Here is a 72,089-nt window from a genome sequence, read left to right as displayed (position 1 = left end):
CAGAGAATGGAATTCGTAGAGAGAAGACAGTTCCAGGAACACCACAAGAAAATGGTGTGTCAGAAAGGATGAACAGGACAATCATGGAGCGTGCAAGGTGCATGAGATTGCATGTAGGATTACCTTTACAATTTTTGGTAGATGCTGTAGATACTACTATTTATCTAATAAACAGAGGGCCTTCAAGTTCCTTGGATTGTGGTATTCCAAAGGAGGCATGGACAGGTAAAAAGGTAAACTACTCATTTTTAAAGACTTTTGGTTGTGAATCCTTTGTCCACATTAACAAAGAATATGGAACAAAGCTTGAGGCAAAATCAAAGAAATGTACCTTTATTGGATATGGTGTTAATGATTTTGGTTATCGCTTATATTATTATGAAAATCATAAAATCATTATGAGCATAGATGTAATATTCAGTGAAAAGGTCTTGTATAAGAATCAGTTGTAGGAAAAGAAACAGGAAAAAGAAAACAGAGAATACATAGTGCTTGACAATATCACAGGAAAAGTGATGGTGCCTGAAAATCATAATGATCAACAGCCAGAACAACAACCACAACAACAACAAGCACTTCAAACACCTGAAAGTGGTGTTAGAATATCTACCAGGATAAGTAGACCCCCTGAACGATACTCTCCTTCATTATATTATGTATTGTTGACTGATTCTGGTGAACCAAAATGTTATGAAGAAGAAGTGTAGGCAGAAACTAGGAAGAAGTGGGAGCAAGCTATGAAAGAAGAGATGGACTCCTTAGCACATAACCAGACTTGGGACTTAGTCAGTTTTCCTACAGGTAAAACAACATTACAGAATAAATGGGTTTACAGACTCAAGGAAGAATATGGAGGAAAACAGAGGTATAAAGCTATACTTGTGGTGAAGGGGTTTGCATAGAAGAGAAATATTGATTTTGATGAGATATTTTCTCCTGTTGTGAAAATGACATCAATCAGAACTATTCTAAGTCTAGTAGCTGTTGAAGATTTACATCTTGAGCAGTTAGATGTAAAGACAACCTTTCTCCATGGTGATTTGTAGGAAGAGATATATATGTTGTAGTCACAAGGATATGAGGTAAAAGGGAAGGAGAAACTAGTGTGCAAGTTGAAGAAGAGCTTGTATGGCTTAAAACAGGCTCCAAGGCAATGGTATCTGAAATTTGACAGGTTTATGTATGAACAAGGTTATACTAGATGTCACTCTGATCATTGTGTTTATCTGAAAAAGAAAAATGATGGAAGCTATATTATATTGTTATTATATGTAGATGACATGCTTGTTGCAGGGTCTAACATGCAGGAAATAAATGTGCTCAAAAGGAAATTGGAAAACTCATTTGCAATGAAAGATTTGAGTGCTGCAAAACAAATCCTTGGTATGAGAATAACTAGAGACAAGAAGAATCGAAAATTAGCATTGCCTCAAAGTGAGTACATAGAAAAGGTGTTGAAAAGGTTTAATATGCAGAATGCAAAACTAGTTAGTATACCCTTGGCTGGCCATTTCAAATTAAGTAAGGAGGCGTGTCCCAAGACTCAGGAAGAAATGGCTCATATGTCTAAAGTTCCATATGCATCAGCAGTTGGAAGCTTAATGTATGCAATGGTCTGCACAAGGCTTGATATTGCACATGCAACGGGAGTTGTAAGTAGGTACATGAACAATCCAGGAAAAGAACATTGGATGGTAGTGTAGTGGACTCTCAGGTATTTGAGAGGTACCACAAATCAAGCATTATGTTTTGGTGGTTAAAACATTGCTCTACAAGGATATGTTGATGCAGATATGGAAGGTGATAGAGATAACAAGAGGAGCACAACAAGGTATGTGTTTACTATAGGTGGAACAGTTGTTAGTTGGGTTTCAAACATCCAAAGTGTTGTTTCACTTTCAAAAACAGAATCAGAGTATGTTGTTGCTACAGAGGCTAGTAAATAATGATTGGTTACAAAGGTTTCTGGATGAATTGGGTAAGAAGCAGGAGTTGGGCAAGTTATACAGTGACAACTAGAGTGCCATACATCTTACAAATAACTCTGCATTTCATTTCAAGACTAAACATATATAGCTCAAGTACCATTTCATACGGTCAACATTGGAAGATGGATAGTTGAAGATGGAAAAAATACACACTAGCTAGAATCTTGAAGATATGTTAACAAAAGTTGTAACCAGGGAGAAACTGAGAATCTGCTCAGCTTCAATTTATCTCCAAGCATGATGAAGAAGATCAGAAACAGCCAGGTTCAAAGTGGAGTCATTGTCTAGCAAATGAAGCAGTGGTGGAGTTGCTATAATCAGTCTCCAAGTGGGAGATTGTTGGGTGTGGAGCCTTATTATCTTCTGCATTCAAAGGTTTTAGTCTGATGTATACCCCAGGAAGACTGTAGACCCCTCCGTGTGGGGGACTTGCCCCCCCTGATTGGGGGGTCCGAGGGCCAGTAGTCCCCAGGCAGGGGTTTGGGGGCAGTGCCCCTGAAGCTAAAAATAGATGTAAAATTGCCTTGTAAAAGTCTAGTAATTTCTAGTCAATCTAGCCCGTTCATTAGGTGGATGATCTAACGGTAGAAGTTATGTTTAATTTAGGGTTTTTTGTCCTAGAAGGCAACCCCTCACTATATATGAAGGAATTGTATTGCGTCTACGTAGATCTATATTCTTAGCGAGGAAGAGAGAGGAGATCGAGAGTGAAGAGGGTGTTACAGCGGATCTATTATAGGTTGTATCTCTTCAGTTTGCTAGATAATATAATAAAAGAAGGACTAGTTGTTTCTCCATGGATGTAGCCCAAACTGGGTGAACCACATATATTTGTGTCTCTCTTTTTTTATGCGTTTTTCTATGCTTATATTTCTGCAATATTTTATGTGCTCCATTGCTCTGTAATATATAATTTTCTAACATTTTCATCAGAGGAAATAGAAGAAGATGAGATAGTCGAATTTCACGGTATGTGGGACTTCATTTTGCCTAATTCTGATACTGAAAGTGAACAGGAAGCTCTCCCAGTAAAAACAAGAAGTAAAATTTCTACAGAGCCTATTCAAACAACTCAAAAGAAGGAAAATGCAAGCCCTACTTGCAAAGATAAGGCTCCCATGAAGGAAACTCTAGTTTTCCCTACCCAAAATCAGCCATCGTCTTCCAATCCACCCTCATCATCTAAAGCATTGGTACTCTCTGACTCTATGGATTACAACATTATTGAAGACATGAAGAAGACTAGAGCGAATATTTCTTTATTTAAGCTTAGCAAGCTCAAAGATCAATAGAAATTGTTGCTCAAAGAGTTCAACATAGTACCTTCTTCTCCTCTTCCAAATGCTATATTATCCAAGGTAGCTAAAGGAACAGGTAAGCCACCATTGGATAAAGTAAATGATACTGATGCTGTTTTGATTGGAGATGGATCTAATTCTCATACTCCTACTTTTCTCTTGACCTATGAGATCTACAATAGAGATCTGCACAACTGCTTAATAGATTCAGGGGCTTCATCAAACATAATTCTAGCCTCGGTTTGCTCAAAATTAAACATTGAGCCCCAAAACTCTATAGTACATATTGTTTAGTTAGATCGAACTAAGGTTCAAGTCTTAGGAGAGATTAATTCAGTCACCATTAGGTTATTAGTTGATCCTAGAGTAGTCTAGAGAATCGATATATTGATTGCTGACATCCCTGAGTTTTATGGTTTAATTTTAAGCAGGGATTGGTCTGAGAAACTCCATGGTTACATTTCTACTGATTGGTCTCACATGTGGCTTCCCTATAAAGGGAAACCAAATCAAATCAAAATCGATCGGGAGAAGCACATGACCCATACTATAATGGAGTTTGAGTAGGAAAATCAACCTATAGCTTTCAATAACAACATTCTCGGAAATTACTCAGCCGAATCATTTTTTGGTAATTTTAATGCTCAATCATCACCTTTTTCTGTTAATAATTTCACATCACAGATAGAAAATCTCTCTCGTACAGATACCTCAAGGTGTGCTACTTGTTATAGACAATTTTGTGCCTTGCAGCATCAGGCATGAATTGTCAATAATCCAAGGGATCCAAATTCCCTAAACATGATGTTCCTACCCCTAGAGGAACAAGGTCAGCAAACCAACAGCTCTCAGATCAGTTCTCCACCTGAAAACACTAAAAAACAAGCAATCTTGAAATCAAAGCAGGTGCTCCACTAGGCTTCTGCGCTGAAACTCAACTCCTCCATGGTGTACCTGCGTTGCAAAGCAGGTAGAACAAAGGCCACCTGTGCTGAGCGAGATGGGACAAGTGGCACACTGAGCCATTGCTCTGGAATCTTCCAAAAATGACACTTGGATCAGGGATTTCGCCTTGTGATGAGTCAGAGGCTCTGTTTCTCCAAGTGGAAGCAAAGTTCTCCAAGTGGACTCAAGAACTGAAGATCAACTGAAGAGAGAGAGGACACAAGGCAGCTACACATCAGTTGCAAGCTGACTCACCCTTTCTCAATTCATCTATATATTGAGCTCTCTCCTATGAGCTCAGGAGGCTGGAATTTTGTGCAAAGTAATGATATGCTGTTGGTTTCACTATAGAACTATTGGGTGATTGCTTGAAGGAGGTGAAGAGGAGAAATTATTTCTGCTGGGAGGTGTTGCTGGATTGGGGCCTTCAATGGTTGTAACCTTCTCATAACTTTACTTCTTCCATTAATAAAAGCTATTGAGGTTCTTCTATATGCATTTGTTTCAATGATGTATTGTGATGATTGTATATTTGATTTATGCTAATCCTTGAATCAATTATGAATGCATGCTTCTTGTAGTTTCCTTCTTTGTTATTTTGCAGGATCTCATTGTAGCTGGGCCAGCAAAAGAGCAAAGAGCTAGGAGCAAGCAGCAAAGAGAAGAGATTGGAGCAAATATTAAGCGCAAGGCAACGGTTAGTGCATTTCTTCATTCTCTCTTGCTTTCATAAAGAAGTAAACCTTAAGTAGTTTTATTTACAGTTGTTGCTGAGGTACTATCACCCTTAGAGTGGGATAGGGTCATCCGAATCGGATACTTTTCCCTACAACAAACTGGCGACTCCACTGGGGATCGTATCTGTTTGATTGTTTGTATTATTTTGCTATTCATTTCCTGAACAAAAGAGTACCAAATCGAAAAGCTTTTGACTATATCAAAAGCGAAGTAGAGGGCAACTACTCTAGTTCATTTCTGAGCATGTTCATGATTTGAAGAGCTGATCTACAAGGATCCTTGTAAGCTCTTAGTGATAGCTTTTCATCTTCCTTGTCATCCCTTAGTGTGTGCTTGACTGATAGCTTCTGATTTGAGCAAAAACTGTGAATTTTTGAGAAAATTGTGACCCGGAAACTGTGAAAACGCAACTTTCGTTTTCCAAAGCAGGTAGTACACAGGCTACCTGCTTTGCAACGCAGGTCCCGAAGGGGCTACCTGCGCTGAGAGCCAGACTGGCTGTGCAGCACCTGCGTTGGCCCAATTTTGCCTTGTGCATTTGGGGTTTCCTCCCTTTTTCTTGCCTGTTTTCACTATAGATTTTGCAGCCAGTTACCAGTCTTGTACCTATTCTGAAACCAACCTTACTTGCCATCATTCCGCCTCTGTTATATAATGAAATTGTACTTGTTCTTTTGTATTTCTTACATCATTTACAATTTCCCATAACGAAAGTGAACTAGTCTTGCTTTGGCCTCTTAGATCTGAACCTGTGTTAGGCATTTTGCTGGTCTAAAGAGTTAGCTTGTTTGCTGTCCATAGCTGATTAGTCTTTCTACTTTCGTCATTATGGTTTGATTTCATGCATTTCCAGTGTTTAAACAAGTAAATCTTAAGGTGTCTTTTGATTTTGGACTAGCTTGTTTACTTTCGCTTGAAATCGAAATCAAAGTTATATAACAACTTTCTTTTTGTAATACATCAACATTAAGAAAGAGAAAAGAAAATACATGCATTGTGCATTTTTCATTTGACTGTTTGCATGCTGATTTAGGAAATTTTGCATTAGTGTGTGCTCTATGATCTGTGTGAAAAGATTTGCCTTTCTTCTCCTCAATAGTTAAGATTTTCAAAGTTGAAAGATTGAAAAGTTTGCTTCTCATCTTAGACTGCATTCAGGAATTTGTTACATACATCTCGTGGTGATCCTTAAAGGCAAACTGCTAAACAAGATCAACATTAAAATAAATTCAATTTACATAACAACGCTTTGTAACATAACGCAAACACATAGAGGTATAGGTAGAGACGTGTTCCGGCGTCGTTAAACGTAGTGACTGTCGATCTCTACGAAGGTGGGTGATTCCTCCTGAGAGTCGGTGGCACTAATACGGACTTGTGCTCCCACGTACCGTCGCGTATATATTGGGAGACCCCTATAGGAACAAAGCCTTTATCCATAGGAAGCCGTGTCGGCCGCCCTACTGATCGCGATGCAGTGAACACAGCATTCACGAAGATCGACCACCCGTACCGTAAAACATATTCTGTGGTTTCGCGAAAAGTTTGGCACACCCTCTGCCTAGAACTCCAAAGCAGTTTCTTTTGGCCTTTTTCAAACTCTATAACTGAAAAAGTCCAACCAAGCATTTGTCACTTCGGGCTCATTAAAACATCGAAGGAGACTAGAGTCATCTTTAGCTTTTTCTCGACTCTTAAAACATGAAAAAGCAAAGTTGTGTCTAAAGCGTCATTAATAAAATTTATTTTAAACGGAACATAATCACCTGTTATTCCCGCGTTGATCTTCCAGTTGAAAAGTATGGAGCCCACCAACCAAGGAAGTCACCTTGGTGGAAGTCCCAGTCCCTTCTCCTCTTGGGGAGATGTTGGTGCGCCCCATATGGCCACATTGTCACTTCCAGGATTGACAATTGGCCTACCTGTATGGCTCTTTTCAACTAATGTAGTTCAGACCACCACAAATCCTGAGCAGTCGAATCAACAGTCAGATCAGTCTAGAGCTGCCCACCAGCCCTCCACTTCTTACAATTCTTCCTCTGATCCTTCATCTTCACAAGGTAGAGCCGGCAGAAGTCAGCCTCCCATGGAGAAGAAGGAGAAGAAGAAGAAAGAAAAGAAGCAGAAGGAGCCTAAGGCGAAGGCGACTGGGGGCAAGCAAAAGACATTTGACAAAAATCCACACACTGCACCGACCGGGCCTAAATCGCCATGTGTCATTTGCAAAGGGACCCACTTCCACCGTGATTGTCCTTGTATTCCCCGGATACTAAGGGACTGGTCCCCCAGGTTGCACAATCCGGTAGCATCAACCTCTGGTAGTCATGTTGATTGCAGTCTGTCAACTAGCGAGAGTGAAGGACGAAAAGGGAGACCAAGATCACCCTGCATGCTGTGTGAAGGCGATCACGCCATCCACCGTTGTCCATTCTTAGATGAGGCAAAGAGAGTTTTGGAAGATCGTCCGGTTTCACCGTTACGACTTCCTCCTGGATACCAAAAACTCGCGCCAAGTCCCTCGATAGTTGAAAATCCAGCTGGCCCGCTCAAGTGGTCAGCTGAAGTGTCGGTCATTGAGAATGAACCTGCTGAATCCAGACCAGACGAAAGTCTAAAGGTCGAAACGGCAGTTGACCCAGTTCTTCCTTCATAGGTTTCATCCTCAAATGACTCCGTCATTGAAGATTCACCTTCAAATGACACCCTCACTGAAGAGAATAAGGATGACACCATCCATATTCTTTTCATCAACACAGACTCTGATGAGTATCAGGGCAATGCGCCTATTCCTTTATCGCAGGAAGGAACATCGTCAGGATCGTATCCGGCCGTGTATTCGGTCCCACCACCAAGCAACCTGGTTGTGTCCTTTGATTGGAATCAACTAGGCAGACCCCGGTTACCAGCCAGTATCCCATTCAGAATCATCGTCCAAATCTACAGAATGGTGATGGCTAGAACTATCATTGATGAAGGGGCATCTGTGAGTATCCTTTCCTCTATTTCTTTGAAAGCGCTGGGTTCCCCAGCACTCTTACCTGAGATGAGAAATCTATCAGGTTTTGATAAAGGAACCAGTCGCCCATTAGGGATTCTCCCCAATGTTCCCATTACATTGAAGGGGAAGACAGTTCATATGAATGTCATGGTCGTCCAGGGACCCTTGGTGTATAACTTACTCCTTGGACGAGACTATATATATTGCATGGAGGCGATAGTGTCCTCACTCTTTAGAGTTATGTGTTTTCCGCACGAAGGAAGAATGGTCAAGCTCGTAGACCAACTTTCATTTCCAGGATCACGCATCGCAAATAGTCAAATACCATCCCTTAACGGTTTATTCACTCAAGGAATGCCTCCACCCCCGGTTCTACTTCCCGATGAATGCGAGTGATTCGGAAGAAAGAACTGGGACCCAGGGGGCATGCACCCTGGCCTGCCTTGGGCAGAGAAAACCTTGGGTATAAAGTTAATTTCCGCAAAAGAATATGACTAGTCTGTACCCCGTCCGGCATGGAAGAGAGGGTTGTTCTAGGATAAAGTTCTTTTGTCAAAGTTATGTGAGTGAGATAATCAGCTTCTCGCTCCCCTTGTCTAGGTAAGTAGGATGCCGAGGGAGGAGATCCATTTGTGGCGGCAAGTAGCCACCATCTTTGAAGGCAAGCCTCACCCATTAAAACGTATGTTTTAAAGGATAAGTAGGGGCAGCCTCCAAAGAAAGAGATGAAATTGCTGCAACAAGTGATCACCACCTTTAGTAACCTAGGAATAGACATCGCCGGAAAAAAAAGAGTTTAGTTTGCGGCAGCGAACAAAACCATTTTTCAGATAATAAGTAAGAGGCAAACCTCCCTCCGTAACGCCAATGTTTTATCTGTTGCGATCTTGCAAAAATCAAAAAGTGAACTGATGGGAAGACAAGTACCGTCGACACCGAAAAATAACGAGAAGACAAGTATCGTTAAAAATATAGCAAGACGACAAGTAGAAAAACAGAGGTGGGACAGAGGTGGGGTAGCCTTGAAATTATACTTTATACCTGGGGGCATGCGAACCTTTTGGAGTGCAAGCACGGGACGACTATTTATTTTTTAAATTTTTAGGTCCTCCCTTTAAACCTGTAGGTCTAACCCATTAAACTCGTAGGATTAGCCGTTTCCAGCTTGCATAAAGAAAGGATGTGGGGCAAAAGTTAAAACTTGCCAAATTGGAGTAACTAGTGAGGTATAGCTCCTTAAATATGACTACCTCACCTGAGGCGTTCCTTGTATTAAGACTGGTATAACCGAGCAGTTTTAGCACACAGTTCATGCTCGTTAAAAAATAAACGCAAGATCCGAGCAATTTTAGCACATAGTTCATGCTCGTTAAAAAATAAACATAAGTTGTGAGCAATCTTCCCCTAGAGTTCAAGCTCACCCAGAAAAAATGAACCGGTAAATAACCTTGGTAAATGTAACCTTTGACAGCCATATTAAAGCCCTTGGTCGTGTTCTTGCAGTCTCACCTCCATCCGTTCATTTGGCCAATCGTTCATCTCCATATGTTTGTTTACCCATTTTGAGGAACAGCTACGAAGAGTGATTTCACTTGGCCATCCTTGTGACACTGCCGTGATTGGAAAATTCCAACCTGTACCTGGAATCTGCTGCTATCCCTGTTTATCACTCGTTCCTCAAAAGACGAGTCTTCTTTGAGCTTTTTTCTCCTGACTCGTAAAATATGAAAAGTTTGCCGAGTTTTGGCCTTCCAGCTCGTTAAACGACCGGAAGAGCTATCCCTCCTCTAGATTTTAATCTTTTTGGACCTGAGGGATTATTGCACAAAAAGATCGAGCGCTTGTTTTGTTCGGCTCGTTAAAGCAATCGAAAATTCATCCCTTCTGTATTGTTTTATACTTTTTCGGACTTAAGGGATTAGATGACGAAAAAGGAATTCTGGAGTTGACTTTATGTACCTTTTCAGACTCTCTAAAAATGAAAAGGACCGAGTTATCCTTGTCGTTAGACTCGTTAAATTCATTAAAATAGCGACAAACTTGTCTTTAGACGAGAACGAGTTTCCCTATCGCTAGGCTCGTTAAAACATAGCGATGGGCTTGCCCGAAGGGCAGGTTATAGAACAAGCATATGTTATCGTCCTCAAGCTTGACAAAAATAAAGAGGTACTGGTCAGCAATGACTGGGGAAAAATTGGGAGAACCTCACAGCTTTAATGGTAGCAAGTCGCTCTTGAACATGACACTTTGTCCTCTGTATCACATCGGGTTGGGTTGTTTCATTCACCGGTCTCATCACCATGGTCCTCACCACACCATCCACATTTGGGGTAATGCTACCGATCCATCACATCAGTGTCGTTATATGTTCAAGAGATGTTGTTCTGCAAAGAGTCAACCGTGTCCCATCCACTGCCATACATTGTCCTTCATCCATTTCATGACTGCCACCCTGAATCATACATCACAGTTTGTTTTCACCTCATCACAATCACTAGCTCCGTTCCGTGTCACTGATGTGGGATTCATTAAGGCCCTCCTTTGACGGATCGCTCCTTGTCGACATCAGCTCATTATCCAAGGAGTCGATCTAGGAACAACCCCTTCAGTACTTTGAAGCTTGCATGCCTCAATGGCAAGTTTCTCACTTCCGGCGACAGGTATACATCAATGACCTTCGACCAGAAGATTTTGCATGGTGGTCGACGCCAAGTCCCTTATTCCCACCATGTGAATTGTATTGCCGTACCTTGAGGGTCATCATCCTTATCGGTGATTCCTCTCGCGCTTGTTAACGGTTTACATCATTGACCAGTAATCAAGCGATGTCTTTCCATGTTCGACTTCAAGAAATTCTCACATGGATCGACTTGTACATCGAGTGAAGATCGGAAGAGATTGAAGACCCCAGATCTAGTTTCATCCATCCGGGCTGCGATATATATTCAGGATATAAAGACATTTGATATGTACATCATTGCAGCAGATGATCATCCTTCTCAAAGGATGATAATTTCAGCAGAGAATTATCAGTCTATCATCAGACGATCGTCTGTGCTATGTACCAAAATGAATTTATAAAGCTGAGCATGGGAATGCCCGCCTCAGCTAGATCATGAAAAAGAATGAAAAATAATGTATTGTATTGTATCTTATTACAGGACACTTCTCAGCAGATTGAATGAACTTCGGATCCTCCTAATAAAGCATTTCACCCGATAAACGACCTCATACTTTAGGGGGCATCTGTTATAGACAATTTTGTGCCTTGCAGCATCAGGCATGAATTGTCAATAATCCAAGGGATCCAAAGTCCCTAAACATGATGTTCCTACCCCTAGAGGAACAAGGTCAGCAAACCAACAGCTCTCAGATCAGTTCTCCACCTGAAAACACTCAAAAACAAGCAATCCTGAAATCAAAGCAGGTGCTCCACTAGGCTTCTGCGCTGAAACTCAACTCCTCCATGGTGTACCTGCGTTGCAAAGCAGGTAGAACAAAGGCCACCTGCGCTGAGCGAGATGGGACAAGTGGCACACTGAGTCATTGCTCTGGAATCTTCCAAAAATGACACTTGGATCAGGGATTTCGCCTTGTGATGAGTCAGAGGCTCTGTTTCTCCAAGTGGAAGCAAAGTTCTCCAAGTGGACTCAAGAACTGAAGATCAACTAAAGAGAGAGAGGACACAAGGCAGCTACACATCAATTGCAAGCTGACTCACCCTTTCTCAATTCATCTATATATTGAGCTCTCTCCTATGAGCTCAGGAGGCTGGAATTTTGTGCAAAGTAATGATATGCTGTTGGTTTCACTATAGAACTATTGGGTGATTGCTTGAAGGAGGTGAAGAGGAGAAATTCTTTCTGCTAGGAGGTGTTGCTGGATTGGGGCCTTCAATGGTTGTAACCTTCTCAGAACTTTACTTCTTCCATTAATAAAAGCTATTGAGGTTCTTCTATATGCATTTGTTTCAATGATGTATTGTGATGATTGTATATTTGATTTATGCTAATCCTTGAATCAGTTATGAATGCATGCTTCTTGTAGTTTCCTTCTTTGTTATTTTGCAGGATCTCATTGTAGCTGGGCCAGCAAAAGAGCAAAGAGCTAGGAGCAAGCAGCAAAGAGAAGAGATTGGAGCAAATATTAAGCGCAAGGCAACGGTTAGTGCATTTCTTCATTCTCTCTTGCTTTCATAAAGAAGTAAACCTTAAGTAGTTTTATTTACAGTTGTTGCTGAGGTACTATCACCCTTAGAGTGGGATAGGGTCATCCGAATCGGATACTTTTCCCTACAACACTACTATTGCTGAAGAAATTGTAAATAAACCTGTAGATAAGCCTGTATTTTGGTCTTTATATTTTGATGGATCAAAATCCAATGACGGTGCAGGAGAAGGATGTATTTTAGTTAGTCCTGAAGGGGAAAAAACTATGCTGTCATGCAGACTAGGATTTGAGTGTACAAATAATACTACTGACTATGAGGCATTGATTCAAGGGCTCTATAAAGCAATAGGCTTGAAGATTCAATATCTAAAAATATTTGGTGATTCTAAGATTCTCATCAAACAGGTAAGGAATACTATCCATTGCCTTTCAGAACATCTCAAGCATTATCAATCCTTGGTTCAAGACCTCATATCTCATTTTCTAGCATTTAATATTTCTCCTATCCCTAAATCTGAGAATGCAACAACTGATTTATTAGCTAATGTTGCTTCTAAGCTCCTTCCATCTGAGGATTACAGTCCTGATAGGTTTTCAGTTGAATTAATTTTTAGACCATCTGTTCTAGACAATGTCACCAATTGGCGGGTATTTAATCGTGACAAAGAAATTTTAAATTTCTTAACTTCTAAAAAATCTTATGATGACCATATTATTGATGAAAATGATCATGATTTTCAAATAAAACAAAGGCCGAATGAGAATTCTATACCTAAATATGTAGTCAAGCTTGAAGATCTCTATGATATCAAGGATAGGTTCAAAAAAGTCACTAATTCAAAACTTCAAAGTTCTACTTTAAGTTTTGAATTGGTAAATTTTGGCACTGAGGCCAAACCATAAAATGTTAATCTAGGACTAGGGATCACTTCAGAAGAAAGATTTGCTTTTATCAGATTGTTAAACAAATATAAAAATGTTTTTTCTTGGAATTATGAAAATCTGAGAACGTATGATACTTCTATCATACAACACACAATTCCAATGATTTTTGAGGAGAAACCTGTACAACAAAAATTGAGGAAAATTCACTCGAATCTAGAGAGTCAGATCAAAGTAGAGTTGAATAAACTCTTGAAAACGAAGATAATTTTCCTAGTCAGACATTCTAAATGGGTTTCCAACTTGGTACCTGTTAGGAAGAATAATGGTGATATTAGGATTTGCATTGATTTTAGAAATCTCAATAAGGCATGCCAAAAAGATAATTTCTTATTACCAATAATGGAGCAGACACTTCATTTAGTAGCTAGTTTAGAGTCAATGTCTTTTCCGGATGGTTTTTCTAGATGTAACCAAATACTGGTGCATCTAGATGACAAACAAAAAACTACATTCAGAACCAAATGGGGAACATATGCCTATCAAAAAATGCCTTTTGGTTTGATTAATGCTGGAGCTACTTTCCAAAGAGCAATGGATATATCATTGAAGGGTTTGATTAACATGTCAGTTGTTGTCTACCTAAATGACATAACTGTCTTTTCCAACAAAAGAGAAAATCATCTACATGATTTGAGATAAATCTTTGAACGATGTAAAAGGTATAGGATTTCATTAAATCCCAAGAAATCATTCTTCCTCTTGATGAAGGTAAAATATTAGGATTTATCGTATCTAAAGATGGCATTTACATTGATTCGGACAGAATCAAAGAGATTTATGATATTCCTCTGCCACACAATAAAAAATCAATGCGATCATTTTTAGGACAGATAAATTTTGTAAAAGGATTCGTTCCTAATTTTGCTCAGATTGTTTTACCTTTATAGACCATGATTAAGAAAAAATCAGTTTTCAAATGGGGACATAACGAAAAAGAAGCCTTTGATTCAATCAAACAGAAAATCATTAATGCTCCTGCATCGAATACTCCAAATTTTTCTAATCATTTTATTTTGTATACTTTAGCATCTGAAACATCTTATGTAGCTGTGTTAACGCAAATCAATGATCAGCAAGTTGAAGCACCCTTATCCTTCTTCAATTCTAATTTACAAGGTGTTGAACTTAACTATTCCAAAGTAGTAAAACAAGCTTTCGTTGTGTTTAAATATATTAAACACTTTAGGCCATTCCTCCTAAAAACACATACAAAAGTAATAGTCCCATTCTCTGTAGTGAGACAATTGTTAGTCCAAAGGAAAGTAGGAGAGAAGAGAGCCAACTGGGTTACAGCATTACAAAAGTATGATTTAGATATTAAACCAGCGAAAATTGTAAGAGGACAAGGTTTTTGCAAGTTATTAGCAGGAGCATCTAATATTCCAGAACATGAAGATTTCGATAATGCTTTTCAAGTAAATGAGATAAGTATCATGAATTTTCAATCTCAGTATGCAGATCTAGTCTTTTATTTGAAAAATGGATATGCTTCTCCTAGTTTCAGTTAAAAAAATAAACGTGCCTTAAAATTAAAAGCAAAACACTTCGAAATCATTGATGATGTGTTATTTAGAAGGAATTATGATTTGATTTTGTTAAGATGCCTTGAAAAAACTGAAGCACAGAAGGTTTTGCAGGAATTACATGATGGTCCAGTAGGTGGACATTTTGGAGGTGACACAACAGCTCACAATATAATACATGCTGAATATTATTGGCCCACTTTATTTAAAGACGCCCATGACTATGTAAGGAAATGCAAAATATGCCAAACTACTAGTGGGAGACAAAGGAAACCAGCCTTTCCTTTACAACCAGTGAAAATTGAACAACCATTTGAACAATGGGGGTTAGATATCATAGGAGAGATTGTTCCAAATTCTTCCAAGCAGCACAGATACATCCTTACAGCCACGAATTACTTCACAAAGTGAGTAGAAGCAATTCCTTTGAAGGTAGCCAGTTCTGATGCAATCATTGAGTTCATTGATCAATTCACCATTACCAGGTTTGGTGTACCTAATACCCTCATTTTTTATAATGCATCTTATTTTTCTGGAAATACCATACTTGAATTTGTTCTTAAGAGAGGATTTAAATTCAAGTATTCTACAAACTACTACCCTCAAGTTAATGGTTTGGCAGAATCAACTAATAAGAATCTCATTAAGATTATTAAAAGAACTGTTGATCAAAATCAAAAGAATTGGCACAAGTATTTGATATTTGCATTAGGGGCAGATCGCATAACTCAGAAGGCCTCAATAGGTACTTCTCCATTCAACTTAGTATATGGGAAAGAAGTTGTAATACCAACAAACTTAGCACTCCCATCTATGGCCCTAGTACAATTTATTGAAGAAAATCCTTCGTCCACTATTCAATTAAGATATGATCAAATCCTTAAATTAGAGGAGGAAAGGGAAAAAGCCAAAATTATACATGCAAAACATTGACAGGTCATTAAATCTTCTTTTGATGCAAATTCTACTGGCCCAAAATTTTTACAAACCAGTTATCTTGTTTTGAAATGGGACAAAGCACATGAAGACAAAGGCAAACATACCAAATTTCAAAAGATGTGGCTTGGATCGTTTCAAATCATTGAGAAAATAGGCTCATCAACGTTCATACTGCAAGATCTATCAAGAAAGAGATATTCTCTTCCTGTCAATGGGCTTATCTTGAAGAAATTCCTTAAGGAGGTAAACCCTTCTTACCTGTAAATACACATTATGCAAGTTTGTTTATTTTAAATTTTTATTTGTAAATAATAATGTCGTAAATAGTCTTCCATTGACCTTTTACTATTGGAAAGTTCTTTAAGAAAATATTGTAAATACTTACTTTCAATAGATGGAAACCTTTAAAGAAAAGATTATAGTCTTAGAAAGATAGATAACATATAAAACTCCGAGAACCTCTTTTAGATTTGTAAAATCTTCACAAGCCTTGAAAATACTGTAAATCATTCCAAGTTTTAAAGAGCCGAGAGAGGTTATTTGTAAGAAGTAAAGACTTTTCCAAACTTAGTATCAAAAACTCTAAAATTGTCATCCATAAACTCTTAAGGAGAAAAGTCATTCACCCCATCCACTAAGTTTATGATTTTTCAGAGTGTGATTCTAAAATATGTCTGATATAAAAGATAAGGGGTCTCATCATGAGCCTGCTTACCATGATAATAAGGAACTAATTAAACTGACATTACCAATACTGCATATCAAAACAAGGTAATGGCTTATAATCATAAGACAAGGGGTCTCATCACGAGCCAGCTTGTTCAGTTCAATTACAACCAGTGAATGGCATTTTCAACAGCTGGCCACCAAACCAAGACAATGGTTTTTTATCTTTTAAAAAATAAATTGAAAGAATAAAAATCAAAAAAGAAAAAAAAAGTGTAAACATATCTTTTTGAATTTATCTTTCAAAAGTTAGACTCTTACATGGATGGGACAATGAATGATTAAGTGGTTAAAAGGTAACCCTGTTGACACTATGAATGTCTGCTGGTAACAGAGGTACTACCTATAACAACCGAGCAAACATAAAAGCTAAGTTGGAGAAGCCCCCTGCTTTATCTATATCAACCAATCAAAGCTTGAAGAAGCAAAGAATGTTTTTATTTTTAAGATTGGAAAAGAAATTACAAAAAAATGTTATTATATTCAGAGCTAATTTTTATTTAACTATCTTAGATGGTTTTCTTTATACTCAATGGTTTCCAAATTAAGAAAGTTATAGATATTGCATTGTTTTCTTAGAGATAACTGTTTCTCCCAGTGAATCGCCAATTGTTGTGCTATACAAAAACCCTCCCCATTTCAAATTTTTTATCTGAAAACTTTAACAAGAAATGGGTCCCCTTTTTAGAACTTAAAAAAAAAATCAATAGTTGTGATAAATCTTTTGCTTTTAGGTTAAGTTCAATAAAAATCGCAACTTTGCAAAATCCATACAACACATGAAAATCCTTATGAAAAGGTCCGATCCGATTTAATATTAAACAAAACCTTGTCATAAAACAAATATAAATGAATGTGTCACATCCTTTGTTTAAAAGATAGACTTAAGGTTCCCATTGGCAATCGCCAATGCGATAATGCTATCGTTAAGCGCAGATCGCAACTTATCAAGGAATCATTCCAAGGGGCCATATAAATCTCTGATATGATAAGCCGATTGCAATCGACCATCGCTGAAAGCACGAAACACATAACAAATGCCCATTTGGAATCCGCCGATGCAATTTTATTATTGGAAAGCGCACTTTTTAATAAAGGTGAAATATAATCGTTAAGCGAATGTTTGCGGGTCTAAATTATAAGTCAATTATAAATAAAAAGCAAAGTGTTTATTCAATTGATCCCACTTACCATCTATCACAATTGGAACTTTACAAAGGAAACAATTAAGCATAATGGTTATACCTCCTGATCTACGATATGCAATTAATCGCTTATCGCTGACCAGGAAGTTACAATATTTATTTTTAAAGAACCCTTATTAAAATTTGCGATGCGACATATCTTTATGGCATTTAAGTGTCACGTTGGCAGTTACGGAAAACATTAATAGAGCAGTTATGGTTGAGTCCTTCAAGGATTTCATCTGTAGTAGCGTAATATATCAAAATCTGTATCACCCATTGCGCTTAATTACTGTTATTATTGTATACTGTGTATTAGCTTTGAACAAATTTATCCTCTATTACGTTCTTCTATTTTGTTATGCAGAGCAAGTCTGAATTTATGAATCTAGCGAAAATGACGAAGAAATCAAAGAAACCAAAGGCTCCCGTCATAACCAAAGAGGAACCAGTGAAAAATGTCTTGATAGCCGATACTATCTGCATCAGTCTGGGCTAGGCGTCATGGGAAAGCATACACAATTTAATAGAAGCCGAGGATCCAGAAGAGATTGAAGAAGAAAAGGGAACAACAGATTCCACTGACAAGTCAGAGAGTACTCTTAAGGATTTGGCTAGCTCTTATCTTCACAGAATAGCAGCCCGCACTAAAATATTACCCTACAATGACTTGGTCAGATGGGTAATTGAAAGTATCATCATAACAGACAGAGCATTCTTTACGACTAATGGAAGGATGTTTGGGTCATTCAGGGCGGAAGATATCAAAAAGATGTACCATTTTCCTGAACCACAGAAGCAGTACAACAAGGCATTTTTGGAATCCTTCACCAAGGAAAATGTCATGGAGTTGAACCCTATCAGGCAGTGGTGGCATTACCCAAACAAACACAAGTATGAATCATCGAGTATGTACTTCGTAGACTCCTTAGCATCTCATTACTACTATGCTGGTGCTATGATATGCAGACTCTTTAGAATCCATGATTCAGCTAGGTTTTCTATAGAGATGGTACCTTTAATGGAAGCAGCAGTTAAATCTTATATCATGGATTGGGTGAACATTTTGTCTGATAAAATGGCCAACCAAATCCTTGATTATAGAAAAAACAGGTTTATGACTACACGGGTAATAGCCCCATTTTATATGAGTGCCTACATTTTGGACACCATCTGTTTCAACTCTGATTACCCCATTTCAGATTGGAAATGGACTCCACAAGACCTGATCCCCATTCATATATATCATAAGGAATTGTGGAAAGCCCATTATAAAAATCATCTTTATAGAATCTGTCATGGTTTCGTCTTGCCTATTCATCAACAAACCCGCTCCTCGGCTGTCCAATGAAACCAGTGTTGACCTAACATCAATTGGTAGTTGGTTTGGTGAAGAGAAGTTCACCTACATCATACTTTTTGGCAGCACTACTGATCCACATGTCCTTCCCTTATACGTTCCTGATAAACTATTTGCCAGAGAAATAGCTTATCAGATAATAGAAATAGGGATGTCAAGGAACCTAAAGGAGTCCAAAAAACAAATGTGGCGTTCATTGCCCCTCCGATGTGGTACTTTTACACTGCATGACTTCAAACATGCTGAGAAAATTAAAATGTTAAAGTTAGCAGTCATCCCAAAGAGGCAGTGTGATCCAAAAGCAATTGCCTACAATTTCACCTCCCATGTCAAAATTGCCAAGTTTGAACATGAGAAGGATGATTGTGATGATTTGTTCACTTCAACTGAGTTATTTTCTTAAGTGAAACAACTAGCTAAAATCAAATTGGGAGTAGAGGGATTAGATGAATTTTTGAAGTTCAAAACACAGAGGTTGCAAACTCTACCTCTCGACTTGTTAAATACTACCTCTATGGTGCAATTAGAAGGCCAATGTGAAGAAAAAACTATAGAAAAGACTCCTGAAAATGAAAAGAGCCTTGAAAGGGAGCAGACAAATGAAGGAACTAGTGAGATCCTTGATACTGATATAAATATTGATCCTGCTTTAATCAAAGAATGGGAGTAGTTCGACCTAATCATCAAAAACCTGAATAAATCCCAAAATCTCACTACACCAAAATGATCCACAACACAAAAGCCTAAGGTTATTAGCATTCTAATTGAAGGGACAAGCGACCTACCCAAGATTCAATAGGATATAGAAATCATTCCCAAAAATCCTATAGAGGATATTGTACTAAAAATAGAAGAAATACCACCCATAGATGTATTCTATAGTCCGAAGCACAGGGCTGTGGTTAAAAGACAGAGGAAAAAGAGAAAAATTGATCAAGGACGTCTTCTAACTCCTCAAGACGAAATGATGAATGTGGTATGGAAGGCAAGGGTAAATCCTTCTGAGGATTTAACTAAATTATCTCAGTATGCATGGGCTTATACAGCAGCAACAATGGACAAAGCCTTAGAGGTCAGCCAACTAATCAGGGAAAAGGATTAGAGGATCACTCAACTTGAAGTGTAATCAGCAAAAGGATAGCAAAGGATTAGTCAGCTTGAACAATAGCTAGCAGAGTAGAGACAGAAAAATGAGCGACTAAGAGAGAAGTTGAAACTGGAGAAACAAAAGATTGATGAGTAGACTCTCCAGAAACAACAAGAGTTATCTCAAGAACTAAGTAGGCTTTAGATGACAATTGAGCAAGAAAAGAAGGCCAAGGAAGATCAAATTGCACAAATGCAAGTACAAATAGAAAAGTACAGGGGTTATCCACAGGTTAGTGAATTCAAAAAAGAAGCGTTGGGGATAACCAAAGCCTTATCCTGACAATTGAAAATCCTTTGCCATAACATATCATTGGCCAACCCATTATGCAATATCTCTGCATTACTTATTAAGAAGACAGTGGACGCTAGACTAGAATTTGAAAAAGCAGATGAAAGGATAACAAATTTTCTTTCTTGGCAAGATTTCATAGAAGGAATGGCTACCAATCTTCCAAAAGTACAAGAATCACACAAGGAAATCCTGTTTTTGGAATGGGAGTCCCAGCTAATGAAAGCCGAAAGAGCAACTTCTAGATCTAGAGCTGCAATGAACGGTTTGATCGAATTAGTAAATAACAGTTTACATATGTCTAATTTGATCTCTGATTTCTCTCCAGGTAAACTCCCGAAAGCAAAGGCACTGGAACATCATTGGAGACAGGAACTAGCAAGTAGAGAAAAACAGATCGGAGAACTCCAAAACTTGACATGGGAAACATTCTGGTTTTTTCTAGTCAAGCCACATAGTCAGCCGATGACCATGAAATTCCTTTCCGATGCAGTCAACTGCATGATTCCTGAACTCTCTGATGCCACCTAGATGGCCCAGCTACACTCCAGAATGAGTCAACCTCCAGAAATCTAGCCAATGCTCACAATCTATCAGCTACAAGCACAAGAAAATAGACTGATTCAATGAATTAGTTCAATCACTATTGCACTATTATTTTTATAGCAAATCCCATATTTTCATGTCTACAGTTAGAACAGCTCATAGTGATTTTTGTTGATAGTTAGTTTTTATTTTTATTATTTAAGACCCTTTCATGTATTTAGAAAGGGTACTCAAATTTGTAAAAAACGTGACTTGGGAGTTGCATTTCTGTAATTATAAATATTTTTTTAATCAAAAGTGGATCAAGATTCTACATTTTTGTGAAAGAAACTTTTTCAAGACTTTCACTTTTGCATCTTCTGGAGGTTTTCTCAAATAGGAAAGTGGAATCAGAGTGTTGTTTACATCAGAAGAATTCAAATGCATACGGTACTATTATCACTATTTTTGTCTTACTTCTCTATGTGAATGAACATTTCTTAAAACTTGCTATTATTGATATATGTATGTTTTTCAGACAATTCTTTAGCATATCATTTTTGAAGGTTTTAGAATTGTTATCATTTGAATATATATGTCAGTGATATATACTATGATGAATGTGATAATGTTTTTTATAATTACTTTGTTTAACTTATTAAACAAAGTAATCATTATATGAATACATTTTTCTATTTGCAAATAAGCCATCTTTATGATTATTTGTCTAGTAGAAATAATCAGAAATCAAATTTTTAACAAGATACCCAGCTTAGATTAGCATATTTGTATATTTTTGAATTGTAATATAAAACACTTATCACCTTCGTTACACATTACAAAACAATCACCCATCAACTCATACATCACTTAGAAACTAGTCCCATTATATCCAGTCAGAGCCACCACACCAAACGGAAAAGGAGCTGCACTAAGGTCCGGACTAGGTGGTTTTCCCCAATGTTGATGCAATGATTTTTGAGGCATCAATAGGTTCATACAAACTTAAGAGGTATCAGAACTATATGTGTAGAATACAATGTGTCCTTCCTTTTTTGTCATGATATAATGGAGTGCATGTACTGAAGTCAAATCCTAAACTAACTATAGAAAATGAAATGTTCGAAATGGAACCTTAACATATTGCAAGAAAGAAAGTACAAGGAAAGAAACCTATTCTAATTTCATAAAGATCATGAACTAAATGTAAAAGAAACCTAGATTAACCATATTTATCACATGTGATGATTTAAACTAACTGAGCATGAAATATGATCTAGATGGTACTAACTATTGTCTGCATGTATAAATACAAAATAACTCATTTTTAAAATCTTTTTTCTTTATAAATGGAAATGCTAATCTTTCCTTGATATTTGGCATGGGAGATAGGTGTGGAGAAAGAGGGGTAAAATGATTTTGATGGCTTGGAGGTAAAGTAGAGGCCTAATCCTAGATTCAATGATGATTTTTCTCAATTGAAGCTCAAAATAGGCCGCTACAGAATTTCCTACAGGATGTACTAGTTCTCCTATAGGATCCCCTAGTTCTCCTATAGGATCCCCTGTTTTATTACATGATGTTACAGATTTACTACACGAAATTATAATTCATTGAATGACAAAGAAAATAAAATCCAAATTGGATCAGGAAAATTTTGTTATTGACTAGGATGTCTTAGGTCCCCATTGCAAGTGGAATCACTCAAAAGGACCTCTGCTAACCCATGCTAAAAAATAGCAGAAAATTACTAGTTGAAAATCTAGAAATTCGAGAACTAGTGAGCTAGTAAATCTATAAAATGCCTAACCTAATCAATGTAAAATGAAATGGGGTGATTTTTGTTATGAAGTAGTCGTTTTTTTATCTAATTCAAGTGGAATCAACTTGATTGAAGCTTGTTAGCATGCTCTAAAAAATAGCAAAAATGTATTGTTCTTTGTCACAAAGGAGTTCTGAAAATCTAGATTTGGGAATAAAAAAGATAATCGAAGTAGCTCAATGATTACTATTACCTTTCAAAGCTTTTCCAATGATGAAATGATGCTTTTGATTCTGTAAAAGAGCTTACATCAACCATTAAACCCAATCCTACAACAAGAAATCATTAATACTAAATGCAGAAATAGAAAGAAATAAAAACAAGAGATGCATGTGGATAAGAGATGAAAAGAAGGAAAGAAAATGATACAAAAGTTCTTTGAGGCTCCTGGGATGTCCAAAACCAAGGAAAATAATAGACCTATGGAGGAGAACAAGGTTTAGAAGTTGAACATGACATTAATCTTCATTATTTTCATTAATACAATTACATCCCTTCAAGAAAATACAATGGAGCTGCAAAAATACAACTTCTCTCCACAATAACACTAATGAAAATATATCTAAAGGCAAATTCGACTTGTTACTTATAAAAAATGATTAGGAATTTTTCCCCATGAATGGAGGAAGATTTCCCCACCAAAATACCTTGATTAGTGGATCTGGTTCACAATACTAGGAATCTGCATTAAATGGCAAGGAACACATTCCTAGATTTTCTCAATCATTGGAGTTCAACAATATATGCCATAATTCCATAATATTTTTTTGATTCATTATTTAATAGTGATCCTCATGTAGTATGGAGCAAGTCCCTGAATTATCTCCTCCTCCAAATGTTCATAATATGCCTAATATTCTCATAATATTCCACAAAAATAAATAATATTAGGCACAATATGAAATTATTCATAAACCTTCCTAATGAATATATTAAAGTTAAAAATACATTATCTAATGCAAAAATATAGGTTTAATGTGCTGAAGGATGGTCATAAGCCTTAATTTATGTTTAATTTAGAGGCATGGGCCTTAATTTATGTCTAATTTAGAGGCCCATCATACCCCCCTGCTGAAAGTGTTGCTCATCCTCTGAGCAACTTAGTGACCTCATCGTACCGCATTCATGGCCCTAGTGGCCTCTCTCTTGTGCATTAATAATCTTGGTTGTAGGTTATGCAAGGAGAAGACCAAAAACGTATTTGTGCAAAGAAAAATCCTTGTTTCTTGAGACCATTAGTTTTCCTTCTTCCCCTTATTCAAGATGGTTCTTGAATATTTTTCAGTTTGGTAAGGTCTTCCACATCCTTATCAACCTTCTACTACCTTGTTCCACCATTTGGAAACCTCTGAAACCTTCAAAATGTCTTTAGATGAGAACTAGGACATCATGTAGTAATTCCTATCAAAACTACAGGAAACCTACAAGAAACCCTGTTAAAACTACATGAAACCCATTTTGAGCATAAATGATAGTCTGAGCCTAGGATAGGCCCTTAACTTGACTTCCATGCCTTTCTCCCATTTCTATAACATATTTTAGGCCTTGGACAAAATCTAGAAAGAGATTAGAAACCTCTTGGAAAGCCTATTTTTATCACTGTAGTTTGAGTTCTATTTTGATGGTGAATGCCTTATTACCTTTTGTTGCCTTCTTCTTCTCTTTTGTTGCCTAGATGATTGCCTAATGGCCTTGGAGTTTTCTATTTTGATTAGGTCTGTCTTAGGCATTGTATTTTTTTATTTTATCACCATTTGTTCCTTTATCCCTTCTTTTAGTAGCATTCTACCTTCCTGTAGTAGTCATTCCTTCTTCCTTCAGAGTCTTCTAACTGTATGTGAGTGATGAGAAATGATGTACATTTGTGAAAATGGAGAGGATGCTCTGTTTTATTTTTCAAGAAATTTTCAGGGTGAGATAGGGTTTGGTCTTGAAATTATGAAATGGTATGGATGAATGATGGATAGATAGTGAATATGTAGTGGATGGAGGGTTTAGAGTGTTGTGGTGACTTGGCCTTTGCAAAAAATTATTCTTTTAATTGTTGTCCTCATTCCTTGAAATCAGCACCCTTCATAATTTGACTTTTCAAAATTGCATGAGTGAAGGAGTGAGATGCAATTAACTAGTTGAAGGAAAATGAGACTATTGACCCATCCTTATCTTATAAAACCTCATCTCTTTTGCATTGACAACAAATTTCTAACTATAGTATGCTCAAGAGAAGAGGTCAAGAATATTGCATACCTATACCTACTTGATGGTTGTTGGAGAGACATGCATGTTTTTGCTGAGTTGATGTTGATGTGAGGGTGTTGGGGGACCTATATAAACCTTCCCTAAAGAATACCCGACCTTTTGACCCATTTCTCCATCATATTGCCTTTTGTAGATTCTTCTCAGCCTTCATGTAGATTTTCAGAACTTCTTGTAGCACTACAGGAAACTCCTATAGTAATTCAGGAGAGCCTCTTGTAGTAGATTTTTTTTTTCCATATCTCCCAAACGGTAGAATGGATTGACCTGAAACTTTCTGAGCATGTTTCCATCATCATTATGCACCTTTCCACAAAAACAATTTGGTTAATAGATGCACGGATCTCCAGAAAAATAAAAAATGGTTGAAGGTGATGGAGGTCGATTTCTTGGATACCGTACACTAGAATTTGTGAAATTTCTTGGGCATGTTACCATCATCCATATGCATCTCCCCATGAAACAAATTTTTAAATGATTGCACGGATATCGAGAAAATGCAAAAATGGATGTAGTTTATGGAGGTTCATTTCTCAAAACTTGTGCACTGGAATTTGCTGAAATTGCTTGAGCATGTTACCATCATCCATATGCATCTCCCCCTTAAACACATTGGCAAATGGATGCATAGTTTTCAAGTTATGGTAAAAACAAATGTATGCTCTATATATTTTTGTTTCCTGTAGTAAAATAGAGCCTTCTTGTAGTTTTTTAGGACAACAAGCAAACTGAATGGGAAAAGCTTGATAATGATGGGTGGATGGTGGAAATAAATGAAGGTGAAGGATTGGCATGGCCTTGGCCTTGTTGGAGCATTTTAGAAAAGGATGAAAAAGTCAAAATTTTACTTCTTTTGACTAGGTTTGACCTCTTTTTTCTTTCTTTGGTGGAAACTTGTTTTTCATCCTTGTAGATGCTAGAGAGAACTTACATTCATCAAAGACATACATGGAGTAAGGATTTTTTTCTTTCCTTTCTTCTTTTTCTAGGCCTACTAGCTACCTCAATGAGGTTTTCAACTAGTAGGTCTGCCTAGGTGCCTCAAAGGAGGTTTTCACCTGAGATTTTTATTTTTTTTCTCTTATTTTTCATTTTTTTCTATCCTACCTTACTTGAAAAACAAAATCACTTTCAAGTATAAGAATACTTCCAATGGAGCCATGTGCACATCAACATGACAGACAAAATGATGTCGAGGCTTGGAATGTATGCTTTGACATGTATCTAGATTTGCGTGATCAAATTATTTGACTTTTATGATATCAAGCACGATTGAAGAAGAGAGTATTGTTGCACCTTGTTGATTTTATGGAACCAAACCTCAATATAACTTTGATGCTCTTGGTTTGCTTATTGATTTGGATCATCTTAGATGTCTTCTTCTTCCATGAAATTCAAATCTTCCTATTTTTTTGGATTGTTCTCTTGAATATATGGAGGATTTGAGGGTAACCTTGAGGGATCTTTCTCAATCTCTCATTTTTTTGCCTGCTTTTCATCAAGTGCAGCCCATGATTCTGTGGTCTTCTCATTTGAATCTTTTTCTTCTGGATGTGGTTCTTCAATGATATTAAGATAATCTCTATTTTGCAATACTCTTCTTGAGCTATGGTGAATACCATTGATCTCAAGAGGAGATGTTTGGAACTGTTGTACCTCATCATTGTAAGTGAGTTGAGCTACTTCAATGTGTGGATTTGGAAATGGTGGTAAAGGTAGTTGAGTGGGAGTAGATATTTGAGATGGATGTGGTTGGGGTTGTGGTTATGGTGGAGATGAATGGTAGGCATAACATGGAGTTGGGTATGGAGGATATTGAGGATATTGTGGATGGCTCCCATAAGTTCCTTGACAACCTTGCTGCCAAGATTGGTTTTAGGGTTGACATGGCCAATGTTGCCAAGGAAAGGGTTTGTTCCAATTACTTTGAGATCGATGTGCATAAGCTTGAAATTTTGAATTAGGTTCTTGCACCATACTAGGTTGAACAGGATTCCATGGTCCTCTTGGAGCTACATAACATAGCTGCATTGGAAATTGACTTGCTCCATTGTCCTCTTAGTAAAATTCCTTCAACCTTGGTAATGATGGACAATGTTTAACATCATGTGATTCTGCATGGACAACAAAAATATCAACATCTTCTTTTTCTTCATCTTGCATTCCTAACATTTTTACTTGTTTGGTTAGATTTCTAAGAATTTCTATTTTAAAGTTATCAAACAAATTTCCAAGTTTACCTTGACTTACCGATTTTAATGCTAATTTACATACTCTTTCCCTTCCTCTTGATATGTGTTTCCATGTTTCACAAATTTCTTCAAATGATAATTATTATACATCACCTCTACTCATGATATCAAGGAGATCAATCCACTCATCCCTAATTTTTCTAAGTAAGAGGGTTTTTAGTATGTCAGATCCTAAATGATGTAGTTTTGCCCTCTTAACATTATACATGAACCTCACTATTAGATCCTCTAGGCTCTCATATTATTTTTGATTCATTCTAAAGATTTCTTATTTAAGATCATGATCTTTATATTTTTCTAGAAATCTCTTTTGTATCTTACTCCATGATCTTTGTTGTGGACGTAAATCCTCTCTGCGGATAGAGACGATCCCTACTAGCCCAGACCGGGTCTAGCAACAATCAAACAATGCTATCACGCAAGTTCCTAATTGCAAATAAAAAGTGGATGATGAGAACCTACTTGGATTCCAACGCTAATATTCGTAGAAGAGATGTCGCTCTCGTTCCTTTGCCTCGGCGGGTCACGATCCCCACGATCTCCGTGATTGGACACCTGCACATGTAAAGAACAACACAAATACAAGCATAAAATCCAATAGATGCAATTATATATCAGTCAGAAAAGATATAACTCAACATCAATCATAGGACAATGAGAGTGGAACCATAATGATAGTCATCTATTATTGATAAATAACAAAGAAGAATACAACCATAGTTCTGACGTCAAATCCTCCTTTGGCTGGGTAGTTAGCTACACAAGTCTTGCAAAGCTTGTTGGGATGGGAAACAAGCTTCTCTCTCTTGGGTGACAAGAATCTCCTCACTTAGATTTGGCCTTATGGGTGCAAAGAAGGCTTCTTGCAGCTTCAAACTCTTGAACTCCTAGTATTCTCTATCACTATGGTAGAACTAGCTTGCTCAAGGCATAGAGACAAGCTTTTATAGATAGAGAGGAAAGAGATAGGATCAACCAAATTATTCATGGGATTGGCTTTATCACTTAGAAACTTCCATGAAAGGTGGCCAACCACTTCGCTTCTATGGAGATTCGAAGCCAAAGCATCCTAGCTCAACATAGATTTAGTTGGTGAATGGGTTAAGGAGAACCTTCAAAAGCTTGTTTGTTAAAAACTTTACTCAATTCAGTTGGCGCGAGTGCGACTCTAAGATAGAGTGCCAATGGCGCGCCTTCTTTAGAGGATTTCCCCCATTGGCGTGGGCAATACACTGTGGACCCGCGCTAATGCAAAAAGAGTTGTTTTCATGGGTATTCTGCAGGAGATGTCTTCAGGGCACATGAAGCTCATACTTAGAGGAATATAATGCAAGTGGTTTCAGGTCATGTCACTTCTCACAGGTCCCGGAATGAGTCCTCCAGTGTGCGGGAGAGGGGTAACAGGGACGGTGACAAACGGTGACAAATTACTATGTAACAGATGCCCCCTAAAGCATGAGGCCCGAGAGAGAAAGGGGTGAAATGCTTTACAAGAACATGTGTAACTAAAAACATTGCCGCCGGAGAACCTGCGTAAAGAAGTACAACTGATATCTCAAGTACATGATATATGTGGTATGGGCGCAGCCATCCATAACAGAGTACACAATAATCTAGATCCAAGGTATGGGCGCAGCCATCCAAAGAGGATCGATAAAATAGACTCAGGCATGGTCGTAGCCATCCAGTGAATGAGTCATGTAATGATGATAATAAGCCACAAATCGCAGCCTGGATTCCAACAAACAAAATCCAGGGTCTTTCGCTCCATCTCGACCTGAACAGAGTACAAGTTCAGGCATGTGAATACATGAGTTGGAGTCGAACATGCATGAACATCGTCTAATTACTAGCCAATAGTGAAAACTGTTAACAGATGCGAGAGGTACCACCAATAATGACAATAGCCCTCAAGGTACTATAGGTACAATCTACGGCATGCGAATGAGTGAGCTGGCGTCGAACACCCGTAGAATCATTCGATCGGAGGCTAATGATGAAAACTTCTTGTCGAACACGAAGAACCTGCCATTGAGGCATGCAGGCTCCAAGGCACTGGAAGGGAGTCTCTAGATCAGCTTACTGGATAATGAGCTCAAGTCGACAAGAAGTGACCTTGATCAAAGGTGGGCCATAATGTTTCCCACATCATTGACATGAGACAGAGGAAGAATGTTGTGGTGAATCAGAATTATGTGAGGTATCAGAGGAGGGTTGTAATTCTGCAGAGGTCAACTTCTCTTGAACATATCGGCAGCACGATAGTGGACTTGGCAGTATTTGACATCAAATGAGCAGAGGTCATGGTGACAAGGCAATGAGCAGATGAGAGGTCAAATAGGATCACCCAAACCCACGGAGGCAAGTGTAAAAAAATATGAGAGGTTCCCACCCAGACACGAATGCAGACAAGTGCCACGTTCAAGAGCGACATACTGCCGACACGACAATAATTATGGGTCCATTTTCCCCACCATTTCTGGCGAGTACCCCAGTTATTTTTAACAAGCTTGACGGGGATAGCATATGCTTGTTTGTCTTTTTTGCGTTGAATTAGTTAATGGAAATTAGAGCTTTTCATTGATTAGTGACTTTAAAGAAAATTTTCGTTTACTGCCATTAGCTGCATTAGAGTGGTTCTTGATTGTTTATGGTCATTTTGTTTGATTGAAAAGTTCTCAACTCTCTCGTAGTTAGTGTTCATCGAACGAAATGATACTTTTTGGCATATAGCTTGCATTTAGGGAATTGTGAGAGATTACATACGATAGGACCTGGAAATCGAAACCTAATCAAAGATCAACTATAAAATGAACTGAATGAACTTAAAAACGCATCGGAACATAACGCTCACTGTTTAGAGGTCTAGGCTAGAGACGTGCTCCGGCGTCGTTAAACCTAGTCACTTTTGTTTCACTTAAGGTTGGGTGGTTCCTCCTTCCGTGACGCAACAAGTGGTCTAGCACGGACTTGAGCTCCCACGTACCGTCGAGTATATGGGGAGACCCCACTAGGTTATCATCCTTTATCCACAGGAAGCCGTGTCTGCCGCCTTACAAGCCATAATGCACCGAACACAGCATTCGGGAAGATTAACTGCCATATGGGAAGTCCTTAGTTTTCATATGACTGCCAAGGTGTATATGCAGTTTTACGGATTTGTTTGGTAAACCTTTTTGCCTAGCTCTCCAGAGTAGTCACTTTTGATCCTTTTCGGACTCCTTAAAAGAAAAGGCTCACTTGAGCACTTGTCACTTCGGGCTCACAAAACATTTGAAGGCGACTAGAGTCATCTTTTTGTCCTTTTCTCGACTCTTAAAACATGAAAAGGTCAAGTTGTGTCCTTGTGTCTTAAAATTTATTCGGCCGCGTTCACATTTACCCGGTTAGATCTTGTTTGCGTTAGCTTGAGTAGGCTTCTTTTCCTTCTCGATGGCAACTTTTCCTGGGTTCACCAACCCAGGGATCCCCTCTGACGGGAACCCTGGTCATTTCGCTCCTTTTGGAAATGTTGGTGCTCCTTATATGGCAACGTTGTCCCTCCTAGGGTTAACTATTGGGTTTCCGGTTTGGTTGTTCTCAACCTCTTTGGTCCCTGTCGTCTCACCGTCTAGTCAACCCGTCCCTCCACCTAAACAACATCATGTTGATTCTAAGGTGGATCTCTCCCCTTCTATGCCCCCTTCTACATCCTCATCTTCTACTTCACCCGGTGAAAGTCTAGATTCGAGTAACCAGGTGGCTAAGAAGAAGAAGAAGAAGATGAAGAAGAAGAAGGCCCCCTCAAGTACACCTGAAGTCGGTCCCCCTTCCGCTCCTCTGCGGAAGGTCAAGTTTCCTTGTCGATTATGCAAGGAAGACCATCTTCTTCGCGATTGTCCTGGCATTCCCAGGGTACTCGAAGTATGGTCTCGCGATCTGGCCCGCCCCTCATCATCCTCTAAAGCTCACGGCGATGCTACCTTATCAGTTGGGAATGGCAAGGGAAAAGGGAAGATTCGAATCCCCTGTAGACTTTGTGAAGGCAATCATCCCCTTCACCTTTGTCCACTCATAGATAAAGCCTCTGTTGTCTTGGAAAGTCTTATAGCTCCTTCACCCCAACTTCTCGTTGGTTATCAACGTCCCTCTGTAGCCGCAGATCGTTCCCCTGATGACAAAGAGATTGATTCATATTCTTCTCTTGTCCAGCCTCCTCTTCCCGAACCTGGCTGTGCCCAGCCTGTTCCAGACCAACCATTGGTCGGACAGAGTGTCGACTCGAGTTCACCACCCGTCGATCACTCTGTTTCGGATGAGCATCATGCCCATGTTCTTCTCGTCTCTTTAGATTCTCCTAAGTCCTGAAATAACTCTCCTAACCCAGCTACTCCCGAAGGTTCTCCTTCAGTTCCTTTAGCACATGGGGGCAATCATACGATTCCCCCACCAAGTAGTTTGGTCGATTCCTTTGATTGGAATCGCCTGATCGTCGGTTGCCTTCCATCCCATATGCCCTTCCAGATCACAGTACATGCCTGTGCTAAGGTAGTACCTGGCACTGTTTTGGATGAAGGGGCATCTGTCAGTCTTATGTCGTACACTACTTGGCAAGCTTTAGGTTCCCCGCAGCTTGGGCCAGTCACTCAGAATCTGTTGGCCTTTGACGGAGGAGCCTGTCCATCTCTAGGAGTTCTCCCGAAGTTCCCTATTACTTTGGGAGGCAAAAACGTCTATATAGACGTCTTGGTTACCCAAGGTGTTTTATACTTTCATCTTCTCCTTGGTCGCGACTATGTTTATGCCATGGGGGCCCTCGTTTCTTCACTTTTCAGTGTGGTTTGCTTTCCGCATGATGGAAGAATTGTGACTATCAATCAAGTGTCATTCGTTAGTCCCCCGATGCCTCCTGCACCGTTGTCGTCCCCTCCTAGTTTTCATCCACCAGTTGCATCTACCCCACCACAAATCAACTACGTGGCCACCTATCCCATGCCTGGATCCAATGATGCCGCCATCGTGCATAGTGTCCTAGGGGCATTGGGCCCTGACTTCCAAGATGTTTCCCTTCCACCGGGAGTGGCAATCTTGGAAGCCCTGACTTTCTGTTCATTATGATGAAGTTCGGGTGGAGCATAGTTCACTTTCCTATGTCAAGCTCCTTAAAAAATGAAACTAGGTCTACACGGAGCATAGTTCGTTGTCCTATGTCAAGCTCCTTAAAAAATGAAACTGGGTCTGTTCGAGCATAGTTCCTGATCTTATGTCAAGCTCGTTAAAAAATGAAATAAGGGTTACGAGGATAGTTTTGATCTTATGTTGACCTCCTTAAAAAATGAAACAAGGGTTATGAGGATAGTTCTTTTAATGTGTCAACCTCATTAAAAAATGAAACATCTCCTCCTCTCCAAATCGAGTCTTTGATTAAGATCTCGTAAAATACAAGTCGAGTCTTTCATAGATCTCGAGGGCGAACCTTCATTCCATCCACATTTTTGAATGCAATGAAGCTTGGGGGGCATGTACCTCATTTTGCGTTATTATGCTGGGGGCATGCGAACTTATAACAAGCATAGTTTTTCGTTTCAAGCTTGTGTAAACATGAAACCGAATCTAAGCAGAGTTCTCCATGGTTCAAGCTTGTGTAAAAATGAACCCATACCCATTTACATCTCATGATTGCTATCTTTATCTGCTAAATTCTGCTAGATGAGCCTTGGTTTTTTTCATTCCATCGCCACCATCTCTTTGGCCGATCATATGCTTTCACTAGGTTATTTTACCTTTCCTGAGGGACCGCAGTTATGAGTGGTTTTGTTAGCCAGCCTCTTGACCATTACATGTTTTGAGCAGTTCCACCATTGCCGGAACCAGTTGCTACCCTTTATACCACTCGTTCCTCTAGGATGAGTCACCTTTAAGCTCTTTTCTGACTCGTAAAATATGAAAAGATTGCCAAGTATTTTCCCTTTTTGACTCGTTAAAGAGAATAAAAATGGAGGTCTGCTTTCAGCTCTTTTCTGACCGTTTAAAGACGAAAAGATTGCCGAGTTTTTCCTCTTGACTCGTTAAACGTGAATAAGAGGCAGTCGTCTTTAAACTCTTTTCCGACCGTGTAAAGACGAAAAGATTGTCGGGCCCTTGTCGTTTCAGGCTCGTTAACGGTTATGAAACGACATGATTTCAATTGCTTTTTTTACATTTTGAGGTCGATGTCACTTCTAATGAAAAGTACTCCTCGATCATAATGGTCGGGCGATTCTTTTGAGCATTCTTTTATACTTTTTCGGGCTCGAGAGACACAACTTTACGAAAAAGGACACCCCTGGAGTTTTCTTTTCTGCTCTCTTTTCAAACTCTCTAAACATGAAAAGACGCCAAGTTCTTCCTCTGTCAGACTCGTTAAAACTTGATGACATTGGAGTCCGTCGAGATGAGGCCTCACAAGCATATGCTATCCCCGTCAAGCTTGTTAAAAATAACTGGGGTACTCACCAGAAATGGTGGGGAAAAGAGAGCGCCAATCAAGTTTGCTAGCTTAAAAATAAAAACAAGCAGTCCAAGGCTTGGTTGACAGTATCTAGACAGACCAGGCAGCAAGAGACAACAAAGCATCCAACCCAGAAAGCTATCTAAGCAATCAAAACAAGAGAAACCAAAGAGACAAGACAAACTCCAAGTTGTTTAGTCCATAAACCAAACCAGAGATTGACTGTTCGTTTTCTTTTCAATGGCAAAGTGCACTAAACAAATTTTGAGAGATAATAACGACGAGTATAAGAGACAAGCTTCACTCAATGAGAACGCAATCAAATCCCCAAAATACCAAGGCAGTCCTTCAAACCAAAAAGAAAACCCAAAGACCTCTATGAGCTATGTGATCTAAGCCCAAATGAAGCCAAGTGAAATCCAAGTGGAAAAGAAGCAAATCGCTTGAATAACAATAAAAAGCTTAACAATCACTGAACAAGTGCAAGATAATAACCAAAAAGTTGACTAGACCAACAGAAGACCAAAACTCCTAAGGAAGGCTCAATGCACAAAGCCACTAGATGCCCTAGGGCTAAAATGTGAAATCGGTGGAAAATGGCAAACACCCAAAGTATGGAAATGTAATCTATGCACACTTTTCATTCATATCCTGAAAATGAGAATTCTAATTATGCAAGTGTGATATATGAAAGAGAATTCTCAAACACACGATGATTCTAATGTAATCTAAGAACCAATCAAGTGCAAATCAAGAAAAACGGGTGTGAGTTCAAAAGATCATAAACTAAAAACACTCAAAGGCGATTAACACTCATACACAATTTATCCCCCCCTGGCAAATGAGGGGGAAATTTTTTTGCAAAAACAAAAGCAAAAAGATGCAAAATTGTGAAAAGATTGAGACAAACCTCCAAGCAATGATCAAAGGAAATCAAATTAATAATTTGCCGAAAAAAACTCAAAACCAGTAAAACAAGACTCTGACACACTCAAGTGATTGAAAAAGGTGTAGCTAGACACAAAACCCAAGCTTGGAAGGCTGCAAACAAGGAAACTGGAAAAGTTCACAGGCTTGGCACGACTGTCAGGCAGAAAACTTGCACCAATTGAGGATTGGCGTGGGCCGTACACTGGCAAGTGGTGCCAATTGGTGCGACTGTCATGCAAAAAAGAGCGCCAATCAAGTTTGCTAGCTTAAAAATAAAAATAAGCAGTCCAAGGCTTGGTCGACAGTATCCAGACAGACCAGGCAGTAAGAGACAACAGAGCATCCAACCCAGAAAGCTATCTAAGCAATCAAAACAAGAGAAACCAAAGAGACAAGACAAACTCCAAGTTGTTTAGTCCGTAAACCAAACCAGAGATTGACTGAAGTGGCATTGATCTACTTATCTGGCCGTACTTCAGGCTCCATCTAAAGTTTACAAATCAAACAACAAGCTAACTCCCCAGCAGAGTCACCAAATTGTTGTGGAGGTAAATCCTCTCTGCGGACAGAGACGATCCCTACTAGCCCAGACTGGGTCTAGCAACAATCAAACAATGCTATCACGCAAGTTCCTAATTGCAAATAAAAAGTGGATGATGAGAACCTACATGGATTCCAATGCTAATATTCGTAGAAGAGATGTCGCTCTCATTCCTTTGCCTCGGCCGGTCACGATCCCCACGATCTTCGTGATTGGACACCTACACATGCAAAGAACAACACAAATACAAGCATAAAATCCAATAGATGCAATTATATATCAGTAAGAAAAGATATAACTCAACATCAATCATAGGACAATGAGAGTGGAACCATAACGATAGTCATCTATTATTGATAAATAACAAAGAAGAATACAACCATAGTTCTGACGTCAAGTCCTCCTTTGGCTGGGTAGTCAGCTACACAAGTCTTGCAAAGCTTGTTGGGATGGGAAACAAGCCTCTCTCTCTTGGGTGACAAGAATCTCCTCACTTAGATTTGGCCTTATGGGTGCAAAGAAGGCTTCTTGCAGCTTCAAACTCTTGAACTCCTGGTATTCTCTATCACTATGTTGGAACTAGCTTGCTCAAGGCATAGAGACAAGCTTTTATAGATAGAGAGGAAAGAGATAGGATCAACCACATTATTCATGGGATTGGCTTTATCACTTAGAAACTTCCATGAAAGGTGGCAAACCACTTCCATTCTATGGAGATTCGAAGCCAAACCATCCTAGCTAAACATAAATTCAGTTGGTGAATGGGTTAAGGAGAACCTTCGGAAGCTTGTTTGTTAAAAACTTTACTCAATTTGGTTGGCGCGAGTGCGACTCTGAGACAGAGCGCCAATGGCGTGCCTTCTTTAGAGGATTTCCCCCATTGGCGTGGGCAATACACTGTGGACCCGCGCTAATGAAAAAAGAGTTGTTTTCATGGGTATTCTGCAGGAGATGTCTTCAGGGCACATGAAGCTCATACTTAGAGGAATATAATGCAAGTGGTTTCAGGTCATGTCACTTCTCACAGGTCCCGGAATGAGTCCTCCAGTGTGCAGGAGAGGGGTAACAGGGACGGTGACAAACGGTGACAAATTACTGTGTAACAATGCTATCACGCAAGTTCCTAATTGCAAATTAAAGGTGGATGATGAGAACCTACTTGGATTCCAATGCTAATATTCGTAGAAGAGACATCGCTCTTGTTCCTTTGCTTCGGCCATTCACGATCCCCACGATCTCCATGATTGGACACCTACACATGCAAAGAACAACACAAATACAAGCATAAAATCCAATAGATGCAATTATATATCAGTCAGAAAAGATATAACTGAACATCAATCATAGGACAATGAGAGTGGAACCATAATGATAGTCATCTATTATTGATAAATAACAAAGAAGAATACAACCATAGTTCTGACGTCAAATCCTCCTTTGGCTGGGTAGTCAGCTACACAAGTCTTGCAAAGCTTGTTGGGATGGGAAACAAGGCTCTCTCTCTTGGGTGACAAGAATCTCCTCACTTAGATTTGGCCTTATGGGTGCAAAGAAGGCTTCTTGCAGCTTCAAACTCTTGAACTCCTGGTATTCTCTATCACTATGCTGGAACTAGCTTGCTCAAGGCATAGAGAAAAGATTTTATAGATAGAGAGGAAAGAGATAGGATCAACCACATTATTCATGGGATTGGCTTTATCACTTAGAAACTTCCATGAAAGGTGGCAAACCACTTCCCTTCTATGGAGATTCGAAGCCAAACCATCCTAGCTCAACATAGATTCAGTTGGTGAATGGGTTAAGGAGAACCTTCCAAAGCTTGTTTGTTAAAAACTTTACTCAATTCGGTTGGCGCGAGTGCGACTCTGAGACAGAGCGCCAATGGCGCGCCTTCTTTAGAGTATTTCCCCCATTGGTGTGGGCAATACACTGTGGACCTGCGCAAATGCAAAAAGAGCTGTTTTCATGGGTATTCTGCAGGAGATGTCTTCAGGGCACATGAAGCTCATACTTAGAGGAATATAATGCAAGTGGTTTCAGGTCATGTCACTTCTCACAGGTCCCGGAATGAGTCCTCTAGTGTGCGGGAGAGGGGTAACAGGGACGGTCACAAACGGTGACAAATTACTGTGTAACAATCTTATTGAATTAGTCCCTAAACTCATGAGCCATTTAACAACTCTATCCTTCAATGTTTCTGAAAACAAACTTAGTTTTTGAGATTTTAATAAGTAACCATAAGACCTACAAACAATTTAAAATTCAAAGAGAAAGGTTTTTGGATCCTCTGACCTTAGACAATGAAATTTCGGAAGAAAAGATGGAGGGATATTCTTCATGTGCACACTACCATCAATATCTTGAATGGGGATTCCAAGAGGAACGTCCTCATTTTCATCATCTCCATCCATTTCTTATACATTATTTGCCATCTTCTTCTTCTTCTACATGCAAAAGTGGATGGTGATGTGGCTCTCACTGCACCACATCATCAAATAGGGGGGTAGGTTGGTGTCATAATTTTTTTGTTTTTGTTTTTATGATTGATTGAAAACACTAATACAATGCACTCTTATATTTTTGAAATGAAAAATGCCTAATGCAATTTTTTTTTGTTTTTGCAAAAAGTAAAAAGAATTGAAACAACTAGGGAAGAAAAAAATGCATACTTTGACACCACCCCAGCAATGGCACCAAAAAGTGATGAGCCTCGGTATTGCAACAAGAATCGTGCAACTCCCAAAGCTACCGACTTTAATTATCAACCTAGAGTTTGTACAAACTTAAGAGGTATCGACACTATATGTGCAACATACAATGTGTCCTTACTTTGTTGTCATGATGTAATGGAGTGCATGTACTAAAGTCAAATCCTAAACTAATTGTAGAAAATGAAATGTTCGAAATGGAACCTTAACCTATTTCAAGAAAGAAAGTACAAGGAAAGAAACCTATTTTAATTGCATAAAGATCATGAACTAAATGTAAAGGAAACCTAGCTTAACCCTATTTATCACATGTGATGATTTAAACTAACTGAGCATGAAATATGATCTAGAGAGTACTAACTATTGTGTGCATGTGTAAATATAAAATAACTCATTTTTTAAATTTGTTTGCTTTATAAATACAAATTCTAATCTTTCCTTGATCTTTGGCAGGGGACACAGGCGTGGAGCAAGAGGGGTACAATGATTTTGATGGTTTGGAGGTCATGTAGAGGCCTAATCCCAGATTCAATGATGATTTTCCTCAATTTGGGCTCAAAACAGGCCACTATAGGATTTCCTTCAGGATGTACTAGTTCTCCTACATGATCCCCTGTTTTACTACTGGATGTTACAGATTTACTATACGAAATTATAATTCATCGAATTACCAAGAAAATCAATTCCAAATTGGATGGGACAATTTCTTCATTGACGAGGATGTCTTAGGTTCCCATTCCAAGTGGAATCACTCAAAAATACCTCTGTTAACCCATGCTAAAAAATAGCAGAAAATTACTAGTCAAAAATCTAGAAATTCAAGAACTAGTGAGCTAGTAAGTCTATAAAATGCCTAACCTGATCAAGGGAAAATGAAATGGGGTGATTTTTGTTATGAACTAGATATTTTTTGTGATCTAATGTAAGTGGAACCAACTCTATTGAAGCTCTTTAGCATGCTCTACAAAATAGCAGAAATTTATTGTTCTTTGCCACAAAGGAGTTCCAGAAATCTAGATTCGGGAATAAGAAATCTAATCCAAGTAGCTAAATGATTACTATGACCTCACAAATATTTTCCAAGGATGAAATTATGCTTGTGATCTTTAAAAAAAAAATTACATCAACCATTTAACCCAATCCTACAACAAGAAATCATTAATACTAAATGCAGAAATAGAAAGAAATAAAAACAACAAATGCATGTGAATATGAAGTGAAAAGAAGGAAAGAAAATGATACAAAAGAGATCTGAGGCTCCAGGGATTTCCAATCCCAAGGAAAATAAAATACCTATGGAGGAGAAAAATATTTAGAAGCTGAACATGACAACAATCTTCATTATTTTCATCAATACAATTACATCCCTGCAAGAAAATACAATGGAGCTGCAAAAATACAAGTTCTCTCCACAATAACACTAATGAAAATATATCTAGAGGCAAATTAAACTTGGTACTTAAAAAAATGATTAGGAATAATTCCCCATGAATGTAGGAAGCTTTCCCCACTAAAATCCCTTGATTAGTGGATCTGGTTCCCAATACTAGGAATCCGCATTCAATGGGAGGGAACACATTCCTAGATTTTCTCAATCAATTAAGTTCCACAATTTGTGCCATAATTCCATAATATCTTGTTGATTTATTATCTAATAGTGATCCTCCTGTAGTAGGGAGAAAGTCCCTAAATTATCTGCTCCTCCAAATCCTCATAATCTGCCCAATATTCTCATAATATTCCACAAAAAGAAATAATATTGGGCACAAATATGGAATTATTCATAGACCATCCTAGTGAATATATTAAAGTTAAAAATACATTATATAATGCAAAAAGAGAGGTTTAATGTGCTAAAGGATGGTCATAGGCCTTAATTTATGTTTAATTTATAAGCATGGGCCTTAATTTATGTCTCATTTAGATGCGCATCAATGTGCTATGGTGCACCATTTGTCAAGTCACTCGGAAACATGCGACGTATAACTGCCACTTACTTCAAAAGTTTGTTCAGAGACCCCAGTAGTTGTTTTGCAATTTCTATAAATCTGTGGGTCATGATGAACAACATTGTTGAAGTTATGAGTTCATGAGGGAAAGAACCCCTACTTACTATATGCAAGCAGAAGCTCAACCTCTAGATCAAGGTGCAGGAGGAGCACACGATGGTTTTCAAGGCCGAGGATGAGGACAAGGAGGAGGACCTAGTAGATCTCGTGGTCAGATTATCTGTTACAACTGCGAACATCCAGGGCGCTTCACATGATATTTTTCAAATCCTACACACCCTTCATGTTAATACTATAGACAATTCGACCATGCCATAGAATAATGTGTGGTGCTAAAAGCTAAAATGCAAGAAAAGAAAATGTAGGCTCAACAGCCTACGTAGAATTTACTAATGATGAGGGTTGAGCCCTGTGAGGAGGATAAGAAAATTAATATTGTAATAAGAAGTGGTATGATGACTGGCACAGACAAAGGAAAGCATCCTAAAGAAGACAAATGGGTTTAGAAAGTTCCCGAGAAAGAAGTTGCTTTTGACTTTAATCGCGCTAAGGAAACATTCATGGAAGCAAAGAAGAGCTTTGTTGAGGCCTCCACCTTAGGAAGCTAGGACAAGACACCAGAGACCAATGTGACATAAGAGGTTCATCCTTTCGTACTCACTACATTTTTGGAGACCTGTATGAAGTTACTGCACGACAGAAAGGTTGTGGAAGGATTGCAAGACTTAATAGACAAGTGTAACAATAAGGAAGAGACTTCTACGGAGTAGTATAGATTTAGAAATATTGGTAAGCATAAGGCACAAACATAAGGTGAGATGTGGATAACAACACAGATAGGTGATTATGAAATGGACGAGGTCATTTTGGATTTGTGGTGCGATGCGAATGTTCTACCAAAACATACATGAGAAAGGATGGGGAGACCTGCACTGCAGTGGTCTCCAATTCAACTCAGGATGGTGAATCAATAGAAAATCATCCCCATGGGACGATTATATGGAGTAATGGTTGATATTGAAGGTGCGAGTGCATTAGAAGACTTTAAAGTTATCAAAATTATTGATGAAAGTAATCCCTACCTTGTCCCCATAGGAATCGACTGGGCTATTGACATGAATGGGGTCATTAATTTGAAGAAGAGGAAAATGTCGTTTAAAAGGAAGTTGCTAAGGGTTATAGTGCCACTGGATCTTGTGTAAGGGCCATGCTATACTGAACTAGTTCGCAATTATGTAGAAAGTCACAATGAGCTGGATCAAATCTACAAGATAAAAGCATGATATCAAGATTTGATCAACCCAATGGCAGATGGAAAGATCGCATGGGACCAAGAGAGTTCCTACACTTTTGACTCAGATGAAGAATTAGAGCATTGGCAAAACCACTTACATGAAGTATCTACATTGCGATGCAATATGATGACAAAGTCACTAAGGTGCATTTTGTTGGAGGTAAGAAAGTTACATTTTTATAATGGTTTTACTGACGTAGATATGTTTCTAGATGAATTTGAGCCCGAAGTCCCTGAAGGCTATCGTTTCAAACATTGGAGTTGGTGCTACATGCTACGCCCGCACGATGGTGGGGTACGCATAAGAATATTTTTGTTGGATGGCAAGATTATAGAAGAATAATGAAGTTATGATTTGGGCATGCTAATACAAGACTTACTGAGAAGTATAATCAGAAGGATGATCCACACGATCACATGGAAAAGTGGACTAAGACATGGGGCACGAAACCGCAGCGAAATGGGTACATATATTTTGTCATACCTTTGATAGAATCACCCTAAACTGGTACCTTGAAACAGAGCTTTGCCATGACATAGTGCCATGGGATGTATTGAAAAAAGGCTACTTATTGATTTTCAACTTTGAATATGGGTTTGCAGGCATTGATGAAGAACTTCCAGAAATTAAAGTGGTTATCTTCAAGACACCGAAGGAACCTATGGAATGGAACCAACCAGATTGGAGCATCCAACTATGCCATGCATTGGAATGCTACAATGTGACCGCTAAATTGGAGGAAGAAGACCCGAGAAATATCAGTATTTTGGAGACAGAAGGGCATCACAAAGTATAAGGACCACAAGTAGAGAACCCATGCATCTCTGCAACTTTAAAAACATGACAGGTAAACATTGGCACTGAAGAAGAATTGAAGTTTTCGAAGATCAGAGACTATTCGGATGATTCTACAACAGACAAAGTTGCTGAATTACTTGGCAAATATTAGGATCTCTTCACCACTAAGTTTTCATATTTAAAAGGCATACTTTTTAACTTGGGTGTTATGAGGATCGCATTGAAGCTGGATGTGAAACTTGTTAAACAAAGGCCCTATCTTGTTAATCCTAAGTGTAAGGAGAAGGTTCACAAAGAACTGGATAAAATGTTGGAGGTAGGCATTATAGAACCTATTGAAGAGTCTGATTGGGTGAGCCCAATGGTAGTCCAAGAGAAGAAACAAAAGGGAAAAATAAGGATCTACATAGATCTATGGAAGCTTAATGATGCATGTGTTCATTATCCATTTCCAACACCATTTATAGATGAAGTATTAGACAATGTCATATGGTAGGAGGCCTGCTCCATTATTGATAGGATTTCCGGTTATCATCAAATTAAGATTTCCCTAGAGGATAGAAGCAAAACCACCTTTCTTAATAGATTGGGGGTGCTTTCCATACACTCTTATGTCATTTGGATTGAAGAACGTGCCTACACTATTTTCCCGCGTAGTCATAGCAACATTCAAAGAATTCATTCATAAGTTTCTAGAAGTATACTTTGATGCATGGACTGTGTTTCACTTTGTGAAGCGTCATGTCGCAAGTTGTGCCTTATGTTGGATACATTTCAATGATACAAATAGTGTTGAATTTGACAAAAATTACATTTTGTGTTCCTTTTGGGATCTTGTTGGGTCATGTTGTGTGTAAACAAGGATTGATGGTGGACCCTACAAATATTACAGTGATTGTGAACTTTAAATCCCCTAGGAACATCAAGCAACTACGTGCGATGCTGGGACACACATGATACTATAGAAAATTTGTTAAAGCTTATGCTCAAATTACCGCACCCATGGACAAATTTCTAAAGAAGGATGCGACATTTTGTTGGGATGAAGAATGTCAGTGCAACTTGGATGTGTTAAAGGAAAAGATGGTGACTGCGCCAACTGGTGAGCACCAGTATTGTAGCAATAATGTTGCAACTCCTAGGCTTCTTACTTTACTCTTATCAACCCGGTAGTTTGTAACAAACTTGGAAGCATCGGTGTTGTATGCACAAGTACTAGTTCTTACTGCAGATTGTCACTTGGTCAGCTGACGCAAGATCACTAGGAGCTCAAGCGAACTTCTATGGATTCCAGAAGAAGCTCTATATGTGATGAAAGGAGAGAAATATTACTCTACAGATGCTACTCTAACTGCAGAAAGGAGAAAGATTGAAATGTAAAGCAAACCTAGTAAACCCTAATTAACCAACTAATCCTACTTTTGTAGAAAGAACTATAAAAACCATGAAAGGAATGCCATTGCCTACTCAAGGAAGTAAACAACATCTAACTAAGTTATTTCTAGACATAAATAAGCAAAAAACATTTGTTTGGATTTTTATGTATTTTTATGTGAATTTGACATGCATATAATTTATTGTGTGTGAATGTGGCAGCAAATAGGTGGCGTTGGAGGGTGGCTTTGGGACTTGAGAGGATGTAGGATGGTGTGGATGGGTCCTAGGAGGTCTTAGGTGGCCTTTTGGAGGCTTTTCCACATTCGGCCTTCAAAAGAAAGCCTATAGGAAAATCTACAGGAGGAAAACAGAGCCACTACAGGAGGCCTATAGGAGGAGGCCAAGAGCATTTTTCGTTGTTTTGAGGGTGTGAGAGTGGGTGGAAAAGGTGGATGTAGGATGGAATGAGGTGTTAGGGCACCTAGGGTCTACCAAGAATCACCAAGAGAGAGGAAGATGATTGGGTTTGCTCAAGGAGAGAGGAAGAAGTTCTATGGAAAATGCAGGAAACTAAGGCAGAATTGAGGTGAGATTTGGGCAACCTGTAGAGCATGGATCAGATGGAGGATGTGATGGTTGATAATATAGCCTATTGCTAGAAGATATGTGTTGTAAAGGAACTGAAAGTCAACCAATAAGATCAAACAAGAAATGAAATGAGTGCATTTAGAAAAACAGAGTTTTGCATCAAACTAGTTTAAACTATGATCTATGAAAGAAAATGCTGAGAAATGCTGCAAGAAAGGAAAGCATGAAAGAAGACTATTGAAAATAAAGAAATGAGCATGATGAATAAGATCTGAAGCAAATCAAAGCTGGACTATTAACCTACTAAAAGCTGCAAACACTAGAAGTCTTATGAATGAGGAAAATCTGTGTTTTTGGGGCAGCAAGAGGGTCTTTGCCTCAAATCATGGTCCCAAAGGGAGGAAGAGAGGCCAAGGCACTATTTCTAGCCTTTTGAATCTTCTCTTTATCACTGCTTAACCTACTATAGAAAGCACAAATGGAAGCAAACTACTGAATCATCAAAAGCAACCTATTCTTAACCATAAAAGAAATACATTTAACAGCAACCTAATCTACAAACTGAAATAAAACATACAAATACAAGTAAAGAGGAGCTTGGCTACTTGGATTGGGCCCTAACCCAAGATATTTAGCCCTCTAAGGTAACTCAGTGCTAACTCAAAAATTATTCCATCTTTATTATCAGAACAATAACAAGATTACATGAAACTATCACAAAATAATAAGATCAAAGTTGGAGCAGAGTTTACATAAGCAAAAATCCAACAAAAATCTAACCCTACTAAGGCCCTAGGCCTCTCTACTTATACAAATAAAGCTACCAATAGCTTCCTTAAAATCAAGGAGGCTTGGCTCGCAAAACTAGATAATCATCAGTCATCCTCCACTTGCTCGGCTGCCTTCTAGTGCATGATTCGACTGCTTGTACTCCAAGCTGAATTAAGGGGAATTCGAAGTGTGGAGTAATAAATGAGGGGGATTCCCTCCTATAAGTCCTCTCCTTTGTCCACTTTGAGTTATTGCTACCATTTTTCCAATGGATCTTTGACTTTGACCTTGAAATTCATCAATAGTCTGCATTAAACACATGTTAGACCACATGGCATCATAAATAACTCAACTCACTCCATAAGCATAAATATAATCAGAAAATCATATAATAAGCTACGAGAATGGTTGATTTGACTAGGTTAGGAGGTGAAATGAGCCCATATAATTACCCATTTATGAGGCTCATCATCACCCCCTACTGAAGGTGTTGCTCATCCTCTAAGCAACTTAGTCCATCTCCTCATCCTTTATGGCCCTGGTGGCCTCCCTAGCATCCCAAGCTTCTAATGTGGTCTGCTCTTCTTTGTCATAGAATCCTAGCTTCCTTTCTATCTCTTCCAACTGCTCCTCCTCTTATTCTTCTCTTCTTCCTTCTAGCATGCCTAATAGCAGTGGGGGACTCAGTTTGAGGCCAATCCAGTTGACCTTCAGCCTCTGCATGGAGCGCTTGTAAATTGGTAGTCTTCTTAATGCCTCCTTCAGCCTCATGGGGGAATGATATTCCCTGATCTGCAGACTGTGTCGTAAAGTGTTCCATCTCCTCATGCATGCATGCACACAATCATCCACACGTAGCCTTTGCATATCCTCAAAGTGTGCAATTGATCCAGGTGGATGTTGGTGGCCACCCACCTATCCCATTTGGAGCCCCACAACTGTCTCTTTTAGTTTTTTCAATTTCCTAAATTGTAGCAGTTTTACTATTTTTAGCAGTTTTTCGGGTCCTGAACTTCCGGAGCCATTTTGAGGCGCTAAACGATGTTTTTTGGGAAATCTGGGGCAACATGGGTCCATGGACAAATGTTGCCTCCCAAAGTGCTAGTACTCAGATAGATCTTTCTAACGAGCTATCGTATGCGTCAAACGGAGATTGTATGCCAAAGTTATGACCCGAGAAATTGATGTACCAATTTAGCCAAACGGGGCCCACAATTTGGTGTTTCATCTTCTAGGGTTAGGTTTTGGGATGTGAAGGGTTTTCCATTATTTCTTAATAATAAATAGGCCTTCGAGCCTCATTGTAACACAGTTTTAGAACAGTTCAGAGGCATGTAGCCGCCACATCTCTTCTCAGAGATAAGCTACCATCGCCCTAGCTGGTTTATTTCCATTTCTGGTTGTAAGCATATTTCGGTATTTTCCATTAATGAAATGAAGTATTATTTCCGCTGCATCTCTGTGTATATGGTTATCTCTGTAATTTGTTGTGTTCCTGTTTAAGTCCGGATCAGCAATGGCTTGTGCCTGATCATTTAGATATCTAGGGGAAATCTGAGGATCATTGGCAAGCAGGTTGTGTGTGATGATGAGTGCCATGGGATCTGATGACTCAGCTCTTATCATTAATGGTTCATTTTGCTCTTTTATCATGAATCTTTTTATTTCTATTGCCCTCAACTCTTCATGGTTCATCCATGAGGCCATGGCCATTAGTCGCAGGTCCCCTAGCTTGGCATTGGGGTCCCACACATTCATGTATATGAGGGCCATGTTATGCAGGTAGAATTCTACCATCTTTGCCTTATCCTCTGATGTGCTTTGGTCACACAGATCCATAAACTGCCTGTAATCTTGGAAAGGCATTGTGCCTCTTTATGCGAGAGTCTTTATCTGGAATTGTAACCATTTGTTCGTGAGATAGAGGCCATAGTATTTGCCTGGTGTTCTACATTGCAATGCCTCCATGGATAAGCTTTCCATGCATGCCAGCTGAGTCTCTTTCTCTTGCAGCTACCTCCTTAACAATTCATTTTTCATTTTCAAGGTGGCTTCTTGTAGTTGCTTCCCTATCTCTAAGAGCACTCAACTCTCTACCCATTTCTCTGAGTTTGTTTTCCATATGGACAATATCCTCAACTCCCTTGGATTTGGATATTTGCATCCACCTATGTGTTCTCACTCTTTCTTTCACCAATTTGAAAAATAATGGAATTGAAAATTCTTGTGGGATGATCCTGCCTCCTTCAAGTAGATTGTAATAGGAGGAAAGACTAGGTGGGGGGTCAAGTTCTTGTAACTCTCTTGCTTCCTCCTTTACCTTTGGCTGTCCTCCCATCCTTTCCTCAAGCTTTTGGGTCTCCTATAGTTTAGATAGTGTCTCCTATAGGACTGTCTGAGCCTCCTGTAGGTATTTTTTTGAGTCCTGTAGTACTACCTTTCCCTTCCATGTAGAAGATCTTGGAGTCCCCCTTTCATAGGTTATAGGTGTCTTGGAAGGAGATTCTTTCACCTTGGCATACGGTGAATCTTCAATGGTAATGGGAAACTTGAGGATGTGCATGGAGTCTAGTGGAGTTAGTGGGCTCCTTTCTCATAAACCCTCCTGTCATATTGTCTATACTCTTTTGAAGAAAACAAATATGGAGATGGAGACAGAGAATTTTGAGAAAAACAGAGAAATAGAGGAGACTGTGTTTTTTTTAAATAAGCAGAATTTTTTTTATGTATTTTCTCCTCTCCTAAAGACTTTATTTCCTCCTCAAATTGAACCCACTTCTTTCATATATTGATATTCAATAGGGGGCATGCATGAACCCTACCTCTTTAGACCAAAAATCGTGCAAAAAATTGTGTTTTCTCCCTTCAAAATGACTCACTGCCCCTCCTGTAGAAGCCTGCTGTCCCTCCTGTAGATTTCCTGTAGGTGCTCTTGTAGAACTTGTAGGTGCTCCTGTAGAAAATGTCGAGAGAAAGGATATGGGAGAGATCGATGGAGGACAATGGTTACAAGGCTGTGGGGGCACAAGGAGACTACTGTAGCTGAGTTACGAGGAGAGAATGAAGGAAAAGGTGGTGAGAATGCTCAGGGAGGAGTAATTATTACCCGTGATGGATATTTTCGATGATGAGTGCTGAGCTGGAAAGGTATACGTTGGCCATATTTGGACCATTGGTCCCCACCTGCTTGGTCATCATGGCCTCTCCTCATAATCATCTCTCATTATTGCATCGAAGTTCACACCTCCTCCACTATCTGTCCTTGGCATCTTGTGTTGGAGTTGACTGTGCGCACATGTGGGTGACATCTCAAATGAGTGGAGTCAACTAGATGAAGGTGGCCAAGTTAACTAGCCACCTTTCCCTCATTCAAACTCAACCATCTCATTGCTTTTGCATGACTTCTAATTACACAAATGCAAACAGATGAGCGATTTAGTTACTTACCTGTGATCCGAATGTATTTATTATGAGGTGTTGTGGCTCTCTCTGCTGCATGCCTTTATTTTACTTCATGCATGCTGTCTCTACTTGCTGATGTGTTTTTGTGTGTTGTTGCAAGTTCTACTTTTGATGGAGCTGAGCTGCATGTGCTATCCCTTGCTGCTGGTGTTAGACTTCTGTGGGATCAGCTGCTACAGGAATTCCTACAGGAGCTCTTGTTTTGTCCATATCTCCCAAACAATAGACTGGATTGACCTGAAACTTTTTGAGAATGTTTCCATCATCATTATGCACCTCCCCATAGAAAAATTTTGGTCAATGGATGCATGGATCTCGTGAAAAACTAAAAATGGTTGAAGGTGATGGAGGCCGATTTCTTGGAAACCGTGCACTAGAATTTGCTGAAATTGATTCGGCATGTTACCATCATCCATATGCATCTCCCCATGAAACAATTTTTTAAATGGATTCATGGTTTTCAAGTTAGGGAAAAAAACAAATTTCTGCTCTATGTATTTTTGTACCCTATAGTAAAACAGAGCATCTTGTAGTTTTTTTTTTTTGGGGACAACAAGGAAAATGAGTGATAGAAGCTTGAGAATGATGGGTGGATGGTGAGAATAGATGACGGTGATCGATTGGCATGGCCTTGGCCTTGTTGGAGTATTTTAGCGAAGTGGGAGAAAGTCAAAATTTGACTTCCTTTGACTAGGCTTGACCAATTTTCCTTTTGGTACCAACTTGTTCTTGTTGCTTGCAGATGTTGGAGAGTACATGCATGCATGGAGCAAGGATTTTTTTTTATCTTTTCTTTTTTTATCTTTTTTCTAGGCCTACTAGCTACCTCAATGAGGTTTTCAACTAGTAGGTCTACCTAGGCACCTAAAAGGAGGTTTTCAACTAGGATATTTTTCTCTTTTTTCTTCTTTCCAACCCATTGACCGCTTCATGGAGGTTTTCAATCAATGAGCCAATCTGAGGTGCCTCCAAGGAGGTTTTCACCTTAGATTTTTATTTTTTCTTTTATTTTTCATTTTTTTCCCCTACCCTACCCTACTTGTAAAACAAAATCACTTTCAAGTATAAGAATACTTCCAATGGAACCATGTGCACATCAAGATGATAGACAAAAAGATGTGGAGACTTGAAATGTATGCTTTGACATGTACTTGGATTTCAGAGACCAAATGATTTGACTTTGAAAGGATCAAGCATAGTTGAGGAAGAGAGTGATGTTGCAACTTAGTGACTGTCTAGAACCATATTTCAATATAGTTGTGATGTCCTTGGTCCTTTTGCTAATCTGGATCATTTTTCATGTCTTCTTCTACCATGACCTTCACATCTTCCTCTTTTTGTTGATTTTTCTCTTGAATACATGGAGGATTTGATGGTAACCATGAGGGAGTTCTCTCGATCTCTGATTTTGATGTCTTCTCTTCATCAAGTGCAGCCCATGGTTGTTTGATCTTCTCTTTTGAATCTTCTTCTTTTGGATGTGGTCCTTCAATGATATCAATATAATCTCTTTTTTGCAATACTCTTCCTGAGCTATGGTGAATACCATTGAGCTCAGAGGAGTTGTTTGGAAGTGTTGTACCTCAGCATTGTAAATGGGTTGAGCTACTTCAATGTGTGGGTTTCGAAATGGTGGTACAAATAGTTAAGTGGGAGTGTATATTTGAGATGGATGTGGATGGGGTTGTGGTTCGGCAGGTGGTGGAGGTAGAAGAGCGGAAAGAGAGTTGTATTGGGGCCTCCACCCTTGATGAGATGCATTCCACTGAGGTTGTAGCTGAGCATAGGATTGAAATGAATGGGTGGCTAGTTGGGCATGATATTGAGATGTGAAGGGCCAAGGAGGAGGTGTGGACCAGGAAGGATGAGTAGGGGGGGCCCAAGAAGGTATGGAGGTGACTTGGTTGGGGTTGTAGTATGCCTGAGATGTCCCTTGCATCCCCTGCTAGTATGGTCTAGGTCCATGCAGCCTCCTTCGGTTTATGTAATAGATCTATTCAGTGACTCCTCTAGCCCCTTGGTATACATCTTTAACTCCAGGTAAGGAAGGGCACTTATCAGTAGAATGATCTTCTTCGCAGACTGAACAAACCCCTATAGAGTTTAATGGGCATTCATTCCTAGGATGCCTCCTGGTGCATCTAGGGCAAAAATGGCCAAAGCCCTCTCTGCATTCTCTTGTTTTCTTTTGATATGTAAGGTACTCATTTGCATGGAAAGAATCTATAGCATCTCACTCTTGAAGTCTTCTAGCATGTTTCCAATTTCACCTTTAATGGATGAACTGGAATAAGAGGTACTCCCCCAACATTTCTGTTTTCAGCCATTGGCTCCAAAGGAATGTTTTCTTCTTCTTCTTCCCCTATAGGTTCTTCAAATATGTCTGGCTATTCACCTAAGAGTTCGTATTGATCGCAGCCACCGAAGAAGAGAGAAGGTTGGCTATGTGAAGCAGTGGGGGTTTTGGGAAAAAAAATTCCTGAGTTATCTCTATTCCTACGTGGCATGAAAGGAAATATTTTTGGTCGGTTTTTGTTTCTCTTTTCCCCACACTGATAGTACCTGCAAAACTGAAATTGTTTGAACAAAACAAATTGCAACTAACTGAAATGAAATTTGTAGAATTGAAGATGAAAGTAAGGAAATGCAGAACTTGAAGGAAAAGAAATGACTAGTCTACTCTTGCTGAAATGAAATTTGCAGAATTGAAAAGAAAAGCAAGGAAATGCAGAACTGAAGGAAAAGAAAGGACTAGTCTACTTTTGTTGAAATAAACTATTAGCACAATGTTGCAATAGAAAATAGAAGAAAGCAGTAATCACATAATACTCTGACACTTCCTCGGCAATGGCAGCAAAAACTGGTGAGCACCAGTATTGCAGCAATAATGGTGCAACTCCTGGGTTGCCTACTTTACTCTTATCAACCCGGTAGTTCATAACATACATGGAAGTGTCGGTGTTGTATGCATAAGTACTAGTTCTTACTGTAGGTTTTCACTTGGTCAGACAGTGCAAGATCACTAGGAGCTCAAGCCAACTTCTATGTATTCCAGAAGAAGCTCTATATGTGATGAAAGGAGAGAAATATTACTCTACAGATGCTACTCTAACTGCAGAAAGGGGAAAGATTGAAATGTAAAGGGAACCTAGTAAACCCTAATTAACCAACTAATCCTACTTTTGTAGAAAGCACTATGAAAACCATGAAAGGAATGCCATTACCTACTCAAGGAAGTAAACAACATCTAATTAAGCTATTTCTATAATTAAATAAGCAAAAAGCATCTGTTTGGATTTTTATGTATTTTTATGTGAATTTGACATGCATATAATTTATTGTGTGTGAATGTGGCAGCAAATAGGTGGTGTTGGAGGGTGGCTTTGGGACTTGAGAGGATGTAGGATGGTGTGGATGGGTCCTAGGAGGTCTCAGGTGGTCTTCTGGAGGCTTTTCCACACTTGGCCTTCAAAAGAAATCCTACAGGAAAATCTACAAGAGGAAAACAGGGCCACTACAGGAGGCCTACACGAGGAGGCTGAGAGCATTTTTCACTATTTTGAGGGTGTGAGAGTGGGTGGAAAAGGTGGATGAAGGTTGTAATGAGGGTGCCTATGGTCTACCAAGAATCACCAGGAGAGAGGAAGATGATCGGGTTTGCTCAAGGAGAGAGGAAGAAGTTCTATGGAAACTACAGGAAACTAAGGCAGAATTGAGGTGAGATTTGGGCGACCTTTAGGGCATGGATCAGATGTAGGATTTGATAGCTGATAACCTAGCCTATTGCTAGAAGAGATCTACTGCAAAGGAACTGACAGTCAACCAATAAGATCAAACAAGCAATGAAATGAGTGCATCTAGAAAAACAGAGTTTTGCATCAAACTAGTCTAAACTATGATCTATGAAAGAAAATGCTGAGAAATGTTGCAAGAAAGGAAATCATAAAAGTAGACTATTGCAAATAAAGAAATTATCATGATGAATAATATCTGAAGCAAAGTAAAGCTAGACTATTAACCAACTAAAAGTGCAAACATTAGAAGTCCTATGAATGAGTAAAATCAGTGTTTTTGGGGCAGCAAGAGGGTCTTTGCCTCAAATCATGGTCCCAAAGGGAGGAATAGAGGCCAAGGCACTGTTGCTAGCCTTTTTAGTCTTCTCTTTATCACTGCTTAACCTACTATAGAAAGCACAAATGGAAGCAAACTACTGAATCATCAAAAGAAACCTATTCTTAAACATAAAAGAAATACATTTAACAGCAACCTAATCTACAAACTAAAATAGAACATGAAAATACAAGTAAAGAGGATCTTAGTTGCTTGGATTGGGCCCTAACCCAAGAGATTTAGCCCTCTGAGGTAACTTAGTGCTAGCTCAAAAAGGATTCCATCTTTATTATCAAAACAATAACAAGATTACATGAAACTATCACAAAATAATAAGCTCGAAGTTGGAGTAGAGTTTACATAAGAAAAAATCCAACAAAAATCCAACCCTAGTAAGGCCCTAGGCCTCTCTACTTATACAAATGAAGCTACCAACAACTTCCTTAAAATCAGGGAGGCTTGGCTTCCAAAACTCAAGATAATCATCAGTCATCCTCCACTTGCTCGACTTCTTTCTAGTGCATGATTCAGCTGCTTGTACTTTGAGCTGAATGAAGGGGAATTTGAAGTGAGGAGTAATAAATGAGGAGGATTCCCTCCTATAATCCCTCTCCTTTGTCCACTTCTAGTTATTGCTGGCATTTTTCCATTGGATCTTTGACTTTGACCTCGAAATTCATCAATAATCTGCAATAAACACATGTTAGACCACATGGCATCTGTTGAGCTCTGAAACTACATCTCTCCTACACATTTTCCTAGACTTTCTCCCCTCACCAGCACCTCATAAGCTATCAAAGATCATTGCATATTGATTCTAAAAGAGCATTTAAGTGGTTTTCTAACTATGTTTTTGTGTTTTCTATTTGAATTAGATTTTTCTCATTAGCTGCGGAATACAACCACTTTCCACAGCTGATTCGACTTTCCGCAGCTGTTTTTGTTGATCTTTATATTACAGGTGTCATCAAGCAAAATGAGGCACATGGGAAGTTTAGGAATGATCTGGAAATGGATTAGGTCCTATTGGTTTAGCCAGATTCATAAAGGAAAGCCGTCGTCAAACGGTGGTCAAACGAAGGAGTCCTACGGCAACAGGTCTTTGTTTTTCAACACGTGAAGGGTCCAAGGCTGTTCCTAGATCCCCGAGTTCATTTCGACAGCTGTATACTGCCTCCATGATGCAAATCCAATAGCCATATTTTGGTAGATTGAGTGATCTCGACAACCATCATGCTAAACTCACAAATTGTTTCTGTTTACGTGTCCTCTGTTGAAGGTGTTTCATAAGAAAACAATTATGTAACTTCCCTTATAAATAATGTGTTTGCAAATGCATGGAGCTAGTTAGTTTTTGATGTCATTTTGCTGATAGTCATTGTACTGTGCCATGAACTAGACCTGCTGTTGTAACGAGAGGAGTCTCCCTCTGTTTTGAAATACAATAAAACTTTGTTTTATATGACTGTGTGAGCGTAATTCCAGACTGATAGCGTGTTGAGCAAGGCTGTCCAGAGGGCCGTTGCTAGCCAAGGTTTTGTTTTCTTTATTTCTGTAAAGTTTTTATGTGTTATTTCCTTATTTCCATTGCACATATTTCACAATTCGTTCACCTGTGTATATTTCATAAGTTAGTTCTGATGTTAACGTTACATTCTTGTACATAATTTTTCAAGCATTGTATATTGTTGCTAACACTGATCAGTGTGTGTTTCAGGATAGGCTAGGCCCAGGAATTTTCATACAATTTTTACGATAACTAGTGACATGAGATTAGCCTCTCTACTGACTTTGCTTTTATTAGCTTTTCAATTTCAGTTATGCTTTGATATTGGTTTTATTCATTTGCTTTGTTAGTTAGTTTAGATATCAAATTCCTCATATCATTGATGTTATCTCCAGAGCCATAGCTTAGACTACTTGGCGAGCTATCAGACTATAAATGATGTAATTTGATTTTAGGTTTATTTTTCTACAATTAGATATCAAATTCCTCATATCATTGATGTTATCTCCAGAGCCATAGCTTAGACTACATGGCGAGCTATTGGACTATGAATGATGTGATTTGATTTTAGCTTTATTTTTTTGCAATTAGCTATCAAATTCCTCATATCATTGATGTTATCTCTAGAGCCATAGATTAGACTACTTGGTGAGCTATCAGACTATGAATGATGTAATTTGATTTTAGCTTTATTTTTCTACAATTAGATATCAAATTCCTCATATCATTGATGTTATCTCTAGAGCCATAGCTTAGACTACTTGGCAAGCTATCGGACTATGAGTGATGTGATTTGATTTTAGCTTTATTTTTCTGCAATTAGATATCAATTCCTCATATTATTGACGTTATCTCAAGAGCCATAGTTTAACCCCGAAAAGACTACTTGGCGAGCTATCAGACTATAAATGAAGTGAATTTATTTTACTTTTATTAGTTTGTAGTTTTTGATTTCTTTGAGTGTAGTAGCTTAACTCATTTTTCTTTTTGTATTTAGATAAGCAGCAAAGATAGTGATTTCATGATCAGTAGTTCATTATTTGTTTGATTTAATAGCAGCACATTTCCATTCTTGTTCAAGTATCAATTTCATCACTAGTATGTTTTAAGACGTTCTGAAGTGTTAAGTTCTGGAAATCATTATAGAGGGCATAATTGCCTTAAAATCTATACCCAAACTTACCTTCTAAAAGTATTCTTAAAAAACGTAGGAATAGGATTATCATTTGCATTAGGAGACAAGCCAAGATAAACCCCCCCCCAAAAAAAAAGATAAAATCGATAAAATGTAAGAAAGAGGCTATCTTGCACATATAGTGCACTACACTTCATCAGTTTACGACTCTCGGATTGATAATTAATGAAGCAATTTAGGACATACTAAATTAACTAAACATTTTGGCGCCATTGCCAGGGAAGTGTAACTAGGTAGCCAATCTCTTAAAAAAGTAAGAAGGGAAAAATTGATAACTTCTTGAAGTATTCTCTCCTCTTGCACCTAGCGTGATCTGGAGGATCAGAAAAGAGAGTTATCAGTTCAATAATTTCTTGATTATGCTCTCTTCTTGCACCTAGTGTGACCTGGAAGATCAGAAAGAGAATTATTAGCCTGACTTAAAAATAAAATAAAAAATATAATAAAAAATGACATGCAAGAGCAAGAGATTCTTGGGGAAGGTTTATAGATAGGGCCAAAAGTTCGATTTTCACAACTCCAGCTACTTCAAGGCATAGACAAGATACACCTCCATCATCTCCGACTCATACTCCCAGCCTTAGTATTCCTGGAATTCAAGGGGTAGTAGCCGAATTAGGAGACTCTCCCACACTATCTATTAAATCTGCTCTAGGAGAAGAACCTTTCTTCACTTCTACAGGGGAACATGTTGTAATCAAAGAAGTAGAATCACCTGAAGAAGAGGAGGGAGAACTCTTCCTCGTTCACCATTAATAGAAGAACCAAAGGACTCTGAGGACTTTGAGGAAACTATCATGATAAAGGAAGTAGTAAATGGATTTGGAGGAGGGGGTCGAGGTAGAGGAAGAGGAAACAATGGAGGAGGTAGAGGTAACAATGGGGGAAATAGGGATGGAGATAACTCATTTGGATTTCCTATAGCCGATGAGGAAACTCATAGAACAATGGAAAACATTTCACCATCTATCCTCCCAAACATTTATGGGCTGTGAAGTGAGGATCCTGAAACATTTCTATTTGAGTTTGAAGTCTTGTGCCGAACCTATGACTATATGGAAGACTCTCAAAAACTCAAACTGTTTCCTTCAACATTGAAAGGAGCTACTTTGAAATGGTTCATGGGATTAGTCACTCAATCTATTAGGACTTGGAATGATATGAAACAAACATTTTTGGATAGATACCTGGATTATTGTATGCCCACCAATCATAAGGATGAGGTATTCAAGATGATGCAAAGAGAAGATGAAAACTTGGAGGATTTACTTGAAAGATTTCAATACAACTTAAAGAGAGCAAAAATGAGTAATTTAGATGAGGAAACCTTGAAGGCCCTTCTACTGAAAGCCATTAGAGATGAATGGATAGATATTTTAAACATGATGGGGAAGGGAGATATTTCTCAACTTCCACTTCATGACATAGCAGAGCTATGTGTCCATCTCTCAAGAGGAAAATCTAAAATTGGAAAAGGGCTAAGAGATCCTTCTCTTATTATAGCAAACAAATCTGCAACTGGATCGGTAAGTAGGGCAGAAATTAGCAATATGCTTGATGAGTTCAAAACTGATATTCTAGGGAGCCTTAGGATACAAGTAGACACCCTTAAAATACAAAACAAGAAGAAAGCAGAAGCTGATGCCTTGGCCATCTTTTGTCCAAAATGTAGAAAGAAACATGCTCTAAGGGAATGCCCCTTGGATGCGAAAGTTGTAGAAACATGTATGATTTGCTCAGAAAGCCATGAGACCAAGGATTGTCCTTCAATTCCTGGGCTCAAAGCTGTCCTTCAAGAAGATCCAAATTCAGTAGAGTCCCTTTGTTTTGTTTCAAGAAGACCATGGCAGGGGCAACAAAATTAGGTATTTAAAAATCCTATGAACTTTCAGCTCCCACCAAATTGGAATTCTTGGCAACAACCTTGGCCCCAACCTCAAAATCCATACCAATCATGGGCACAAGGGATGCAAAATCCTTATGGGAGATTTTCTCAATTTTATCAATATCGTCCATCCTTTCCAAATCAACAAAATCCACCAATTCCAAATCAAAACCCACAACTTTAATTACCATTCCCACAATAACAACCTTCTCAACAAAATCCAAATTCTCAACTCTTGCTTTGATTTCAACAAAAGACAAATTAACTACCAGCCCAGCCATTGCCAAATCCCAACAACAAAAATCCTCAGAATTCTTACATGGTAGAAGGACAAAAACTTCCTACCTATATGAGTGTTCCTCTTAATGATGTTCAACTCAGATCTAGTAGAGTTTTAGAAAAACCTTCTATAGATGTTCAAGAGCAAGGTACTTCTGAGGAGGATTCTCTTAAAGTCAATAAAGGTTCTGAGGAAGCATCTCTTCAAAATAAAATCATTCAAAAAGAAAAAGAAAAAGATTCAACCCCCACAACTCCTATAGTTGAGCAACCTGCATCTTCATCCACGCCTCCTTTCCCTGAAAGATTACAAATTGAAAAAGGGGTGGAAAAACAAATCTTGTTTCCTGACTATGATTTTCTAGATGAATTAAAGAATGTATGTATCAAGATTCCGTTGCTACAAGCCATTAGAGAGATTCCTATCTAGCAAAAAAAATAAAGGAGTTGAGTCCTAAAAGACCATGAAGGAAACCAAGAGATACAAGAATAATACACCTGGTAGGAAAAATTGCAGAAATCATGATGGGAAAAATTACCATGTTGAAGTATGTAGATCCAGGCAGTCCAATTGTCAAGACACATATAAATGGGATAGAAATTCTAAACACTATGATTGACTTAGGGGTTGCTATCAACATTATGAGTAGATAGACTATGGAAGAGCTTAAACTTCCTAATCTTCTTTTTACACCCACCTTACTGCAACTTGTAGATAAATCAATAATCAAACCAGATGGTGTACTAGAAGATATTTCAGCCTCCTTAGATTCTTGGGAGTATCCTGTAGATTTCATGATTTTGACTCCAAAGAGTAATTTAGGAGGACATCCACTCATCATAGGAAGACCTTGGCTAGCCACAGTTGATGCTTTCATTAGTTGTAGATCTGGAGATATGTACATTTCTAATGGTAGTTCAACAAAGAAATTCAATTTGTATCCTCCAGCAAAGGCAATTATAGAAGTAGGAGACAATGAATGGGTCGACGATGAAGATATTATACAACCTGTCTTTACTGTTTCTGAAATTAGTGAAGATAGTCAAATTTTGAACACATTAGAAAATTTTGAAACATCTTCAGAATATGACCACACACAATTTCAGTTAGATTCTGATATTCAATATCTATCATTAAGACAAATATCTCTTTACTCTATGGAAGAGTTTGGTAGCTCTACCATTGAGAGTTTTCCAGGAAAAACACTGAATATCAACAAAAATTTGGAAGAGTCATAACAGGAAGAGCTAACCAAAATCTTGCAAAAACATTCTACTGCATTTGCATGTGAGCATATTGATATGAAAGGTATTGATCCTAAGATTTGCATCCATCATATCTATATCGAGGAAAATAGTAGACCAATCAGACAACCTCAGAAAAGGATGAATCCAAATCTTAGGGAGATAGTGAAAGAAGAGCTCTAAAAACTACTCAATGTAAATTTCATTTACCCAATAGATAACCGATGGGTTTCTCCTTTGGTTATAGTACCCAAAAAGAATGGTAAATGGAGGGTATGCACTGATTACGGAGAATTGAAAAAAGCAACTTTGAAGGATCACTTTCCCTTGCCCTTTATCGATCAAGTATTAGATACATTAGCAGTCAAAAAGTATTTTTCATTTCTGGATGGTTTTAGTGGTTATAATCAAATTCAGGTAGCACCTGAAGATCAGGATAAGACCACATTTACCTGTCCATGGGGAAATTTTGCTTATCGAGTACTTCCTTTTGGATTATGTAATACACCTGCAACATTCCAAAGAGCAGTACTAGGAATTTTTTCTAATCTAATCCATGATTGTGTAGAGGTTTATATGGATGATTTTACAGTTTATGGTAATTCGTTTGAAGAGGAATTAGAAAATTTGGAAAAAGTCCTTTTAAGATGTAAAGAAACAATCCTTTCACTAATCCATGAAAAATGCTTTATGATATTTACTGAAGGTATTTTTTTGGGACATCATATTTCAGGGGATGAGATTAAAGTTGATAGATCAAAAGTTGAAGTCATCTCCAAGTTACCTATTCCAAATTGTCAAAAAGATGTTAGAAGTTTTTTGGGATTTACTGGATATTATAGAAGATTTATAGAAAACTTCACTAAAATAGCATCTCCACTCTTCAAACTACTTACAAAAGACTGTGAATTCAAATGGGGTCTTGATTGCCAATCAACATTTGAAACTTTGAAAACAAGAATATCTGAAGCGCCTATCTTGAGAGGACCAAATTGGAAACTTTCTTTCCATATTTCTACAGATGGTTCAGATACAGCTCCAGGGGTTGTATTAGGACAGAAAGATTTAGTTCCTTATGCCATTTACTATACCAGTAAAAATTTAACTCCTACAGAGTTGAACTATACACTGACTGAAAAAGAGTTCTTAGTTGTTGTTCATGCAATCAATAAGTTTAGACATTATATAACAGGCTATGAAACTTTTATTCATACTAATCATTCTGCAATTAGATATCTAATGAAAAAACCCATTAATAATGACAGAGTTACAAGGTGGCTCTTACTTTTACATGAATTCAATATTACTGTGTTATATAGACCAGGGAAACAAAACACAGTAGCTGATTTCTTGTCTAGGATTCAACATACTAAAGAAGATTCTCCTGTAGAGGACAAGTTTCTTGATGAATATTTATTTGCAGTAACTACTAAGACTCCTTGGTATGCAGATATAGCTAACTATTTGGTTACAGGGAAACTACCTCCACATTTATTTCCTGGTGAAAGAAGAAAGATTATTCAGGAGAGTTAAAAATATTCATGGATTTCTAACGAATTGTTTAAAACAGGGCCAAACTTTGTGATCAGAAGATGTGTTAGGGAAGATGAAATGCCTGATATTCTCAAAGAATGCCATGATGAACCATGCGACAGACACTTTGCTGACAAAAGGATAGTCTATAAAATCCTCTCTTTAGGATATTATTGGCCATCCCTCTTCAAAGATGCAAAATAATATGTCAAAAGGTGTGACAACTGCCAAAGAGTAGGGAAACCTACCCTTTCAAATGAAATTCCATTACAACCACAGGTACTCATCGAACCCTTTGAAAAATGGGCTTTAGATTTTATTGGACCTATTAAGCCACCATCTAAACAAAGAAAGTATATATTGGTATGTACTGATTATGTCACTAAATGAGTAGAAGCCAAAGCATTATTTTTTGCTACTGAGCATTCAGTTGTTAGTTTTCTTTATGAGGATATTTTTACTCACTTTGGTGTTCCAAGAGAAATTGTGACAGATCAGGGAGGTCAATTCACATCCAAATTGGTGGAGAGGCTGATGGAAGAGTACAAAGTCAAGCACAGAAAATCTACTCCTTACCGTGCACAAGAAAATGGTCAACTGGAGTCTACAAACAAAGTTCTTGAAGGCATGATTAGCAAGACTATTCATCTACACAGAAGAAATTGGGCAGAAAGGCTTCCTAAAGCCTTATGGGCCTACAAAACTACATGGAGGAATAAAACAAGACATTCTCCTTATGAGCTTGTTTATGGAAAAGAAGTCCTACTCCCCATTGAGTTCCAAGTTAAAACTTTCAAGATGGCATTTCAATTGGGAATGGATCTATCAGAAGCCCAAAAGCATAGAATGGAGCAGTTGAATGAGCTAGATGAGATCAGACAAGAAGAAATCCTAAGAACTGATCTAGTTCAATATCAAATAGCTAAGTGACATGACAAATACATCAAGGAGAAAAGGTTTCAAGAAGGAGATTGGGCATTGCTATTTGATTCCAAGTTTAAAGATTTCAAAGGAAAATTTCAGACTCATTGGCTTGGGCCATATGAGATTGAAAAAATCTTTAGCAATGGAGTGATAAGAATCAAAACCATTGATGAACATCAAACTCCTCTTATTGTGAATGGCCACAAATTAAATATCTATCATAAGCCACTCTCAAAGGAGGAGTTTGTTAAAATCTTTCAAGATAATTCTACAATAAGGCTTGTGAAGAAGAATCCTTCTTCTCCACCGGCCTAGTCTTTGTTCTTTTCTGTTTAAAAAATAAATAAATAATTTGTATAAGCCTGAAAACCAATCACTGATAGGCAGTCTTATACAGAAAATACAGGGAGAAAATCAGAAACTTCTAACGCCCTATATTTTCCAAAAAAAAATCTTTCCTCATTGTATTCATAGTTTCATGTCATTTCACTTCACTTCACTTCACTCCATTTCATTTCATAATCTCATTTCGCCAATAAAATTCCTTTCATGACCAGTTTTCATATATCATTCACTCATTCATTATTCACTTCCATCCATCTCCATTCAGTCATATGTTCACTGTGTCAGTTTTCGCGACTGAATTTAGTTTCTGCAGCTAGAAACTAATTCCATAGCCAGTTGATTGATTCCGCAGCTAACACTCTGTTATTCAACACTGACAGTCAGATGTTAGCCAAATGATGATGAGAACCAAGTGCAGGTATGACAAAGGAAAACGTTTTGAAGTTATAAAGCACCTAAAGCACCAATAGGAAGTAGCTAATCAAAGGTTAATGGACGAAAGTGGCAAAAATTCCAAGGTATGAGCAAGATTTATTTCAAATAGCATTTTAAGAAAAAACACATTCTATATAGTTATGAAACCATGGCTCCATTATATGTAATGATTAGCATTGATAGCTTCCATAAATGCTCCATGACCTTTACATGATTTCTCCACAAACCTTGCATTAATTTTTAACGGCCTCATGATCCGCCTCCGAATTTAACTCGTGTTTATTTGTACGTAAGCATTCCACCTGCTGAATTGGGTAATTATGAGGACGTAATCTATTTGATCATGACTCTATCCCGCTGTTCCACAGCCATTTTGAGAACGTGCTCACACTTATTCCGCAGCCGTCTATCTAAAAAGCTAAGCTCACTCTATTCCCTTACTATCCTGTTTGTTATTTCCGGCCTGTTTACACTCCCGTGAGCTCAGTCTCATTACCTATTCTGTGCTCTTTCGTTTACGATTACTGGTTTTTCTCCACAAACCTTTTCCATTCCCCTCTAACACAGCCATTTCACCTTCGTCATCCATTATTCATTCAGACGTATTTTAAGGCAGGAGGTAGGAATGGGTCTTTTACTAAGAGCAGAACCAGAAGGGCCCAAATTCATGGAGGGGTATCCCCAATTGAAAAACATACTAAGGAAGGCACGGTGGCTATAGTTCATCTAGAAATTCAGAGGCTACAACAAAGAAGTTATGAAGACATTTCTGAGGTCTTTTAATGGCATGGAAATTGAGGTTGGAGACCTTAAATTTTCAGTTATAGAGGCATCTATCGCTACAACAACAGAATTCCCACAGGAGGGGGAACAGTGGTTCAAAAACAAAAGCTTTGACGAGAGGGCCTGGAGGGTTATCTTAGCAATCCAGGTATGGATATAACCATTTTCAATCATGGAATCCCTGTCTCTGCTTTAGAAGAAAAGTGGGCCAGTCTCTTATTGATAATCTAGAAGTTTATTACATGTGAAGGACGATTTGGGTCCATGTATATGTACCACACCCAGTTGCTGATGAATTTTCTAGAAAATCAAACCATTAATTTGCCTTACTTTTTATTAAATAATCTAAAAAAGATGTCCATAACTGTCCAAAAGAATCTAGAGGACATAGAACCCCACCTGTACCATCATGACCTTGTGAAAATTTTGATTGAAAAATAGTTGAAGGAAAAGAAGGACACCTGGGAATAGTTTTTGGTTAGAAACTTCTTTCAAGATCCACCTGAAACACCCAAGAGTAGCTCAACAAGGAAAATTAGGAGAAAGAAAAAAAGTGTGAGAATTTAGGACACTCCTGCTCACATAGCTAAAGAAACTAATAAGGAAGAGAAGTTGCCAGAAAGTAGGAAGGAAAGAACTGAGGTTAGGAAGCAAAGCAAATTAAAGGGGAAGAGAAAAATTGAAGCTGTCTATCAAACCCCAGAACCTTCCTCAGAAGAGGACCACCAAATACTTTCTGAAAGACTAGTTTACCTTCAAGAACAATCAACTGTAGCAAAGAGGAAAGGGAAAGAAAAACAGAGTGTGGAGAAAGAAGACACTAGCTCACAAAATCTAAGGAGGAGCTCCAGACTTAAAGGAAAACTGAGGAAAGTACAAACTAAAGGGCCCCACTTCATTGATTTAGGAGGGGAAACACCAGAACAACCTCCAGCAGTCCCTCCTAGCCATGGCCCACACCATACTCCTATTCCTCAGCCAGATTTTGAGATTAGTTCTTCTCAGTCAGATCTTGAGATCAATTCTTCTCAGCCAGATCTTGAGATCAATCCTTCTCAACCAGATTTTGGGGACAACCCAAGGAAGACTACATCTGAGATAGATCCAACCTAGCAAGAAATGTATGATTATATTGACATGTTGGAGAAAAATGCCACATATCAAGGCACTTCATCTGCCCATCCTAATACAGCCCAAGAAGCTCTAATCCAATCACTAAAACAGGGAGTTTTTGAGCTGGAGGTCCTCAATAGACACATCAAAAGAGAAAATGAAACATTGAGAGAATAGAGCAGGTTGGATAAGATTATTCATCACAACACCATGTTGCATCTTGTGCTGTGGCAGAAGAAAAATAGAAAATTGAAGAAAGAGAGCAGGAGGTTGAGCAGAGCTCTCATCAACCTCAAATTCAAGTGCCTAGTGAGGAAGCCGAGGATGACAGTGGTCCCAAGAAAGAAGAAAATAAGGCTGGATGTGTTGGCAGAGGTCTCAGAACACATGAACTGAAGGGAGGATGGTCAAAGTTTTGGTTGCATGGGGACATGCAACACCTTCACAGTGGGGGTATGTTGAGCTCTAAAACTACATCTCTCCTACACATTTTCCTAGACTTTTTCCCCTCACCAGTACCTCATAAGCTATAAAAGATCATTGCATATCAATTCTAAAAGAGCATTTAAGTGGTTTTCTAACTATGTTTTTGTGTTTGCTATTTGAATTAGATTTTTCTCATTATCTACGAAATACAGCCACTTTTCGCAGCTAATTCGACTTTCCGCAGCTATTTTTGTTGATCTCTATATTACAGGTGTCATGAAGCAAAACGAGGCATGTGGGCAGTTCAGGAATGATCTGGACATGGATCAGGTCCTATTGGTTTAGCCAGATTCATAAAGGAAAGCCGTGGTCAAATGGTGGTCAAACAAAGGAGTCCTACGACAACAAGTCTCTATTTTTCAACACGTGAAGGGTCCGAGGCCATTCCTAGATCCTTGGGTTCATTTTGACAGCTATAGACTACCTCCACAACGCAAATCCAACAAACATATTTTGATAGATTGAATGATTTCGGCAACCATCATGCTAAACTCACGGATGCTGTATTTTTACGTGTCCTCTGTTGAAGGTGTTTCATAAGAAAACAATTATGTAATTTCCCTTATAAATAATGCGTTTTCAAATGCATGGAGCTAGTTAGTTTTTGATGTTGTTTTGTTGTTAGTCATTGTACAGTGCCGTGAACTGGACCTGCTGTTGTAACGAGAGGAGTCTCCCTCTATTTTGCAATACAATAAAACTCTATTTTATATGACTGTGTGAGCGTAATTGTAGACTGATAGCGTGTTGACCAAGGCCGTGCAGAGCGCCCCTGCTGGCCGAGGTTTTGTTTTCTTTATTTCTGTAAAGTTTTTACGTGTTGTTTCCTTATTTCCATTGCACATATTTCAGAATTTGTTCACCTGTGTATATTTCATAAGTTAGTTCTGATGTTAACGTTACATTCCTGTACATTATTTTTCAAGCATTGTATATTGTTGCTAACACTGATCAGTGTGTGTTTTAGGATAGGCTAGGCCTGGGCATTTTCATACAATTTTTACGATAACTAGTGACATGAGATTAGCCTCTCTGCTGACTTTGCTTTTCTTAGCTTTTCAATTTCAGTTATGCTTTGATATCATTTTTCTTCATTTTCTTTGTCAGTTAGTTTAGATATCAAATTCCTCATATCATTGACGTTATCTCCAGAGCCATAGCTTAGACTACTTGGCGAGCTATTGGACTATGAATGATGTGATTTGATTTTAGCTTTATTTTTCTACAATTAGATATCAAATTCCTCATATCATTGACGTTATCTCCAGAGCCATAACTTAGACTACTTGGCGAGCTATCAGGCTATGAATGATGTGATTTGATTTTAGCTTTATTTTTCTGCAATTAGATATCAAATTCCTCATATCATTGGTGTTATCTCCAGAGCCATAGCTTAGACTACTTGGCGAGCTATCGGACTATGAATGATGTGATTTGATTTTAGCTTTATTTTTCTGGAATTAGATATCAATTCCTCATATTATTGACGTTATCTCCAGAGCCATAGCTTAACCCCGAAAAGACTACTTAGTGAGATATCGGACTATAAATGAAGTGAATTGATTTTTCTTTGATTAGTTTGCAGTTTTTGATTTGTTTGAGTGCAGTAGCTTAACTCATTTTTCTTTGTATATTTAGATAAGCAGCAGAGATAGTGATTTCATTATCAGTAGTTCATTATTTGTTTGTTTTGAATAGCAACACATTTCCATTCTTGTTCAAGTATCAATTTCATCACTAGTATGTTTTAAGACCTTCTGAAGTGTTAAGTTTTGGAAATCATTATAGAGGACATAATTGCCTTAAAATCTATACCCAAACTTGCCTTCTAAAAGTATTCTTAAAAACTTAGGAATAGGATTATTATTTGCATTAGGAGACAAACCAAGATAAAACCCCCCAAAAAAACAAGATAAAATCGCTAAAAAGTAAGAAAGAGGTTGTATTGCACATATAGTGCACCACACTTTATCAGTTTACGACTCCAGGATTGATAATTAATGAAGCAATTTAGGACATACTAAATTGACTAAACAACATCATAACTAACTCAACTCACTCCATAAGCATAAATATAATCATAAAATCATACAATAAGCTAAGAGTATGGTTGATTTGACTAGGCTACGAGGTAAAATGAGCCCATATAATTATCCATTTACAAGGCTCATCACCAGTCTTGGTATTTCCCGACTGGAAAAAGGAATTTCATGTGTAGATGGATGCTTCTTGCATTGTGTTGGGGGCAATACTAACACAAGCAGGTGAAGGAGAACTGGACCATCCTATAGCCTTTGGAAGTAGGAAGTTATCAAAGGCTGAGAAAATTATTCAACAACAGAGTGCGAGGGGTTGGCCATGGACTATGCGCTGCAAAAATTCAGGCATTATCTATTAGAAGGGCATTTCAAGATGTATACAAATCATTCTTCTTTAAAGTACCTAGTCAACAAGCTTGTGTTGGGGGGGAATATTTGCAGGTGCTTGTTATTATTTTAGGAGTATGATTTTGAAGTAATTGTGAAACTGAGGAAGTTAAATGCTAGACTTGACCATCCGTTGAGAAATGAAACAGGCAAAGAGCCCAGTAATTTGGAGGAAAGATTGCCCAATGCGAATCTCTTTGTGGTACGTGTAGATGATGACAATTTTTCTAACATTATTCACTTATTAACTACAGAGATAGTTCTTGAAGGATATACAAATAAATAGAAGAAGGAACTAGTAGTTCGCGCTGCTGATTTTTTTGTCATTGCGGGACATTTGTACAAAATGGGGGCAGATGAAATATAGCAAAGATATGTGCCTGATTTTGAGTGTGATTATATTCTCATTGAAGCTCATGGGGGAGCTGTGGGAGGCCATTATGCAGGGAAAGCAACCACACAAAATATTTTATGTGCAGTATTATGGTGGCCAACATTTCACAAGGATGTCAAAGCATACTATAAGGTGTGCGATGTATTTCAAAGGACTAGCAGACCATCGTGAAGCGACGAACTACCACTCCATGCTCAGGTACCTTTACAAGAATTCGAGAAGTGGGTGATTTATTTTATTGGGTCAATTTAGCGACTTGGAAAGAAGACAGGCACACACTACATTATCACTACGAAGAAATATTTAACCAGATGGGCCGAAGCACAACCAATAAAGGATTGTACATGGGCTACGACAACACAATTCTTATTTGAACATGTCTTAACACAGTTTGGATGCCCAAAAATCTTAATGATTGATAAGGGTACGCACATTCTAAATGAAATGACTTGCGTGTTGACAAATGAATTCCAGGTATACCACCAGAAGAGTACGCCATATCACACGCACGAAAAAGGGATAGAAAAATCTTTTAACAAAATTTTGGAGAACAGATTGACAAAGATCCGCAATGCATGGCAGAATGATTGGGATGTGTGCTTACTTGCAGTACTATGGGCCTATTGAACAACCTGTAAGAAGTTGTTAGGATAAACTTCGTTCGGATTAGTCTATGGGGTCGAAGCAGTGATGCCTGTGGAGTACAATGTGGCTAGTTTGCACATAGAAGCTTTGATGAATATGGTGGATCGTGAAGCCTTGGAGGAATGGCTCGTGCAGATAATGGAGTTAGAGGAAGACCGATTTCTAGCAGGATTCCACCAACAAGTACCGAAGGAATGTGAAAAGGTATGGCATGATTGCCATATCAAGCTTCACACATTCAAGGTAAATGATTTGGTGTTCTTATATGATACCAAGTTCACAAAGTTTCTGGGAAAGTTTCAAATGCACTGGTTGGGGCCGTATGGCATCAAAGAGATTACAGATGGTGGTGCAGTTCAGCTCGCAAAGCTGAATGGGGAACCCTTCCCTAGAAAAGTAAATGAAAGTAGGTGGAAGTTATACATAGGGGATCATGGCCCTACATGATGACTATATGTTAGCAAGATAGTGTTAATAATATAGGTAGCTGCAAGGGATTGTAGGACTATAAACTACGCTACCCAACTAAGGAAAGAGCTTAATTTGGAGGTTATGTGCTAGGTGATAGATATGCGCCAGGTGGAAATCCACTGCATGAGCTGTTGTCATGGAGGACGGTACCATGCACGTGGGACCAAAGGTAACCATTTAGGTTACTATCGATGATTTTATGGCCAAATGACAGTTAAGGGGAGTGGGTAGGCGTTATTTATGGCAAAAATATTTGTAGATTTATTGCCAAAGCAGAATTTATTATCAGAATTTGGGGGGGGGGGGGGGGGGGGGGGGGGCGGTCAGATTTGAATTCAAATCTCCCTATAAATTATGTGTGCTGGTCCAACAGAAAACACTTTGAATTTTGAGAATTGTTGGCGCATTTTACTATCTGAAGCATATGAGTCACGAGTTCTCAGAAGAATTTCTAATACACCCCTCATTTGCAAACTATTCTGTAGTAGCTCGAGAGTTTTTCAATGAGGAGATGATTGGTATAACCCGTTGAAACCCTAAGATCAGAAGCAGTTGTGTCTAACGCACTAGGCCCCGAAGTCACTAGTATGGAATCCACACCCACTGTGCCTATGACATCAAGGTCACCTAGGTTGAAGCAAACTCCAGCAACAGAAAAACAATTGGCTGCAAGAGAAAATCAATCCAATATGAAGGAATAATAGAAGAAACCAATACCTGTAATAATGTCATGAGGGAAAAATCCAGAGGTGCAGCCAAAGGAGCCAAAAGACAAACAACCGAAAAGAGTGGTGAATTTAGAAGAAGAAGAGTACCATGGTCTCGAAGAAGTTGATGCCGATGGAATCAAGCCTATATCAAGGCTCCCAGAGTACATCACTACAAAGAAGGGAAAGACCAAAGTGACCAAGGATCCTGATTCTGGAAAATTTGTCGTACCCACTCCCCTACTGCCTGAACAAGTCACGTTTGAAGGACCTAAGCTTACGTGCATCCCAGTATTGAAAATGGAGGACTGGGACCTCGCAAATCATGATAAATTTCCGCATATGGTGTTATAGACATTCTTGGGCACTACAACCCCAATCAAACATGTCCATAAACCAAGGGCTCCTAAGTCCCTAAAAGTGTTGTTCCATACCCTAAAAGAACAAGGTCAACTGATTACATCATCTCCCAGAAGTTCTCCATGAAAAACTGCTCAGAACTGGTCAAAACTGGACCATCTCACCTACTCCATGGTCAAAGTGCAATGAATCCCACATAATGCACACGGGAGGTGTGATGCATACTAAAAATCCCTTCTATGGGGTACGATGGGCGAGAGTGGACAAATGGCAGAGACAGTTTGCGAGGTGGATGACCATGGAATCTTCCAGAAACTTCTCCTGTGACACTTGCCTCTCTGAATTCACCCAGGGATGAGTAAGATATCATCAATCTCCAAGTGGAATCAAGAACTATCAGAGAGAGGACACTAATCAAAATCCCAGAAGCTGACTCACCCCCCTGCAATCGTCTATATATGGATCCCTCATCCCAGAGATCCAGAGGTTGGAATTTTGTATCTTGTAAGGAAGTGCTATTGGTTTCTTATTGGAATATCATAGTGTTGGGTGATCTAAGCTTTTCATGAGGTGAAAGAAGGGCTTTCATGCTGGAGGGTGACGTTGGGTCAAAACAAATGGTTGTAATCCTCTTTTCTTATTCTTGATATTAATAAAGCTATTCAAGTTTTCCTCCACATTCTTGTATGTTTGATGATATATGCATTTGTGTGGTCAATATACATCTGGTCCTATCTTGTTTATGATTGTAGATCTCTGTTCTTCGATAGTATTATGCTGCTTTGATTCCATAGGTGCTCTTTGAAGCTGGGTAGACGAAGGAGAAGCGGCAAGGATCTGTCAAAAGGGAGAGGAACTGAGCAAGGAACCAAGCACGAGACTGAGGTTGGCATCCTTCATTCCACTCTTATCTACTTCTCATAAAGGAAAATGAAAGTAGTTTTTGTTTGTTTGTTTCTAAGATAGCTACCAGTCTTAGTGGGACTAGCAGCTCCGAGTGGAGACTAGATTTCCCGATAAAAAAATGGCGACTCCGCTGGGGAGCGAATAGATTGTTTGTTTATCTATATTTGTTTGTTTTATAAACTTATAGATGGAGCCTGAAGTCAAGTCATCTAGCCTTCGAAATGCATTTGCTATGCAAGTGCAAAGTAGATCAATGCTGCTTCAGTCTATCTTCGGGTTTTGTTTATAAGCTGAACAATCAATTTGCAAACTTTCTAATTTCCCTAGTGGTAGCTCTAGTAACCTCATTAGATCAGCCCCTATGATTTCTATTTACTGTACATCATTTAATTGGCCTAAATCCCTGAACTGAGCTGCAAACTGTGACCAAGAGCCAAGTAAAGTCTCGTCCTAGTACCATCGCACCCTCTCTTCAAGGAAACCAGTATGCATCGCACCTCCCATGTGCAGTAGGTGGGATGCATTCCTGTTTCCCTGTGTTACAGGTGCGATGATCAGAAAAGGCTAATTTTGCCTCCAGGTTTTGGTTTTTCTTCACTCTTTTCAGCTCTATTCAAGAGTTTTACTATCTGTGATCAGTATACCACTGTCGAAACCCCCTTCCTTTCTGTCATTCCACCTCCATTGTGCAAAGAACTGTGAATGTTTTTTATGTATTTTCCGCCATTTTCAGTTCTCTTTTACAAAGTAGTAGCATAGTCGAACTGTCATATTTTGATTTGAAAGTGTCACAAGTGTCGTTTTCAGTCAAAGAAAGAATTATATTGTTCTTGATGGTCGATTATACAGTTACTCTTGTATTTGATTTGAATTAGTAGTTTTTTCAAGTGTCGAAAGCAGTTTTCAATTCAAAAAGTAAAGTGTCGTCATTATCTTCCTTTCATTTTTAAAGAGAAATTTGTTAGTACTGTCGCTTTGAAAAGATAATTCAAATTTGTACTTAGCATTCTTCTTGTCATTCACACATTAATAAATCTGAAAACAAATGCATGCATGTGCATTTGCATTTAGACTGCCTTTTGGTTTGATTTAGGATAGTGCATCTAGTGTGTGCTCTCTGCTCTGTGTTGAAAGAATATCGTCTCTCTTTCTTTAGTAGCTAGGATTTTCATTGCAAAAATAAGATTAAATGATTGTTTATCATCTTAGATGCATTTTAGGAATTGTACATCTACATCATGTGGTGAACCTGAAAGGAAAATTTCTTAAGAAAGATCAACTGTAAAATAAATTTAATGAACCTAAAAATGCTTTGGAACCTAATGCACAACATCTAGAAGTCTAAGCTAGAGACATATTCCGACGTCGTAAAGCCTGGTAACTGTCGCTTTCACTGTTGGTTGGGTGATTCCTCCTCTTTGAGGCGAAAAGTGCCAGTATGGACTTGTGCTCCCATGTACCGTCGAGTATATATTGGGAGACCACAATAGGCTATATCCTTTATCCATAGGAAGTCGTGTCTGCCACCCTATCAATCGCAATGCATTGAACACAACATTCGGGAAGATTGACTGCCATACCGTAAAAAATATTCTGCAGTTTTGCGATTGGTTTGGTAATCCCTCTGTCTAGATTTCCAGAGTAGTCTCCTTCATTCCTTTTCAGACTCCTTAAAGGAAAAGGTCCATCTGAGCACTTGTCACTTCAGGCTCATTAAAAATCGAAGGCGACTAGAGTCATCTTTTGTTTTTTCTCGACTCTTAAAAATTGAAAAAACAAGTTATGTCAAAGCGTCTAAAATTCATTTAATTCAAAAACATTTTACCCTTTATTTTTAGTTGATCGAGTAATCCACAATCGTGGAAGAAAGTCAATTGAAACCCCGTCGTTCATGGAGACTTACGAGTCGACCATCTTTCTCCCAGAATCAAAACTATTCCAGACAAAGCGAACTCGTTTAACTGGCTCAAAGTCCCCTGGTTGGGTTGGAACAAGTGTTCCAACACCCTCAGAGACTCTGGTTACTCCAAACATTTCCGGTACCCCTGCCTTTATAGAACAACCTCCATAGCCACAAGAGGATAGTAGAACTAATCCTAGTGTGAAGGTAAACACTTCTATACCTTAACCAGCTCCATCCATAGCTGATTCGGAAGGTGTTGTTCCCCAAACATTAGTCGCTGCAAAATCTATACCTTCTTCGGCACCGGAAATATTTTACGGACCTGACGGTCTACCTCTTCCACCCAGTTTGATTGCTATAGAAGAGATTGTAGAGGATCCAC

This window comes from Pinus tabuliformis, chromosome 6 (assembly GCF_031772625.1).
Source record: "Pinus tabuliformis cultivar Carrire ecotype Pingquan chromosome 6, CPIR1, whole genome shotgun sequence".
In the NCBI taxonomy this organism is placed as follows: Eukaryota; Viridiplantae; Streptophyta; class Pinopsida; order Pinales; family Pinaceae; genus Pinus; species Pinus tabuliformis.
Note: the sequence above shows the minus strand (reverse complement) of the source record.